The sequence below is a fragment of the Vigna umbellata genome, chromosome 1 (assembly GCF_029865625.1).
Source record: "Vigna umbellata cultivar VRB3 chromosome 1, Vumbellata_1.0, whole genome shotgun sequence".
Classification (NCBI taxonomy): Eukaryota; Viridiplantae; Streptophyta; class Magnoliopsida; order Fabales; family Fabaceae; genus Vigna; species Vigna umbellata.
Window position 1 is genome coordinate 103,049,617 of NC_142165.1, and position 70,461 is coordinate 103,120,077.

The 70,461-nt window shown below is 30.1% G+C and overlaps 4 protein-coding genes and 1 long non-coding RNA gene across 8 annotated transcripts; 4 read left to right on the plus strand and 1 right to left on the minus strand.

Annotated features, from left to right (window-relative positions):
• The first annotated feature begins 24,206 nt into the window (after positions 1-24,206).
• On the plus strand, positions 24,207-25,146 carry GDU3 (glutamine dumper 3). The gene has a single exon (XM_047304205.2). It carries the CDS (start codon positions 24,222-24,224, stop codon positions 24,885-24,887), a length of 666 nt encoding a protein of 221 aa, XP_047160161.2. The 5' UTR covers positions 24,207-24,221; the 3' UTR covers positions 24,888-25,146.
• An 8,484-nt stretch (positions 25,147-33,630) lies between these two features.
• LOC124830479 (PTI1-like tyrosine-protein kinase At3g15890) lies at positions 33,631-35,305 on the plus strand. The gene is made up of 4 exons (XM_047304204.2): positions 33,631-33,744; positions 33,881-34,031; positions 34,098-34,360; positions 34,464-35,305. Exons 1-4 carry the CDS (start codon positions 33,698-33,700, stop codon positions 35,140-35,142), a joined length of 1,140 nt encoding a protein of 379 aa, XP_047160160.1. The 5' UTR covers positions 33,631-33,697; the 3' UTR covers positions 35,143-35,305.
• A 3,289-nt stretch (positions 35,306-38,594) lies between these two features.
• On the plus strand, positions 38,595-42,075 carry LOC124830477 (Protein kinase superfamily protein). 4 transcript variants are annotated; one of them, XM_047304202.2, is made up of 10 exons: positions 38,598-38,892; positions 39,116-39,234; positions 39,384-39,502; positions 39,599-39,726; positions 39,817-40,212; positions 40,385-40,639; positions 40,738-40,895; positions 41,008-41,223; positions 41,360-41,509; positions 41,603-42,075. In XM_047304202.2, the coding sequence occupies exons 1-10, from the start codon at positions 38,760-38,762 to the stop codon at positions 41,747-41,749; spliced, it is 1,821 nt and encodes a 606-aa protein (XP_047160158.1). In that variant the 5' UTR covers positions 38,598-38,759; the 3' UTR covers positions 41,750-42,075. The 4 variants fall into 4 exon arrangements, with proteins under 4 accessions (XP_087961402.1, XP_087961404.1, XP_047160158.1 ...); XM_047304203.2 differs by having other exon boundaries at positions 38,599-38,892; positions 39,820-40,212; XM_088105276.1 differs by having other exon boundaries at positions 38,595-38,892; positions 39,384-39,726.
• Positions 42,076-42,890: 815 nt separating this feature from the next.
• On the plus strand, positions 42,891-48,348 carry LOC148207015 (uncharacterized). Its single transcript, XR_015783904.1, has 2 exons — positions 42,891-44,813; positions 48,053-48,348. It is a non-coding gene; the product is annotated as an uncharacterized LOC148207015 (long non-coding RNA).
• Positions 48,349-55,375: 7,027 nt separating this feature from the next.
• COL5 (CONSTANS-like 5) lies at positions 55,376-57,139 on the minus strand. Its single transcript, XM_047304201.2, has 2 exons — positions 56,260-57,139; positions 55,376-56,167 (listed from the first exon to the last, which is right to left on the minus strand). Exons 1-2 carry the CDS (start codon positions 56,998-57,000, stop codon positions 55,790-55,792), a joined length of 1,119 nt encoding a protein of 372 aa, XP_047160157.1. The 5' UTR covers positions 57,001-57,139; the 3' UTR covers positions 55,376-55,789.
• Between the last annotated feature and the right edge of the window lie 13,322 nt (positions 57,140-70,461).

The window sequence follows — 70,461 nt, forward strand, 5'->3', positions numbered from 1 at the left end:
GAGTTTAGATTATTTTATAGCATTGATTTCAAGTAATTGGCCACTGTTAATTTTTTGGAGGCATTGGCTTCTTCATGTGGTGAGTTTTACATTTGTAGATAGAGTTTTTTCTTTTGTAGATGTGTTGAATGTGGTTCTGTTTCAGTTCTCAGTTTTTGTCTTTAATGTGAAGGCTTTTGTCATTTCTATATTGCTAGATCAATAAATAGCTTCTTATTCGCTCTCTACTACTCATTAAACTTAACAGCCTTCAGGTTCAGGGTTTCAACTTTCAACATCATTTAGACACCTCTGTCTTGCTTCTGTTGTTTTTTGTCTGGGAGAAAACCATTTTTCTGGTAGAGTTTAACTTAATTTTGCGTGCCATAATCATAGTCTCCCTACATCCTGGGTTCGAGTTGCAAACAAACTGTATGGCTTCGTGGCACCTGATTTCTGTCATGTCCACCATAGCCTAGCTGTTCTGTAGCTGACCTGGCAAATAGAATAGCACAGATAAAATAGAGGCAGTTATGGACAGTCACTGCCACTGCATATGATTACATAAAAGCACTTTAAACAAATGTCAGGACTTTTTGGGGGTTTATTTTGGGGATTTATTTCATTGTCAAAAAATTGCAGAGTAGTCAGTAGTGTGAGTTTGTGCCACTATAGTGCTGGTGTACCCATCTGCACTAGAAGGTTGCATGCACCTTCGGGTTGTGGCTGTTGTGTTGTGCAATGTGGCCAAAATCATGGCTGTTCGTGCTGTTTTCAGAGGTATGTGACGTGATATAGATTTAACTAAGGCTTCACTATCTGGGTAGTTTAGGTGTCGTGTTTGTGGTTTAATGATTTTAGCTCACGTTTTTCACTCCCCCATCTTTTGGCAAATCAGCCCTTCCCTCCCACGCTTCTCAACTTCTCTACTTTCTGTCTTCTATATCTATTTGTGGAAGAGATTCTAGTGAGTGTTGGAACAATTGGCTCTAGAATGGAGTCTAGACTTTTCACGTAGAGAACTAGACTAGATCGTCTAATGAACAAGCAGAACAAACATGACAGTATTTTACACTGGTTTATCCAAACTTACGAGCTGTATCTAATTCTCTCTCCAGAGGTTCCATTAACAAATAATTGATTACAACCAAGTAGACTAACCACTCCTAGATTACAAACTAGTACACAAACTACTCCTAGTTATATCCTAATCTCCTTTCAAGATCAAGTACTCTAAAGAAAATAACACTCTTAGACAGAGCACAATTAAGTCTCGTTGGGCATAACAATTACAGAGGTTCATCTGATGATATAAATAATTGTTGAAGCTGTTGTATTCTTCATCTTCATCTTGGTTATGGTAAGACTAGATCTTTACTAATCTTTAAAGATAATGTTCTAATTTAAATCTTCAAAGTTTTTGTGCCTCGATTTTGCTTATAAACAATTTGAATATAGTTTGCATATATAGCAGTTAAGTCACAATTAATCATAATCACATTGAATTGTTTTTCTTAAGTAGCTGATTACAAGACTCTTTGTAATAAAACGTTTTCAATCATGGATATTATAGTGATTTAGAATATGGTGATGTGTAGCTTTTGCTGTTTCAGACATCTTGGTCATGAGAATTATTAGTCTGAGTATAGTTTTATGTGCTTTTTCTTTATTTTGAGCATATATATTATATAAATATAAATAATGCAATATAAATCTACTCGGGATAAAATAGCGGTCATCCTGCAACCACTAGCTAACCTTCCCCAGCGGCTTTGGAGGGTGCCTGTGACACAGTCAGCTATTGTCCAATATGTTAATATGTCAAGGCTGCAATCTGTTTTTTAGGTGTCTCGGTCTTGTTTCATCTCAAAATAGCTCTGCCTTTCGTCTATCGATATTCCTTTGCCTGTTTTCTCTGGTCACTTATTCTGATGACTGCATCTGGGGTCACGGTCAAGTACTTTTGTTGTATCTGGTGGTGGGTGAGTCTTCTATCTGGCGAGTGTAGCTGTTCTGATCCGCCCTCTCTGCTTCAAGTCACTGCCATTGGTGATGTAGTTAATTTCTGAATAGCATCTGCTTTCCTGTTACCTACTAACATGCTATAGTATTTTTGGGCCACCTGCGACACTCCACCATTTGGCATTTACAACACTAACATGTTTAAAATGTCATAAAACAGGATTATTCAGATAGCGGGAAAAGTTTTTTGTGTAGAATTAACTCTAAACTAAAATGATATTTATTTAATAAAATTGGATTGTATTTTACTTAGTGTTAAATTTCCTCTGGGCCGGCCGGGAGGGGGACGAGAGATGAACACCATTATGCTTACAATTGTCTATTTTTCACCTGTTATGTTTATAAAATTTATCGTGTGCCTTGTAGTCTATCTTCAGTGAAAATTTATGTAAAATTTACATATATGTCCCTTTACTGTTAGTCTTGTGAGTTGGCTTCTAGCTTGGAATCTGTTTCCGTCATTGATCTTATCTACTTTGTTTTTGTTTTGTGTTTCTATGGGTGCCTTCGAATCTTTATTTTATGATATTCTGATTCGTGTATCATTTGCACTCAATTTAGGATATTCTGCCTCCTGATGTTTTTTAATCTGATTTGATCACCATGCTAAGAGTTGGTTTTTGGAAATTAGAAATATGTGCACATGTGATATTTAAGGCCATAGTAGCAATTATATGTTCTTATTATTTAAGGGCATGGTACCAATTATTTGTGCTTATTATTTTTTTTGAGAGAACTATGTGTATTTGAAATGAGCCTTTCCCTTAAAAATTTCAGTTATTTATCATGCAATTTCACGTGAACTGTAGTTTGTGTAGAACTATATTTTCTTTTCTTTTTTTGTATTGTTTGTTGCATGAATGCACACATTTTTTATACTCGTGCTCGGGTTCCATAATTATTCAAATGATGACAATTGAAATTAACGCGATTTTGGTACATTTTTGGTTTGATATGATTCATACCTTATTTTGAATTCATTAAGATAGTTTAAGTTTGATTTTTATAAGGGGTATTTTCATTCCATACATTAGATACTGTTAATATTTTCTGTCATATTCGATGTTTTATTAGATACATTACGTGAAACCAAGATAGTGCTTTAAATTTAATTAGAAAAAGGCATCCATAATCAATTATTTATGGTATTGTATATAAGTTTATTTTCTTTGATAAATAGAAATATAAACAAAAAAAATCGTTTTAAGTTCGTCCATTTAATTAAAAGAAAGAATCAATCACGAGTATCATCAAGGTTATGTAAAATTTGTAATACTTTTTAAAAATTTGTAAAAAAAAAAAAACAAAAACCAACTAGACTTTGGAACGAAAATGCATCAAGAGTTTGGAATAAAATTAAGTGGTTATAAAGCTTCAAAAATTTAGAAATGGAAAATTAAAAGAGAAAAAAATTAAAGGAAATGGAATAAAAAATATAAATTGTATTGGTATGCTCTTCTATAAAAAATAGTATAATAAAACGAAAAAAAAAAACGAGGATGTATCATAAGATAATTAATGTAATGATGAAAAGATGTTTTCAAAAGATTATAAAAAATACATATAGGGTGATCGAAACTCTGGTGGAAGAAGCTATGGAGGTATGATGTGATTAAGACAGATGAGAGTGGTGTGAGTGAACACAGAGGAAGCAATAGAAGGGTCCCTGGCTAATGTCCTCAATGCACCACTGTCGTCAGCTACCAATTTCATACCTATTTTTTTATGTCTCCCAATCACCAAACATGTGTGCTGTTCATCTTTTGCCATTTTCCACCCACTACTCCTTCTCATCATCCACTCACTCTCCACATTTTTTCATGTCCTTCCACAATCACTTTTAATCACACTCTCTGTTCTTTTGTTTCCTTTCTGTTGTTTCCTTAGTACTACCATACTTCCTTATATTCCTTATCTTGGCAACTGTAACAACTTGCACACTGTAACATTACTAAACATGGTGTCTAGTGTCCACCAATGCCACACCTCACTGGCTACTTCAGATTTTTAACCCCCCATTCATCTCAATCACGCATTTCCATTTGTCACATATGTTATCATGATTGATACATTATATACAATAATATGTACTACAAATCCCCCTGAGGTGACAACTTGCTGTTGCATTTCTGGATATTTACGACGCTATTATTACAAGTAGTGAGGTTGTGTCATTTTTTCCTGGTAACGCACGAACAATAATGTCGCTCTCTGTTTGGTCTAGTGGGTGCTACCACTTCTCTTAACTGCTTACTTACTACACCAGTGGGGCAATGATTGCAGAGAAAAAAATGTAATTCCTAATTGAAGTGTAGTTGCTGTGATACCACTATTCTGCTTCTGATTCTCTTTCTTTTAGTGTCAGATGAAGTGATCGATCGCCATGATCATCATGGCTGCCATAAGAAGGAAATTGAAGCTTTGGACATGCTAAGCATCTGTTTGTATGCACAAAAACTTTCCAAAGGGAATTGAAATGGGAGAATTTGATGGGATGACGTGGGTTTTGTTAAGCTTGTTATAGTGGATTTGTGAACAAGTATGTATGAATCCAACATAAGACCAAGTCTGGTTCCTGTGTTCTACCTTTTCCTTTCCTTCTTTTAGTAAATAATAGATTATGTTACAAAACTTATGATAAGCTTATAATCGTTGCTTTTTTCTTTTAACAATTTCATTGTTATAGTAACAAAATATTAATAAATATAATAATAAGAAAAAATACTGTTTTATTTTTCATTAATCACACTCAAACGGATGTATTCATGAAAGTAGGTGTCAAATTTTTTTCCATCATTCTCAGTACTAAAATAGAAGAGGTTATGAACTGTTGATGGCGATTTACCAATTTCAGTGTGCCAGTGGATCTTTATCTGTAGCTTTCTCCACCAAACTTCATGTCACCATTAGTCAACAACTGAAAAACGAAAGGATCAAATGCGATGGTTTGCATATCAATTAATTTAAGAAAAAAAATGTTTGCTTTTGAAAAGAAAAAAAACTACGGAACTTGTAACTTTAGTCATTTTTATCTTATGTTAATTCGAACACGTTATTTTAAAAATATAAGCTGTGAATTTTTTCTGTATTATAAATATGTGCAAGAGTTACACAAATGTTATTCTTACAACATTATTTGGAAGATCACTTTTTTTATCACATCACTTGTCCTATCAAATATTTTTCTCTCTTTTTCGTAAATGTATAGATCTTTGTTCAAATTTGTTGTTGAAAAGTAAATTCTCATGCTTTTAGCTTGGCTATCATCTGTCCAATCATGCTGACTAGAAAAGAAGAACAACATATCCTGCAGCGGTTGTTTCTGTTTATTATTCTGGTGCCTTGTTCAGCAGATTTTAGTCCTGCAACAAGAATATCAGTATCTTGTACACACTGGTTTAGTATCATATTCATATGATCTGATATTCTTTGCGACATAAAAACACAGTGATGAGGCATATGCTCCTAGATTTGGATTAGGCCAAGGCAAAGTAACGAGTTGGAGTGAAAAGTAATAATAGCAAAGAACATGAAATGGTGGAAGTGGAAGATGTGTATGAAGTTACAGGAATGATGATGCAGAAGATGATTAGATTTGTGTGCAGAAAAAGAAATAGAGAGAATCCCATTAGCTCTAGTCAAATTTGGAATGATAGAGGGGCCAGGATGCCACCAACAGACCATTAGTGCTCTGCACACTCAGCTTATGAATAAGTTTTCAACCAACATCAGAAGCTATTTGTAGATTTTTGTGTTCTCAGACTGATTGGGATTTTTTGTTTACCATTTATGAGCAAGCTTGATGTTCAACATTCTTCACCTATGGATATCAGGTTGGCTCATCACAAAAAATTTCCCAAAGTTTCTGCTCATAAAACATTTGCATCGCATCAAAATTTACCTGTCCACTTCCAAACATTCTTATACACTAACAGTCTACTATTCGTGTTTTTACGTATCGTTGAACTGATTTTAGATATGGTTACAAAGTTACACAAAATGTTGCTCTTAACTTATAAATAGTGTAAAGAACTTTGAAAGTAATAACAATTTCTATGGAATAAGAAATTATGTTCTCTATTTTATACCTAGAATAAGAAATTAAGAGTGTATTTGAAAGTATTGGAATATATATATATATATATATATATATATATATATATATATATATATATATATATATTTGTATAACCAAGATGATCACTTGATTATTTTATGATCACCTTATTGAATGTAAACAACGGTTAAACTTCACTTGACGTCACTAAATACTAGTTAGTTTATTAAATAAAGTTACATTTTAAATTGGTATATTCTATTGGCATAGATATATGTTTTCGAGTTTTTACTATCACATTTGTTTGTTTTTTTTCTTTCTATTTTTCTAATAAAAGTATATATTTGAAATTTAGTTTTTAAGATAATATGCATAATTTAAAACTAACGAATATTTTCTTATAAAATGTTCGGTAATTTACAAAATATATTTAGGGGAGAAGGGAAGCTTGATGCCTTTCCATCTTATATTTTCTCTCTATATTGTGCAAGATGTTATTTTGGCATTTGAAATAAAAAATAATTTTTTTTTTCTAATATGTAAAACCAATAATTATTTTTGTACAAATTATTGTTTGTTAAAAATTATTTATTAAAAATGAGACATTTAAATAGTTGAAAAGTAAAGGACGACAAACTTCGCCCCAATTTTATAGATTTTTAATTCCCTCCATGACCTCTGTTTGTCTTATTACTAACTAAATACCACCATAAAAAAAAATCTGTTATTTATTATTTGATTTATATGTTTTCATTATTTAAAAATTTTAAGAAGATGATTTATAATTAATCATTGATGTCGGACTTTGTTTTTCAAAGTATGCAGTTTAGATAATCTTAATAATTCTTCTTTATTCAACATTGGTTTAAGAAAAACGCAATTAATACCAAAAAATGTAATGCAATTAACTACTCATTTTCATGTTTAAAGTGTACGTTTGAATTCTAATTTTTTTCGTTATGGAAAAGAAGAAAAAGAGAAAAGAAAATGTTTTGCACCGATAAAACAGACAAAGTAACCCATACTATAATGATTAAAATTAAAATATATCAATATTGGTGCTTTAAAGAAATAAAAGGTAATCTTAATACTTGAAGTGGAATGAGAATCCTTTGAAGTTAGATCAATTAAAGTGAGAGAGAGACTTGATTTAATTAGACACTACATTATATATTTTAACTTTAACTTTTATATATTTTATATCACAAAAATATTGTCATATTATTTCGTTTGCTTAGTTTCCACAAAATACCATGAAAAGAAAAGATGACACAGGGAAAGTGTGGAAGACGTACAATTATATTAGAAAAATAATGATATATGAAAAATTCAAAGAATTGGTCAAATATGTATTGGTGTTCCTATAATTATGTTTTTATTCTTTTCTTTAAACAGAAAATCAATATTTTTATTTTTCTTTGTTTATATTTATCTATTTAAATTTTGTCTATATCCTGTAGTATATACACAGTGTTTCGGACATGACAAAATCCAAATTCTAGTACGACTCTGAATGTTTATGTTGTAAATGCAATTAATCAATCATTGAATTCTCCGGCTTCTTTTCCTGTATTAGTCAATAAAGTTTCTCACAAAACATCTCTTCCATCCTCAATATGTCTGTTGCTACTTTTTAAGTTAAATCCTCTTTTCGTTGGAAATACGTATAATCTTTTATCTGCTTTAAAAAATTGACTTCTATAACAGTAAGTTGAATAAAATTCAATTATAAAGAAACTCTCAAACTTAAATATCTTATTTATAAATAGCAGCATCTTACACACAAAAAAATGGCTATATAATTGAAAAATGAAATAATTGTTTGGGGTATGGTGTACACGGAATGTGAACAGGGACACCATGCATATCTTCATTTGTATATTGTCTAATTTTTCATATTTATTTCTACTTATTTATAATTAAATTTATATGCATTATAGACTAATAAAATTTTTGAATAAAATTTTCATATAAAAAAATTAATTTCTACAAACTAATATAAAAAAATTACATCGGTTTCGTAATAAGATGGAAATATGAAGACTTTGATAAAATTTTTTGTAGTTTTTTTAGAAGAAAATTAAACATTATATAAGAAAGAATATCATAAATTTATTGTTTTAAAATTTTGAGTTAAAAGTGATGTTAATTTTTTTTTATGTAAATTGAGTTGATGTTCTAGTAGCAAAAAGTTTGTTTTGATAACTTAATTTTTCTGTTGAAAGTCTCCTAACGGAGGATCTAACACATGTTTTATTATGTATAAGAGATACTTTGATTTGAAACATATTTTTCTTGAAAAGAAAGTATCAATATAAAAAACTTGTTTATGGAAAAGTTTGATAAAATCTAAGTATCACGGTGAATAGAAATAAAAAATTAAATATTATATAAAATAGAAAATTATAAACTTATTATCTTAAGATATTATATTAAAGGAATGTGAATCTTTTATATAAATTGAACTTGTATTTTATTGATATTATCTCTTGTGCATTAATTCCCTTAAAAGAGTCATAAGTAACATAATTATTTGATATATATTTTTTTTGTTCTAGTCATCATATTGTATTCTCGTTTATACGGTGTCCATATATATTATATTGAAGAAAACTCTCTAATGGTTATTTGAATTTTGTAAGAAGTCACCGTCTTATTATATGTGGCAATATGCAGTATTACTCAAAACACAGCTGAATGTAAGTGACTTGGTGGAACATTGACATCTTTCAATTTGAATTGGTTAGTGGTGATCGGTATCAACAAGTTGAAGTTCCTTACTTCTCTGTCCACTCCAATTTGTGCTTATTTGTGTTGTTCTTCAAAACAAGCCAAACCCCAAAATGACAAATGCAACCTAATCAACTTTCACTTTGCTCATTCATCAAACCAAACAAATCACTACTTGCTTTATTGTCCTTTTTAAGAAAGAAAGTCTTGAGACTTAATTTCTTTTCTTTTGCAGCTTTATTTTTTGTCGGTCTTGTCTCATATTTAATTCAATTATACAAGTCTTATTTTGTCCACGCACAAATGTATAGTATATATTAAAAAACAAGAAAAAAAATTCAAATCCTGACCTTATAACAATGTATTCTTTTCAAATTCTCTAAGGTGAAAATGATCATGTAGTTTTAGGAAAAGTTACAAGAGAATTAGTTGGTAAAATTTTATAGCGAGAATTATTTCTGAAATGAGTGATTTTCTTTATTAAATTCTTTTTATCTAACTTATCCGAATGCATTTTACAATTTGAATGAGATATTATATTTGATTAACAATTTATGAAGGCCGAGAACTTTCTCCCTCACTAAAAAAAAGCATTTGAATATGTAACAATATCAATTATATCTATTACATTAACTTGCACCTTTAATTACTTTTCATATTTTAAAAAAAAATCACATTTAATTTTTTTCAATCAACAAAAATATATTCAAGAGGGATCCTACGTGGTCAACTCATCTAGCATTTGCTAAATAACTATTTAAAAACTTGTAATTATCTTCCTTACCCTTCTGTCTCTGCTTTCAGCTTTTAGCTCCTAATTGGACCTCCACTTTCTATTGATGTTTTCCACTTTTTAAAGAATCTGAATTTTAGATGTTTTAGATAATCATAACTGAATTACTGTTTCCATCATCGCCGAAGTCGCCATTACTATCAGAGCTAATACAATAAAAAAGAAATGTGAATGCAAAACTCCTAGGATCGGAAGCTTTGATATATTACAGTTTTTCTCGTCGTACTCAAAGTTATTAGCCACCATAGCCTCCTATTAAAAGTTCCAAAACCTAAAAGAACAAAACTTATGCATATTTATTTGTTATATTTCAAAGGATTATAAACTTTACAATTTACCAGATGAGTAAAGTGATAATAAGTGGATATATTATATTTGATGAGAAGGTCTATTGAAATTGACAATCCTTGAAGATTGGAAATTAACTTCATATATCAAATTATTCACTCTTATCAAGTTCTCCAAGATTTAAGCTAAATATGAAAATTTCAAATAATATTATATTTATACTAGATGCAATTATTGTATTGTCGAAAAAAAAATCAAGAGAAAATTAAAACATAAACTCAGAGAAAAATTATGCAATTAGAAATTGAAAAAAAAAACACACGAGAGTTTATTGAGAAGCCATATTTCTAAATATTTACGATATTGTACGGGATTATGTATATGGCATGTGTACGGATTAGAATTGCCGTATTCAAGCCTAAAATATTTTCTAAAGCATCTCACACCAAAGAAACGTGAATAATTAATTAGTATGCAGTTTTTGTGTGGTGGCCTTTAGAATTTAAGTTTACGTATTCTGAGCATACGTACACGTATGTGTAGTTTGTTGGTTGATATATACATTGTACACCACTAATATATCATGTATGTGTTTAATTTTACTTGGAATATCTTGATTGAGATTAATACAAAAGGCATTAGGAGATTACGGGAACGGCCAAACGCAACGCTTTTTCCTCCGAGAAGGGAACAAGTACTCTTCACTTCATACATATCCTTTTGTTGATGGCTTTGTGATGATAGATTCCAACATTTTCCCACTCTTATCAATTGCTACCTCCAAGAACCTTTATTTTCAGTTAGGTTTACAGCACTAAACTACCTCAGAGATTAATTACTTTAATAACACTTCCACTAAAAATCCTTCTGGATTGTTTATTTATTATTATGTGTGGCTCATATAAAACAAATATTGAAAATATGGCCTAATACCTTTGTTTAAGCTGTGGATTTGGACACTTCACTTCGGGCTAACTCATTAACAATTGGTTAAAAAGGAGATGTGACTGACATGAAGGCATCGAGTGCTGTTATGCTCCCACTTTGCATAAAATAATCCAGTAATTTGCATATGTGGGATTAATTTTCAAGGAATCCCAGTTAAGAAAATAATTAATCAGCTCATGAGATACATTGTCTTTGGATTAGTTTCAGTGAAAAACATCATTTTTTTTATAAGAAGAAAAAATAATAAACAATTATTTTTGCTTTTCTTTATAGTACATTAATAATTTTCTGGGATATGTTTTATCTAGTACCGGGAAAAATTAACTAAATTATGTTGAACTATAGTTAACCGTACTATAATAAACTAGAGAAACTGAACTAGTTAATATAATATCCAAACTGTATTGTTCTATAGTTCAATTTAAAAAAACTGAACTTTTATCAATTAATTAATAACTGAACTATACTATCCATTCTAACATAAACATACGGCTGATTTAAAAAAAAAAGTGGTAACTAAAATATGCATCTAAACTAAACTTTGCATACAAACATAAGTTTACTGTGAGTTTCAAAACGCGGTAAATATATAATTACAAACTTTAAATTGTGGAACTGAAGATGATATTATTTAAAATACTATTTATTTTATATTTAAAATAATAAAATGGTATATTTAAAGATATTATTTTATATTTAAAATAACAAAATGGTATATTTCAAGATATTATTTTATATTTAAAATAATAAAATAAATAGTATTTGAAGAAGAATATCTACTTTATTTGTCCAATTTATTCAGTGTCTTAATTGATGAATAATTAAGATTATAAAAAAAATTAATATGAAGCAGAGTGAACTTTTAACATTTGAATTTAAGCACCAGCTGAATTTGTTAAGTAAATTAACCTATAATTTAAATCCGAATTGAAATTATAGTGTCTTGATCTTTATTAATATTATTAATATTGTAAACAATTATTTAAGTTGATAGCCTTTCGATATTTGCAGGAAATTTATAAAATGCATAACAACCAATCAATACTTACACAGTAAGTTTATAAAATGCATAACAACTAATAGAGTACAAGAAAACAATTATTTATGTAGCTGATATAACTGATAGCATGCTTAATCTTTCATTACAAAATTCAATTTACTTATTAATTAATTGATATAAGTTCAGTTTTTAAAAACTCAACGGTACAATTTAAATGTTATATTAAGTAGTTCAATTTTTATAGTTTATTAAAAATATAGTTAATTATAGTTTGGTACTGTTTACTGTATTGTGCCAGCCTTAGTTTTATATAAACATCTTGTCTTAGTATTTATTTAATTTTGATTAATAATTTCTTTATCCAGATTCAGATTCGATGTTTTTATAATTTTTTTAATTAATCTAATATATTCGATGAAAATTCATTTTTAATGAGTTAGTAAATTTGTATGTTTTTAAATTTGATTTAGAGTATTTAAGTTTTTATGCATATTAAACCAACTTGAAAATCAACCCATTTTACTATTAAACGAACAAAGTCATAAAGATTTTTAAATTATTGAACTCTTACTTAATATTAACTTCAATCAACATGCATTTATTTATGATAATTATATTTTTGATATTTTTGTATTTTAAAGATGAAATGATGGATTAATCAAAAGATGAAATGGAGAATAATAAATGAGAAAAGAATGAAAGTAAAGGGTTTCCAACAAGATAAATTACAATAAAGGAAATTCACAAGAGTAGAACAAGAATGATAAAGAAAATTAATAAAAGTAATGATTCAAATTTCAATAACCAATAGATTAGTTATTTTCCTGTTTGAGACATTATATTTTTCGTTTTCTAATAATTACTTGAAACAATAAAAGTAAAATATATATTAGAAAATAGTTTTTAAGCCCAACTCATCCTCATAAAACGGACTTGTAAGGTGAGGTTTGATATTATAATTTGGTTTTATCTTTAGTCAATGTGAGACGCTGAGGTATAGACATCTCGAGCGTGAGAGAATAATTAATGGATGGTTTGATAGCGGCCCGATAGCGGGTGGAACAGAATGCCATATAGATCTCGCTAGGTTCTAACCATTGCTTTGATACCATATTAGAAAGTGGTTCTTAAGCCTAACTCATCCCCACAAAACCGGTTTTGATACCATATTACTAGAAGATGCAAGATTGTTGGGATGTCAACCTGTTTCTACTCTCATACAGCCAGACACAAAATTTTTCAAGACAGAAGGGAAACCCTATTCAGATGTGCATGCCTATAGAAGACTTCTTGACAGGTTATTATATCTAACCAACATAAGACCATATTTATGTTTTGTTGTTAGTACTCCAATCCTTTGGAAGATTACTATGCAACAACAATAAGGATCTTGAGATATATCAAGAACAATCCAGGACAATAATTATTCTTTTCCTCTAATACAGAACATGCTCTCAAGGCTTCTAGTGGTTCTGATTGGGCTATTTGCCTTGACACTAGAAGGTTTGTGACTGATTTTAATGTGTTCTATGGTGCATCCTTAATCAGCTGGAAATCCAAGAAGCAAAGTACTATATCTAGATCATCAACCGAAGCAGAATATTGATCCTTATGATTTGATTGTCATCTCATAAGGGATAAAGTTCAAACTGGTGTTGAACATTAAGGATATATATGCTGCAAACTTGAAGGGATATTGAATTTATTTTATCTTTCGTTCATATATGTGCATTTATGTTCATATATTTATATTTTGTTTTTATATTGTTGCTATATATATCAATTGTACTCTCTCTTTTATTATAATATAAGATACACAATTTTAAAAAAAAAATATTAGAAAGTGGTTTTTAACCTTAACTCATTTCTAAAAAATTAGCTTGTAAAGTGATGTTTGCACCTACCTATATATTATAATTTGGCCTTATCTCTAGTTGATGTGGGACTTTCAGCAATAAAAGAAAAAAAATACATAAATTAAAGTAACAACTTTAAATTATGTAGTGTAAGATAATTCATTGGTTGGTTTCATGTTTTGTAGCCGTTATTACATATAATCTCTCTCGAATCAGCTTTAACTGCAGCTTCGATTACTTTTCTTTGAGTATCTTCTCCTTCTGTCTGGCTTTTTTTTTTAATGTCTTTTTATTTTAGTCAAGTTTCATTTGATTTCTTGAACTGTTTGTCTTAGACAGTTTTTTTTTTTCACCCTTTGCATCACAATTTGATTATTTATTTCTTCTATTGGATTTCTTGATAACCTCAACGTAGTTTAATTAGATTTGCTCTTAGTCGGTTAAAAAATGAGATAAACTAAGCTGAATCGTTATATAACAACAGTTTCAAAATATTGGCTTGTTTCATCACAGTATAAGTGAGCACGTTCATGAGTAAGCTTACCAACCTTTTCTTTTAATTTGATATTTGATATTTTTATTTTTAAAATTTATTATATATATATTAAAGCATGTTTAATTACATTTTTTTAAAAATTTTAATTAATTAATGCCTGTATTTGAAGAAATTAATATAATTATTATTAATTATGTGTTAAATGATTTCATTAAAAATAACATTTGAACTTAATAAGTGTTAACGATTTAAGTGGATATATTTAAATAATATAACATAGAAAAAATATTTTTATAAAATGTTTTTATTTTAATTTTTAATTAAAATAAATAGGTCATCTCATCTTATATCCAACTTACCAGTTTGACCAGCAGAAATTGCCAAAGCGGATTAGCAGATTAAAAACTGTAACATACCCAAATAGTCAAAACCCATTTATTACCCTAGTTACTCTTAGTGAGCTTTTTTTTTAATTTTTAAAGTAAATTAGACTTGTGTTTTCTTTTCAAGTGTATAATTAATAATCTATTTGTTTGTTCTTAACATTTGATACACATGTTTTATAAAATATATATGATGCAATGTTTTTAGAATAATTAAAAAATGGGCATCATAGAGATGAAAAAGAAAATAATGTATAGTCTTGTTTTTACTATTATATACTAGTGTGAGAAAAGATGTATGACAAAAATAAGAGAGCACTTAAAAGTGTATGATATTTGCGATGGAACGATACCAAAAAAGAGTGAAAAGTGACAAGTTTGGGAGGCGTGATTTAGGGGTAGATGGTGAAAGTGATTAATTAGAAAGAAACCGACGTCGTTTGATCTGATCCTCTATCCCGAACAGAGGAATGGAAAGCTGTAAAGCATATTAATTTTGTATGTTTATGATTTGCATTGTTAAGCTGCTTTCAAGCTTTTTGAGTAAGGTTTGACTCCTTTATCATCTTTAGGTCCATTCTATACCGTGCTATGATTGTCCACAAGTCCATTCCAATTCACACAATTTGCCTTCATCATATCAAATTTGAACATTTGCACGTCTTAAACTCCCTTATCTACTTAGATGCAACTAATTCAATTCAATCGGATTTTTTCGTCTTTCAACTTTCCAGTGAAACTTTTCGATAAAGTTCTCAAACTACAGCCACCAACTTTGCCCTCCCATCATTTTCCACTTAAACCCTCCATTCATACTTTCACCTAATACTTCTTATACCAGGATACTTTTCTTTTAAATTTAATTATACTCTTATTCCTGTTATTTCAATCTATAACTAATGAGCCCCGTAAACATTAATATTCACGCCACTTGTTTAAAATTACTATTATCATTAATAATCTATTAATTAAAAAAGTTTCTTTTCATGCCATGTTATATATGCTGGCCTAAAGCTTTATTGCATGATTGTTTAATTCATTTTGTTATCCACGTGTCGATCGACAACGGATGAAATATAAAACTTATTAATAATAGGAAAAACATATTGTTGATAATTTATAAAATATTAATATTGTTAAGATAAAAATCATGACAAGCATACTTTTAACATGTTGAGAGTTTCAACATATTAAAACTTAAATTATAATTGTTATTTAATAAAATCAATTTTTCTAATTGAATTGGTAACTATTAGTAGGAATACAAATAGACCATAACAACTACAAAATACATAATAATATAAACTAGTTAAAATAAAATACATGTATAATATAATGAGTTATTCAATTATCACATAAAAACATATATGTGTAGGGCTGGGCAAAAAAAACTAATTTGTACTGAACTATAGTTAACTGTACTTTATAATCCTAAAAAAAACTAATCCATTTTTACTAAAAAGTTAAATATACTGTTTTATAGTTTAGTTTTTAAAACTGAACTTATCACATTTTTAGTTCAGTTAACTATAGGAGAACTGTAATGTGCTTTTCTATCCCTCTCTCATTTCCAACTATTTCTGAAATGTGACCCTCCCTTAGCTGATGCGGCGTTGCCCACCATAATTGTAACTCCAACTAGTTCATCAAGTATAGAGTCTTCTTCTCAAGAAAATAATTGTAACTCCAACAACCATGTAACTCTTACTGATATCCAAGGGAGATAACAATATAGAATTATTTTCACTGTGAAAATTGCTGCCATTCTATATGCTGATGTTTATTGAGTTATGTTTATCCACTGTCAGTCTTATTTTCTAGATAATCAAACATTCAATATAACAGTAATCCTTTAATGATGGCCTTTAATAAACTATCTGGCAGTAGTGCTTAATTATGGATAAAAGCGGATGATGAAAATTCTAGAATAAAAATCACTGTACAATAGAAGCCTTTGGAAAGAGAAAATGACAATGGATCAGACGTCAAATTGTAGAAAATAAAGTAAGTAGTCAATATTGGCGGTTTAATATAACATATTTCCAACCCTGTAACATATTTCCAACCCTGTAACAGTCAGAAGCCAAAACTGCTAACCCTGTAACATATTTCCAACCTTGATTGAAATCACTGATTGATGAAAAAGGGACTGATTTGAAATATTGTAACAGTTTACTGTACTATAACTGAACTAACTGAACTAAAAATTAGTTCAGTGCAGTTTGTCCGAACTGTTTTTTGGTTCAGTTCAGGCGAACCATTTTATAGTTAACTACAAATCTTTATAATACAATGCAGTTCAGTATACTTTGCCCACCCCTATATATGTGTACTTGAGTCAGAGTAATAAAGTTTCATGCACTTGTAATGATAAAATATGGGTTTATCTAAGCTAACACATATAAAACTAGTCCACATTATGGTCATAAAAACATTGGGCTCATCCTATGATAGAACCTCCTATCATTCTCACCAACTAATCAATCTCTTATACATGAGTAAGAATGATTAGTAGAGTTCAGGATGACTACATAAAATGGAGTAGTCTTTACCTCAAGGCACATCCTTTCTAAAATTCCTCCATTAATACCCTTGTTTCACTTTAAAATCCAAATATCACAATTTGGTACCATACAATTAAATAAAAACAATTAATTTTAGCTTCCGAACAAATAACATCCAGTGGTATTAGAGAGGTGCGCCCAACGCTGTCTCTACACGAACCTAGCGCCCAGGCAGGAAAACTAGTGTCCAACAACAAAACCCTTGTAACACTTCTAGATGAATTTGAATGACTGACACCCAACGACATAGAATGGTGTCTAACAATACTAAGTCAATGTCCGTTCTAACTTTGGTTTCGTCTAGCAAAAACCAAGTTGGAGAGTCATTGTCAAAGTAGTGTCCGACGATTTCATCCTACTCGAAACGAAAAATGTCCCAAATATTGAAATTTTAACTAACACCAAATGTTCTGTTTTTTAAATATTAAAATAACTGAGTCTCACGATTTTTAAATTATTATTAATTTTAAAATATATTTTTAAGTCTTAAAAATACTTAAATAAAAATTATAATATATATAGGGGTTTGCTAACGTGCGTATGCCTGTTGTTCAGTTGGTACATTTTAGCAATGCGTATCGGGTTTTAGTAGACAAAAATACTCTTATATATCATGGATTTTAAGTTTTAAGGTTAAGGGTATTTTAATAATTTTTATTCTCAAAACTAAAAAAAAAAAACAGGCATACGGGCGTTAGCAAACCCCATATATATATATATATATATATATATATATATATATATATATATATATATATATATATATATATATATATATATATATATTGTTTCGGTAGGATTTAGATCTCTAATCCAAAACATTTCTCTCTTCTCCTTGTCCAAGCCGCAAGGGAGAATGCCTGCAGAAGACACTCCGACGCTCAAGTCAGTGACTTTGCTTAATAATCTTGTAATAAAGATCAGTGATCAGAGTTAAAATTACCTGTCCCATTTGTCAAACAAATATTTATAAATAAATATAATGAACTTACCATTACCTCTGAGTCATTAGTCACCAGTAAATGACATTATTCCTATTAATTGTCAATAAATGACAATTATTTTCATTAATTCCCCATCAACGACAGTTATTATTATTGATTATCTTAACGACTGTTTTTACCGACCGGTTAACTGTTTGTCCGCTCGGTTCATAAGCCTGAGAGGTATCATCGGTCGACCATAATTCCAAAATAACTTAGAGACTCTCTTGCACCTTTACCGTTCTGTCGATCATGAGCCCCTAGTAATATATATATATATATATATATATATATATATATATATATATATATATATATATATATGATTGGGATGTCTTAATCAACTCGTTTAAATTTGGACTTGTGATTTTAAAAATTAGATTACTGCGATGCAGTTTGTAATCTATCATTTTTAGTGATTTTTTTTAAATAAATCACTCATAAGTTGACTCACTAAATATAATGTAAATATATATTTAGTGTAAATATATATATATATATATATATATATATATATATATATATATATTTATAAACAGAAGAATATTATTTTATTAATTTGTCTGAGTCTAATTTTTTCTTTTTGCAGAAAATGTGGAATAAAGAAATAAAAGGAAATTTTGAAATCCACAACGCTCCATAAAACTTCATATTCAATATAATAACATTAACTAATTTTTCAAAGAAACCCAAGTCAGAGTAAGTTCAATTCAATGTTGACTATGAAAATATGATTATACACATTCAAAAATAGATGATTCATTTATCCATCTTGATAGGTTAGTGTGGCATTGTTGACGCTCAGTTTTACTTTCCTTTACTTTTGAAGTCTATCGTTTCTAAATGAGATTTGGTTTGATTGATGTAAATTTATGTAAAAAAATCATAGTGAATAAATGAAACGAAAAAAATAATTTTATTTGAGTAATTAAAAAATATATAAATAAAATACTAAAATGGAGATAAACAACCTGCATCGCAACGCAACCTCTCTCTCTATAAATGCAATGGTCACATTTAGAAAAATAAAAATGTTAAGAATATAAGTAATTAAAATTTCAGTTAAGGAAAAATTTAATTGAATAAATTTAAAAGTAGTTAACTGATAGAAAAAGGTTAAAAGTTAACGTAGAAAATTTATAATTAGTTTATTTTTGTTATAAAATGTAAATGATAATAAAAATTCATTTAGAGGTAAAATAAAGTTTTTAACTTATAAAATATTAACTTTATACTGTGAGGATAATTGTTATTTTTATAATAAAAAATAAAAAATTTAATCCATGTCATCCATCCAGAGTGTTTATTACTATCACAAAAGTGCGAAGGGAAGACATTCCAACTGTTTCCAAGTCAATCGATTGTGAGATGAAATTTCATTTCTTTTTGTGGTGGTAGAATTTTAACTTCAACGCTAGGACAGTGGATTTTATATTTACCGAGAATGAGAATAATTATGAACCATTATGACTGCTAATACACGTTATATACGTGGAATAGAACTGGTCCGTTATAGATAATAATGATCATAAAAGAAGCTTTGTACGTATATATTAAAAAAGATATATAAAAAACAAGGAAATTTAAATAAGAAAAACGTGGAAATAACAATTAATGTGACAGATTTAAAAAATAAGTTGTAATGTATTGTATCGAATGGACTGACTGGATTATGACCATTGACAAAGACGACCGACCAAACTGAATAGACGTTCCTGAACAACAAACATCCCTAACACACCATCCCACGTCAGGATTAATGGTAAGTGTTACTTGATAACAATGAGTTAGGATTGAGCTGTGATTAGGGTTTCACTAATTTTAGACTCATTCAAAAAATTATAAATAGTGGTCAAAGTAAAAAGATAGATAATTGTATTTATTATGAATTTAAGACTTTATTCTGACTTCCGATCGGATTAATTACTGACTTGAACTCCAAAGTGTCTGTAATAGATATTCTGAATGGTTTGAGTATGAATAAGGATTTTGACTAAGACACACATCATTACCTAAGCTAACTTGAAACAAAGTGTATAGACATATTTTGTGAAGATACTCGACCCTATACTCGATATACATAGTATGAAAAGATACGTAAAGAATGTTAGATGAAAACTGGAATGTAATTAAGAGAGTATAGAAAGACAAGAGGAAGCGTTGAAGGAAAGTGATATACGTGTAGTTCAGTGGATGATGATTTAAAAAATGTAATTAGTGGGATTTGGTTTGGATTTATAGACGAAACATTGGGAGGGAATTTGTTTGTTTGGCTTGTTGGTATGTTATTGGTTATGAGTTTAGCTAGAATAATGGTAGTGGAAGGTGAGTAAGTGAAGATTAAACTGAAATAATGTAAGTTATGCATAAAATAATATACAAGAGAGGAAGTGTGTGAAAAGGATGTGGTAGTATCCCTGTTGTGGATGTTGTCCTTGGCGTGTACGTTGGGTGGTGGAAGCTGACGATTCACGAAATGGGACCCAAACTTGGAACATGGTCTCGATAATATCTTTTCTTTGTTTTTTTTTTTACCTGCCTTTGCTGTTAAGACAAATGATAAGGTTTGAAATTTGTATTCTCCGGATTTGCAACAGTTATTCTCTTTTGTTTATGAGATATCCTTTAGGCACTAGGTTTTGGAAAATAATGGGTAGATGATGATTAAAATAGCAAGTATCGGTTTGAAAATGGTGGAAACTAGGTATACACGATCCACAAATGAGAAGGGAAACATTAGTTTAAAGGTGTGCGTAACGAATGGGAAACCTAATGCAAAATGTGTGGCAGGCAAATCATATACAGTAGAGAAACCGGATAGAGAGAAATTAAATATTCTTCTGTTTTTTCTTCTCACCATTTCCTTCTAAATCAAGAGCCCCATTTCTCCAACCATTTTAGGGCGTCTGGCACTCCTTCTCAACGACCTTTCACCATCACGCTCATTACTTTTTGCATTATTTTCATTCCATCTAATTCTATTATATTTTAGTATTTTAATTTACAACTAATTATTGCTAAACCATAACACCTTATACAAAATAACCAACGACCTCATTATGTGATCACCATCCATTCGTCTACAACAAGTATTCATTAATTAATTCAATAATGGATCGCCTGTTAATTCAAATATTGAACCACCAATTCTTTTAATGTTTAACTTCCACATTACTCGCTAATTTTACGTGATTATTTTAGATTTACAACATATATCCAAATGCACGATAAGTTGATATGACTAGATATTTATTGAAATAGACAGCTAACCTTAAGTGTAGTCCATATTAAAAATAATAATTCTACAATCTGATGTAATACCACTCCCCTCGGTCGAATATATACTTTTAAAAATAAATAAAAAATAAAAAGAGAATGATGCGTTACATTTTATAATGTATCGAGTATTTAGTGCTCCATGATTCTTGTATCAAAATAATTTATGTAATGCAAAACACGTCTCTCGTGATCTAAAAAATTATTTAGTTCATAAATACTAAAAACTAAAACAATATAAATCTGCCCTTAGATTCGCAACGAATATGAGTGATGTTTATGTGTTACTTATCTCATTCATCGACAAATCTCAAGCTCGGTTCACATCTAATTTTAAAAACTCTAAAGTCTAATATGATGTAATGTTTCGATCACATTGATATTTTATGTAAACAACATATAAACTTCTGAATTCAAGTATTTTGCTATAAATGTGATTACTTTATGAATGTTTATATTTGATCCAATGTCTCTTAATAAGAATTTAACATCACTAATATATATGATTTTATATGGGACAGAATAAACAATTAGAAAGTCACATTATTTTTGTTTTGTACATTGAGTTTTAATTTTGATACATTCTTGAAGTAAGCATATAATGAGCATTTCAGAATTGCACTAAATCAATTTCTTTTTAGTTTACTTAATATAAATACTTTTATTAAGGTTCCCAAATGAATATATTTATGATAACATTATGATTTAAAAATACAGTTAATATTAGAAAGAAAAATAAAGTTCAATTTAAATAATTATAGTTTTAGAATTTATCAGAGTTTTGTTAAATATGTCAGTTCGATTTAATCCACTTTAACGAATTAAAAAGTTAAAAATGGGTTAATTCAATTTTTTGTAGTTGCGTATTTTAGATGCGACCTAGTCTATTGGTCCATCAAGTCTAACAAAAACTGGTACGTTTTTTTTATCAAACCAGTTGGATTTGGTGGTTTCCGTAAGCTTATTATATATATATATATATATATATATATATATATATATATATATATATATATATATATATATATATATATATATATATTATGCTAATAAAATAGGAAATTATATATAATATTGCAGTAATTATTTCAAAGAATTGAGGTGATGATAGAGAGAAAATACAAATAAATAATTTTTTAAAAACACTCAAATTTTGTAAATATTTCGGGAGATAAAAATCTTAAAAAATAGTAGAAATTAGATGCAAATTTTCTAATTCTTCAAATAGAAAAAGTAATACACATTTTTCTTAAATACAATTGAAATAATTAGAAGGAAAAGAAAAATTGTAAATATTTTTAAGAACATATATAAATTTAAGAATATATAATTAGAAGGAATAAAATAAAAATATATAAATTTAAGAAGTGATTTTAATAGGACATTTATGTGTCTTTTATTTTTATCATATCATTTACAAACTTTTATAATTTTTCATTTCTAAATTCACTTATTTTCACCTTCAAATTTTATAAAAAAAAATACAAATTTTACTTTCAAATCTATTCATTCTCTCTCCCTTAAATTTATAAAAAACAATCTTTTAAAGGTTAAAGACATTGATGAATCTGTAAGCATGATTAAATTGTTTTAAGAAATATTAAATAACGATATTGGAGTATTGATGAGAGGACCTTTTCCTTTATTTGTTTTTGTTTGTAAGTCAGCAGCTTTTTGAAAAAATGAAACCGTTTCCACCTTCTTTCCACCCACTTCATTTTTTATTTCAGAAATGCCATATGCTCACACTCCATCAGATCCTCTGCACCACTTTTCTTGTAAAACCAATAAACGGCCCAATCCAAACCATTGATTGGTTAGTACGTAATAATTTGAGAGAACTACAGTATCTATCTTCTTTCTTATTCTATAATCCAACGGCTTAAACAGAATTACTGATCAGAGTACGGTAGAGTCGAGCACATATGATTTGTCTCAAACTCATCAGGTGCCATACACAGTAACCTTACCGATCTTAATCCGTATGATGTCAGATGGTCCTATGTTGCATTACATAATATTTTCAGAAAATAACATTATATCATGCATAAATTATACAAGTCCTTGGGTATCGTACCCACCCTTGGCATCCCATTTAAATAGTTCAATTAAAATAAAAAATAAAACAATAAATTAAGTATGGGAAATGATGGAATCCCTTTTTGATATTATTATTATTATTATTATTATTATTATTCTTGGACGTTAAATTCTTAATTGTGAAAGAACTAATGAGAAGGTTAGGGAATCGGAATCTGCATGTCCGGTTCGAATGACAAATCCGATATTCGACTTAAACTAAAGTAAGATGGAGCGCCTAATAGGAGGCATTTTGCTTTATTTTGATATGTAAAGATTATAAATAAAGTTGAGCATATTCCAATAAGCAATATCGTGAATGATGCAAGCATATGTAGGTTATTTAGAGTTGTGGAAGAGAAGGGGAAAATTGTGGGTGTATCCCTCGATCTTATCGGCAACCGATAGACGCACTTAAAAGAATTAAAAACACTGTTGATCTTGCAGCTTTTTCAGCTACTTTATTTGTAACGATAGAATAATATGAATATGCAGAGGGGAATTGAAATTGCTTTCATTATTATTTTCCTTTATTTGCGTGTTTGTTTGTTGCGAAACATGGAAGGGGATCATATTCCTCTCCTCTGCACAAATTGAAATTGACATGACCAGTTCATCCAGAGTGCGCATTCCTTGCGATCATAAATAAATCATAATTCTATCCTCTACAACCCTAAAATAATATAAAATAAATAAAAGAGGGAAACTCAGAACACGTGACCCCACACCCCCCGTGGGCCCCACCGCTCCTTCCTACTCACCAAAAAATGACGACACTAATCACCTCTATCTCTCTCTCTCTATCTGCAATCAAAACCCTTTCTCGCCTCTCTATAAATACTTTCCATCCCACCATCCACCTCTCAACCCAATCTTTCTTCTCTTTTCCTTCCCGCAATTCTTCTTCTTCTTCTCACTCTACTCTGTTTTCTGCAAACATGGCTGCATACAGAGAACCCATGAACGTTGGTGACAGAGCCCCGGTTTCTCCGCAGCAACCGCACTCGCCGTGGCATTCTCCTGTTCCCTACCTATTTGGGGGGCTAGCGGCGATGCTGGGTCTCATAGCCTTCGCTCTGTTGATCCTTGCATGCTCCTACTGGAAGCTCTCCGGGTACCTTGAAGGGAACGGGGAAACAGAACGGGACCTGGAAGCTGGCGAGGGAAAAGCGGAGCAAGACCAGAAACCTCAGAGACCGTACGAGGAGAAGATCCTGGTGATCATGGCCGGCCAAGAGAAACCGACATTCTTGGCCACTCCGAGCGTCTCTTCTTCTTCAAGCTGCGGCACTAGCAGGTCCTCTTCCTTCGGCGACAACACAAGCACCTGCACCTGCGAAGAGACCCGAAAATCGCTGGAAGTGTCACAGTCCGTCAAAGAGGGAAGTACAGAGAGCGGGACCACCGAAACCTCGTCGGATCAGAACCCTTGATCGAGTCAAACGTGTGGACAACTTGGGGCGTTTTTGTTTAGTAGCCGGGATTGCTTTCGTGCTAAAAGCAAAGCTCTTGACACCTCTGAATTTTGGGTGCCTCTCTGGGTAGTTAGGTTGCATGTTCAACAATTGGCAGTGAATGGCGACATAGGGATTCCGGTTCTCTTCTCCTTTTCTTTTTCTCCTCTGTACATTATTTCGGGAATGTAAATTCTTTGAGGTGGAACTAGAATGGATTCTCTTGCTGTTTCACAAATTCTGTTTTTGGATTTCGTTTTCTCCCACTGAGATTATTATATCTGTGAATTGTGATCGCTTGTTAGCCTCTGGAACAAAACAGAAGGGGACAAAACCAAAAAAAAAAAGGACGGGGCAGAGAGAATTTGAGAGAGTTTAACAGATGTTTTGTTTTTGTTATTTGATTGATTGTAAGACGTGAAGAGGTGGAAAATGTCTTCTTCCTGTATTGTGAAGAAGGAAAGTGTGACGTGTCTGATGCGGCGAGAAGAAGTTGTGAAATGCAGTGGCGGCACTGTTCCTCGAGGAACTAACTTTAACTTTAGTTTCTTTCATTTATTAGTCTTCATTTTGGGTTATTCTTTTCGCGACATGCATCATTCAGAAGTTAAGGATTAAAACGGTCCCTGGAAATGCTCAATCCGCAGCTGTTTTGAACTCTTGCACTATTATTCTATGGTCTATAGAATGATGGTTTTGTTGTTTCAAAACATTTTTCATAACTAGGATCGGTTTTATTACGTTCTAGAATTCACAACTTCAGTTTTATAAATTTTTATACTAATTTCTTATTAATTATATAGACTTTTTTTGTTGTCGTGAGGTGTGGAATAACCTTTTTATTGGGGTCCTTTTATTGATTGATATTCTTTCCCGGCATTGAATTGAAGCAGTGGGGTAAGGGTGACGGTAGTGTGGGTTTAATGCATGTCGATGCTGTGTCTACAAAAATCACGATAAACACTAAACACAATAGTTGGTATTGGTACTTGCAAGGTATATCAAGTGATATTATAGTACACCACTCTTTTCTTTTTCTCTTATTATTTTTTCACATTTAGTTGTACGGTACTGTTTTCCTTTATTGTTTTGAGAAATTATACAATGATAGATATAAATTTTTCATATTTATCTCACTATTTTTTCTAACTTTTTTATTTATTATTTATAATATATATTAAATATAAATATAAATGTGTATCACTCAATCATTAATTTTGTTCGCTTCCTTTTTTTTACCTAAAAATTAGATATGTATACATTTTAGCCTTTTCCTATCTATAGATAGCAGTGCAGATAATAATGCCTTTTGCAATGATTTTCTTTTACCCCTTCGCATTTTCATCCCATAATATAATTTTAGTTTATTTAAAATGAAACTATAAATAATTTCTGCTATATATTAGATTATACAGAGAGGCGTGCATTTGATTATGTATGGACTAAACTGGTGGTTAAATATAATTTGATTGGGGCACGAAACATTTAATCATGTATATGGGGACTTTATACACCGACAGAAGAAATGAATTTAATGGCACTATTAAAGAGACAATTGTACAGGAATATCTGGTTTGTAAGAATGGTCACACACCAAATAACGAAGAGTTATTAATTCACTCTCGTCCAAACAATCTTACTAAATATTTACTCCTTTTACCTCAAACAATCATTTTTCAATAAAAGAAATTACTCTGCGGTAATATTAATGGTGTTTGTGTATTTATAAGGGATATTGATAAAGGGAAACCACAAAGGCCTCTTATATATTCCCTTAAAAAAGTTAATGGTAAAGTGTGGAGAGAAATATAAAATAGAGACATAATCCTTTAATTCTTGTAGTTTTTCGACCAAAACAAAAAGAAAAATAGAGGAATCTTTGTACAATAATGCCGAATAGGTGAGATTGAGTTCACTGTTTCCTATTCTTTCCTTTAAGCAATTATAATACTTGCCAACTGTACGTGGGAAAATTTCTGGCCTTGCTTTCGTTAAAGTAACACCATGCATAAAGATAATGTTTTTTAACGTTTTATTTGGGTTAATTATATTATTAGATAGCAATATCTGTTGCAAGTCCCTCGAAAAGAAAATAGATAAAAAGATGATGACAACGCTTCCATTGTTGTTTGACTTGAACTCCTAAAACTTTTTTTACATGGAAAATGCGTCCTCCAATTGCATAGTGTAGCACACCATACCTTTTATAGGGTAGACCTTGATACTCCTTCACCAATAATCTTCAAGGTCTAAATCATGCTCCCGTTAATTATTTCTAAAACTTATACGCCTAACTATTGAAAGCGTAACAAAATTAAACCCACTTTAAACTTCTCCCGTTGTTTACACTGGCGCAATAACTTCAATAACTCTACGAAATCGAAATTTAAACCAATACGAATATCAAGCAAAAAAGATAGCGAAAACTGGATTCCGTGTAGTACTAAAATAGGTTCCACAATAAGAAAACGAACAAGCACGCATAAAACAAAATGCTTTATATAGTCGACAAATGAATGCTGTTGCCATATTCTGGTAACTGTTTTGCTCTAAAAATAGGATTTAGGGAAAGTAAAATGCTAATTCAAAGTGATGGTGCCTCTTTAAAAAAAAATAAAAAAGAAACCCAATCTTGAAATTAACAATTATACCCGACTCCAAGAAATTCACTCACATTTTCCCCCTTTACAACTTACGAAATCAAGGAAATTCACCTTCAATTCAAAACCATGACGTTACATATTGCCCTTTTCTCCGTATTTACAGGATATGATCAAATTATTTCATGGGCTCCACTTTTACCTTCAAATATACGTGCCACACTGCATCATTGGATTAATTTTGGCTGCCTCTGTTTGCCTTATGTATAAAGAATATATATATATATATAATGATTTCAGTCGTTGAACTTTACTTGAGAGATAGAGAGTCAGTTTTTTAGTTTGCCATTCTAAGAATTGGTATGAAAGAAGCAAAACTTTACAAGAGAAGTAACTAGTATCTATATTTAGTGATAACAACAAAGGCAAGTTAAGGTGATTAATATGGTCCTATGCGGCTAGCTGGTCTTAGCTTGTATGGGCATCAAATCACATAACGCTCGTTGATGTTTTTGTTGTTGTTAAGGCTTCATTGATGACACTGATACGACGAAATTGTCTGTTAACAAATCTTTGCTTTGTTACAGAAAGGTTTATGCATATGCACATATATATGGTATGAATCAAAAGAAAACAAAATTGCACATAAAAACGAAAGAAAACGAAAATCCAACCATACCTTATTGCTATGTATAGAGCGTGAAGGTCATGGAGGGTAAAATTTAGTAAGACAGCTATCTTGATATGATTATCATATGCAGAAGCAACCTTTTTCAGCTTTCCTTATCTATAATGATGTCGTCATGTAACTGTTTATTTTTCATTCACTCGTGATTCCATTATCCATATTTATTCATAGTCCTAGATGTAATTGAGCGTGATGATTAAGATCATTCACCAATGTTGGTGAATATATGATTGGTCAATGTATATTTATGATGGTGGCACCGAGTTCTTCCCACAATAGCAAAATGTGACTAGAGAAACTATATTTGCATACGCCTGAACAGCACAAAGCAAAATGGCATAACAGTAACCTCCAATAGGGTGAGCAGCACCCACCTATTTGTTGCTATTAATCATGGTGTGTCTAATCCTCATGGGGTACCCAACGTGTAATTAATTAATTAATTAATCTCTCTTATTTGATTTTATTAATCTTTGACGATGATGGTGAATAAGTGATTACATCAAGGTTGAAATATATTATAATGAAAGAAATCGCTTGGTTATGATGTGTGGAGATTTCTGTGGGTGACGGTTGTGTTGTAAAGAGAAAGTTGTGGATTGAAGGAGGATGAAGGTACCAATAATTCTGCCTTGCCCATTCATTCCCTACTTACGTCAAATCAAAACATTCCCAACTATAAACTATCGTTATGATCACAGATAATCAATCCAACACAATCTATTAACAGTTATACCCTCATTTTTCTATCTTACTTATATAACATATTTATGTACAAATATGATAACATTAAGATGTTATCCAATTTATTGATGAAATACTTTTTTTTTTTTACTTTATGAAAATCATTAAATTATGTTTTTCATTTTAATCTCCAATTGTAATTTTTTTATTTAGAAATTTTTTATTACACTTTAATTTCTCTTAAAAAAGTTGTAGGTCAGTTCTTTTTACATGATTTCTAATTAATTATTTAAATATATTTAACTTCAAATTTTGCATAAATTTTTTATATTATTTCCAAATTTATAAATTAATTATTTCATAATTAATCATATTTCAATTTAATTAAATTTCATTCTTTATTAAAATAAAATTAAAGATACTATTATTTATTTATTCTTAATCACATCAATTAAATCTATTATAACTTTTTTTTTCTTCCGTCCAGTCCAAACGGTCACATACTTAAAAATATATTCTATTATAATTATTGCTTTCATTTACTTTGTCGTAAATTTCATCTTTAACTTCTTTCTTTAATTTATTCGTTCATAATTTTAATCTAAATCGCATATCATTCATATTTTTTTTCTTTACTTTTTATGTTTTTTAACTTGTCAAATTTAATATTTTTGTTTTATTAATTTTCTTCGCTTTCATCTACCTCACCCTTTATTGATATCCTTCTTTCACTTTTTTCTTCAAAAAGTTACAATTAAAAGTTATAAATTATTTTTAAGGCCTAAATATTACTTTGTTCGTTATACTAATTGAGTTTATTTAATGTAGTTTTTTTTCAATTTAATCTATTTTAGTAACATTTGGATCCTTAACCATGTATGCCATATATGACGTTTTAATTTTTTTTTATTAATTTTATAATTATTTGTCCTATGTCACTGTTAGATTTATAGAGGAGGAGATACAACATTAATGAAACTTGAGTCTAACCACATAAGAAATTGAGACCACTCTCTACCTAAAACTTTAAAGCAATTGATTAATGAATCTTCAAAATTATATGGTGTTCTACTTTCTCATTTCCACCCAAGGTAGGACTTAAATTCACACTTGAAATTCTAAAATTCATGTGGTAGTTTAGTGTCACCTGACAATAATAGTATCACGTGTCAATTCAGTATGGGTGTCACATGTCAATATCTTATATTTAATCCAGTCTAATTTTTCGTTCATTTTACTCAATTCATTTCAATTTCTTTTTTCAAAATGTAACAATTTTGTTCCTCTCCAAATTGAAACTAAAATTTAATTTTTTTATATAAATTTATATTAAATTTTTTTATTAAAATCCATATTTTTATTAAATATTTCTTTAATTATTTTTAAGTCAACTCTAATTATATTATTATTATATTTACGTTTGAATTTTACTACATGTAAAAAATAGGGTTAGAGTTCGTTCAAAAATAATAAAAAAATTTCCTTCTAATTTTAAACTAACTCTAAACATATTTTTTTAATAAAGTCTAACCTTATTTATAAGCTAACTCTAATCCTATTTTGTATATGTAATAAAAATCAAACATAAATATAATAATAATATTATAATAATATAGTTAAAGCTTGTTTAAAAATAATGGATGAATAATTTAATAAAAATATGTTTTAATAAAAATATCAGTATAACATTTATATAAAAATAAAATTTGATCTTAAAAAAACTTGCACAATTAAAAAAATAAAACTAAATTAAATATATGACATGCTAATAGTAACTTAACAACAAAGACTACATGTGACTAGGAATGAGAAAAAAATCCGTGGACACGGGTATCCACGGATAAAATTCACGAGAGGTAGTTACTATCCGCAGATATTTATTATCCTTGAGTAATGGGTAGTGGGTATTTAATACCCGCTTCTAAACGGGTCGGGTACGGGTAGTATACTACCCGACCCGCGGGTATCCGTTACCTGCAAAAAATAATAATAATATATTAATTTATATATTTTTTAATTAAATTTAATTAAAAATAAAATAAAATAATATATTTATTAGGTTAAATTTAATTAAAATTAAATTTTAATTTGTATTTAATTTAATTTATACTATATCATATATATATATATATATATTGTAATTTTATTTTAAAAATATAAAATATTTTTTTATTTTTTTATTTTTTTACGGATATCCACGGGTACCGTGAGTTTTAAAATACCCGTAGATATTTTCTAAATGGATACTCGTGCGAGTAGCGGATCGGGTTGCGGATAAGCAGTATCCGTACCCGACCCGACCCGACCCGTTGTCATCTACATGTGACACTATTGATTTGGTACAGTGATCAATTTTTTTATTTTTAATTAAAAAAAATACAGATCTGATACATGACGTACATTTGTTTACTATGTATTGTTTACTTGCGATTACCATTGCAATGAAAAAAAAACTTTCAAATAAGGTTGAAAATGTAGAGTTTTGACTAAGTTTAATGATTGATGAGCTTTGGGAAAAGCTCCTAAATTGTATTTGAAACCAAATTTCAATTTTAGAAATGGATATTACATAAGAAAAACATTAATACCTAGGACATATGTTAAAAATGGTTGGCTGAAATTAGAAACGTCATTTAGTTTTAAGCTCTAAACCAGTCTACTTGACCCACTATATCTTTGTTCTTGACAAAGTGTTTCAGTCCAATCTGATGGCAAATTTTTAAAGTTAGTATTTTCGTCGTTTACTTCACGTACCCCATGATTACTACTTGCACTGCCATAGTATCAATAAAAAAATAAAATATTTTCATGCTGCACGTATATTTTTTGAAACATTGGGTTTAGTGGAAAACTTATTTAAAAAAACTCATTATTTGAAGGTATCTCATGTCCTTGAAAGTTTCCTCTGAAAATCTTGTTTCACAATGCATGTCGTATGTATGGAAATTTTGTTCAGAAAAACCTGTTCTAAACATATTATTCTAGAGGACTCATTCAAAAAATTGTTTCATATGTTTAAGAAAATTTGTTCCAAAAAACGAAGTTATGGAAAGTTTGTTCTGGAAGATTTCTTAAACAGGTGATCTGAAAAGGATGAAATGGTCATTTTAGAATATTTGGGAACAGTTAGAAATTTTTGGGATGCAGGAAGCGAAAGCCTTTATTTTTTTCTTCTGTATTTAGAATGATCCAGGTAAGACAAAATGGGTTTTGATATTTGATCATAAATAAAAAAAAATACGCATTAGAAATACGAACTTGGTAAAATGAGTTAAGAAAAAGAATTGAGATTAATAGTTGAACATTTGGAATATGGAATTGGATGACTTCAGTGTTTGTAAATTTTTGAAAAAAATTAGATAAGCAAATAGGAAAAAGATTAATTAATACAATTAAATGCAAAATGATAAAATGCAAGCATATGAATTTGATTGTCATTTAGTAATTCAGATGCATCAGAGAAGTTGACTAATATTCAAGATCGCTCACAACTTACAATTCCTCCAATTGGCATCTTAATACGACTCTGCTTTTTCTCCACGACTTTAAGAACAAACTTCAAACACAATATCCCAACTTATACCTTCATATGACAACCACGTTTTTTTTTTCCTTTTCTTTTAACAAAACGAAGTGAAAATAAGTAAACCAAAAGTAAGACATGCAAAATTGGTGTTCGCATTTAGTAACAACTTGTCCTAGATTAAAATAAAATTAACATTATTGGGGTACTACAAATTTAACAATTCCAAAAACTTGAATTCCATAATATTTAAATTACTTTATTTTTAAAATATTTTTTTTAAAACTAAGTCAATGTTCTAATTTTAAGTCCGTTCACTTGTTAAGTTAATCATTACGTATTTGAAATATTGTTCATTTTGAAACTTTAAATTTCATCCAAAATATAGTAGTCTCGATTTCTAAGTAATTAGAATTATTAGAAATACAGAAAAAAATTTATATTTTAATTTTTCTAAATATAAAATTTATTTTAAAGTTTTATTTTAAAATATAAAAACTTAAAATTAAAATTTAAAAAATCTATATATTAATGTCTATTTCATTTTTATATAATATTCTATTTTTTTTATTTCTATCCAATATGAACTTAGACTCACATTTATACTCTCAAAAGCAATTATCTTTTCATAAGAGAAAATGTATGAAAATAATCCACATGTTAATAACAAGTGTAATCTTAAAAGAACTCTGAATTTTGTAGCTAAACTTATTCTGATTTTCTAGGCTCATTTGCCATCAATATCTTGGTTTCGTAGGGATACATCATAATAAAGTAACCGAAGATCGTTATTGTTATAAAGCAATTCAATTCAATCTAAAGCATTTCAATTCAACATCCATGACGTGTTGACAAAATTGGCTTGTAAAAGCTTGGTGGTAGGGCTGTAGCTTCTATTTATGAGATGCATGAATAACTTTGAATTCAGCACTTGTAGACAATAACACAGTTGAGGCTTGACCAATTGGAGGACAGCGGCTAAAGAAGGAATCTAAAGGGTATATTATCTGATGTTACAATTAGTCAAATACATCTATATTTATTTATCTATGATTTTAAGCGGTGCCCATTTTTGTATAATATGTGTTGCAACCCCTTTGTTATAGTTGTTTAACCAAACTTAAAGTCAAATCTTGGGTTAGCCGGCCAAAGTCGTTCGGCCGGCAATAAATGCAAATGCACGTGCGATTTCAGTGGACCAAAACCACTGTTCTATACTTTAAAACACACAATTTTCATTGGACACAAGTTCCTTAACTTGTTCACCATTTCTTCCCATCACATTGTTCCGATTATGGGATCCTCATTCAGTTGCTGTGGCTCAGAGAAGGTCGAAGAAGTGTATGTAACAACATTACCGTTTCTCCATTACTGTTTTCTGATTTTCATTGTTAATAATGTCAATTAATTATTAGCTCTCCTAGTGGTTATTGGTATCACCATCAATCTTACTGATTAGCCTTGTAATTTTTCATAGGCCAACATCATTTGGCGTGGTTAACAATTCATGGAGAATATTCACGTACAAGGAGCTGCATGCGGCTACCAACGGATTCAGTGATGATAACAAGCTTGGGGAAGGTGGTTTTGGAAGCGTGTACTGGGGAAGAACCAGTGACGGTCTTCAGGTAAAAATAGAAATATCAGGCATAGTGCAAAATTGAGTTTGAATTAATGTCTTATGATGATGGCAGATAGCGGTAAAGAAACTGAAAGCAATGAACTCGAAGGCAGAGATGGAATTTGCTGTAGAAGTTGAAGTTCTTGGAAGGGTTAGGCACAAAAACTTGCTGGGTCTCAGGGGCTATTGTGTTGGGGATGATCAACGCCTCATCGTTTACGATTACATGCCAAATCTCAGCCTCATATCTCATCTCCATGGCCAGTTTGCTGTTGAAGTGCAACTGAACTGGCAAAGGAGAATGAACATTGCAATAGGCTCTGCAGAAGGGCTTCTGTAAGTTTCAGGCACACTCATTGAACAATAACATATTTTGGAGATATCTAACCTGAAAAGTTATTATAATGTTTGAAATTGTAAACTTTGATGTTGATGGTAGGTACTTGCACAGTGAGGTGACACCACACATCATACACAGGGATGTGAAAGCAAGTAACGTGCTTCTGAATTCAGAGTTTGAGCCTCTAGTTGCGGATTTTGGGTTTGCAAAACTAATCCCAGAAGGAGTTAGCCATATGACTACCCGTGTGAAGGGTACATTGGGATACTTGGCACCTGAATATGCGATGTGGGGGAAGGTTTCGGAAAGTTGTGATGTGTATAGCTTTGGAATTCTGCTGTTGGAACTTGTGAGTGGAAGAAAGCCCATAGAGAAGCTCCCTGGTGGGCTTAAGAGAACAATAACTGAGTGGGCCGAGCCTCTAATAAGCAAAGGAAAGTACAGGGAGCTGGTTGATCCAAAACTGAGGGGGAACTTTGATGAAAACGAAGTGAAACAAGCAATCAATGTGGCTGCTCTTTGCGTGCAGAATGAGCCTGAAAAACGACCCAACATGAAGCGTGTTGTTAACCTTCTTAAAGGGCAAGAATCTGAAGAGAAGAAAGTGAGTGTGACGAGGATCGACAGTATCAAGTACACTGAAGAATTATTGGCACTTGATGAGCCCAGTGATGAAGAACTTGATGATGCAACTGCTAGTTATGGTGTTTTCAGTGCCATTGAAGTCCAAAACATGAAGGATCCATATAACCGTGGGAACTACAAGAAAATCGGTTAAGCCCTTATCTATATATATATCTGTAATGAACTTGTTTTTCTTTTAAGCCTTTTTTTTTTTATCTATCCCTAATTTCATCAACTTCCAACTTCTAAGTATCAAAATTTTAGTAATGACCAATATAATCATTTCATCCTATTCTTTTAAGACATGTCTTCTTTTTTATAGAACTTTTCCATCAATTTGATTTTCCTCAATCCTATTATACACCGGAGAAGTGATTGATTGCGAGAGTCTTTTGAATTTTTACTACTACTTTAAAATTAATTTAATTAATTTATAATTAATAATCTAAATTATATGTCAATTAAACAACTTCTAAATTCTAATTCCTAGATATTTTATCATCGAGAGTTATTAAATAATTGGCAACGAATATTAATATCAAATTTTTAAATATCTTAAAATATTTAATATATTTTTTGAATAATTTATACTTTGATTAAAATAGTTTAAGATACTAAATAATTATTTGATCAATTACATCATTCATCCATTCTTATTCTTTCAATTATAATATAATTGTATAATAATAAATATTTATTATGTGCACCATCAACTAAATATTAATTAAAGTTAAGATCGAAATATCTCATTTAACATACATATAAAAAGTGTTAATATATTTACAATTTTAAACATAAAATATATACCCAAAACATTGAATTTACAAAAATATATACAATGACATATTAGTTATAAATTAACTTTTCACTAAAATTATTATATTCACATATGATCTCAGGAATTGAATAAACTCAAATCAATTCATGACTCAATTATTCTTGAAGAACAATAATTAAATAATGCACAATTACAAATATTAGTATTTTCAGTATCACAATCTACTCACTCAGAGAGTTATTTCATCATCTCTCAATTTTTAAATTGTTTTTATCCTTTTTACCCACCAAAACACTTTATCTTATTTCCATTATCACTCACCCTTACAACCAAAGGTTTTGTGAAAAAATAAGTCCTCTTTCCTCTTTTCCAATAACTAGATATTATCATGTAATTACAATTAGTTTAAAAAGTATTTAGAGATATTCAACTGAATCATACATGAGAGGAATGCAAATGTCTTTAACCTTATTTTATTATTGATACTATAATTAGTGCGGTTAAAACAGGTCACTTGGTTTGATCCGGCTCGGTCCATTACGGGTCGGTCACTTAGTGAGCCAACCAACCCGACTCATTTAATGAGCTAGAAAAATTCGAACCCGACTCAACCTATCACGAATTGGTGGGGTAAACGGGTTGATTCACTAGCTCACTTAATTACAATTCTTTTTAAATAAAAAAAATTATAAACTTTTTGTAATTCAAATTTAAATAAATTTCACTCCCAAAATGATGTTAAACTCAAGATAATTCAAAATAAAAAAAAATACAATACAATCAAAGTATAATGAGTCGGATGGTATTTCTTAGGGTTTTATAAGATAAGAAATTAATAAAATAAAATTAGATGGGTTGGTGAGCCAACCCGACTCACCACGGATGAGCTGAGTTTAAATGAACTAGGTTGAAAATTGACTTGTATAAAAAAATTTACTTTTGGTTGTAACCCATTTTGACAGCTATAACTATAATTAAATCAAGTAATCATGAAATATCATTAATTGTAAGACAGTTGTAATCATCTTTCAAATTATATTAATATCAATTTAATAGAAGAAATCATATTAAATTCTTTTAAATAAAGTGTGAACTAAATTGAAAAAAAATGTTACAAATCTAAATTCTTATAAAATATAGAAACCAACCAAAAGACTAATTAACCTAAAAGAAACTATCTTTATTAGGTCCGGATAAGGTAAACTTTATTGAATTTTATTTAATACAAAAAACAACGACTAAATTGTGGCAAACACAAACAGTGACAAAAACGATCTTAAAGTGTTTTAAATTTAGTTCAAACTTTTATTATGGTTTGTTCTTTGATTAAACTAACAACTTATTCTTTCAATTAAGTTATTCGTTGTAGTACTTTGGAACCATAAACTCCACCATAATTGTAACTAATGTCCTGATAATGTTAAATCAGAGTAACAATGATAACTGTAGAATTGTAGATGGATTTTTGAAATGAAGATATATTAACGAACTTGAACCGTATATTATTTTGCTTTAAATTAAGGCATTCTTCATATGTTTCCAATTTTGTTTTTGTTTTTTCCGAAAAAGTGAACCACATAGAGTTTAAGAGTAAGGTGAAACTGTTGTTAAAGTTTCGACGTGTGGGGTTTGAAAGATGGGTTATCCATGTCTCGACGGTTCCATAATCCCAATCCCTTACGCACCATTTTTGGATGCTAGCACAATTGCAAAATTTCTGTCATTTTAGCTTAGAATTTAAAGTTTTCTCAATTCACCAAAAGATGAACTTCGTTACAACTTTCATTTTGAGTCTCTGATCCAACCGTTTATTAGCACATTCTAGTGTCGCATCAAATAATTAAGCACCAAATAATGCAATTTTATATGCCACATTTACTTTAAGGTTGTGTATATTGTGTGAAAGTATTAATTGATTCGTGTATAAAATAATGTGACTTCTACCATGTAAAGTACAGTTTTCTTTTTTGTTTTGGTAGCAACCCAAACGAGAGCCAGAATAGCACCACACGTTCCAGTTTTTTATGTTTTTTATACCTCTGAGTTGTAAAATCGGCATTATTATTTAACGAATCTTGAAGTGAAAGTCGCACATGCTTATTCAAAAGGGGGAAATTCTTGTTCAGAAAAAAAGCAATAATTGGATGTGCAATGACCTTATCTTCCTTGGAAGGGAGAAAATTATAAAGGAATCCACTCTTTCATGGCACACTGGAAGGGCCATCTGTTCTGAAAATTTCCATGTTACGAGAACATTGTCATGAGAATCAACTATTATATTTGTGATAGATTTTGGCTCAAATTTTTATTGCTACAATTCTACATGACAAGGTACTATAAAGCTCTCTCCAATGTTGTGCATGAAAAAAATAATGAAGGCTATGTGCCAACCTGAGTTTGATAGCGAAGTAGGGGAAACAGTTATACGGAAATGTTGCCACTTCATTAATCAGAAAAGAGATGACAGTTGGTGTCCTCTCGAAGTTTCATTGATGTTGAAGTGATGAGTGAAGTTCTTTTTTAAGAGAGTGGCAAATAGGCACATAGTCTTTCACACCAAATGGAAGTAAAAGAGAAAGAAAAATAAAATAAAAGAAGAAAAGGTACTTTGCTTACTAAAATTGAAGGGGAGCTTCATTTTTGGCTTCAATAGCAAGATAAATCAAATATGTGCCCACCACCTTTGCTTATACCCCAAAGCACCCAACTACTACAACACTTAATTGTCACCAGAGAGAGAAATAGAGTTTAATCAGTTTTCCTATTGCCACTCTTAAAGGCTTTTCATGCTTCTCCAACAAGAATTCGACATCAGGTTGGCCGTTGGCCTCACACCCCTAACTGAATTTAATCATGCTCTTCCTTACACTACTTATTCTTAAGCTCACGATGCATTCATCTCTGTGTGACAAGAGCTAGCAGAGCAAATAATTTCATTTCTCTGCAAACATTCTCAACACTCACTGAACCTGTTGTCCAATTTTCATTTCAAAATGGTACTTCCCTCCCCTGCCAAAATACTCATTGGCCTCTCCTTAGACCCAGAGGACAGCAAGGAGCTTCTCTCATGGGCAATAAGAGTTCTTGCCAATCCAAATGACACCATTGTGGCTGTGCATGTTCTTGGTTAGTCACTGTTTTTCTACCCAAATTGAAAATTTTCAACCACTTGACCTTTTATCAGTTATTACTTATTCTTGCATTATCAAGTTATCACGTCTTCAATGGTCTTTTCATGAAATTCACTACACTTAAGATTCTAACATGAATGATGGCCGATTTGTTGATACATTTATTCATATTGTGAATGATTAGTGTTGTAATAGGCAGCAAATCTTTTAAATTTCAGTTATTGCGGATAAGAAGAAGCGAGTCTCCGTCAGAAAAAGGCAATCACAACTTAGACAAGCAAAAGCATATGTTATATCTGTGCTTGGAGAATTTGCACAGACCTGTTGGTCTAAGCAGGTAATTCACCAAGATCAAACATCCGATTATAAATGTCTCTCCATCTTTAAAATCGATCAATTTTTTTAATGATCTTATACAGCCATTAGAGTACAACATGTTTGCTAAGTCTAGAATCAAATGAATTATCATGAAAACGTCATTATCAGGTTAATTTGGAGGCAAGGGTGGCACTCAATTCCACAGTTGGTGAAGGTTTAGTGGAGGAAACCAAGTCCATCAACGCGGACTTTCTTCTTATTCGTGGCTCAAGAAACCAAACTAATAAGTGTGAACTGAATGATATAGTAGCAGTTGTCAATTTTCCTTATGAAAATCATGCAAGACAAACCAAATTCATGCTTCTTTTTTTGTTATTTCTTAGAAATGGGAGTTCTAAAGGAATTGCCACGTATTGCTTTGAGCATGCACATGAAGGGTGCACAATGGTCTCAGTCGGAAGTCGTGGTAAGGCAGATCAAAGTGTCAAACAAAACTCAACTCATTGTCAAGGTAATTCAATTCTCAGATATAATTTAACAAAATACAAATTACAATGGATGACAAGTCTCTTAAATATGGTAACTTGTATCTTTTCACTAGTAGATAACAGACAACCAAATTCAAGACGGTTTAAGAAGGAAAAGCAATGTGACAAGGGTGCCTCCCCTGTTCTGGAGGATTATTTATCAGGAATCAAGGCTCAGAACCGTTCACCAAGAACAGTACTAAATGGTCTAGAGGGACAATCAAACAGCACAGAAGATGATACCTTTAGCACTAGGGTCTCAAGCACCACTTATACCCCATCCTTGGATTCTAAGATTAAGAACCGATCCAAGATTAAACCACAGTTCTCATTTAGGTTCATAGTCTCATTCCTTGCTTCACCATTTAGAAGGAAAAACTTTAACATTTATAGAAGTGAAAAGCGTCAGCCTTTGTTGAAGTGCTTCAGCTATGAACAAATATCCAATGCTACCAACGACTTCCACCAAGGTATGTTATTGTGGACTATTGATTTCTTTCGAAATAATTTTTGGACAATCTTATATGCTACTGGGAGCCTAGTTAAATAAAGAAACAATAGAGAAAAATGATGGTAGGATAGATAATATAAATAATAGGTGTTGATGGGAATTTTTTCCTTTTTCATTAATGAAAACAACAGATAATTTGGTTGGACGAGGTGGGTATTCGGAAGTATACAAAGGTGATCTTTCAGATGGACGAACCATTGCTGTGAAGAGGTTGGCCAAGGACAACAAGGATCCTAACAAGGAAAAAGAGTTCCTTATGGAATTGGGTGTTATTGGACATGTCTGTCATCCAAATACTGCAACTTTAGTGGGCTGCTGCATTGAAAATGGGCTATATCTGATTTTCAATTACTCTCAAAATGGAAATTTAGCAACTTCATTGCACGGTAAAAAAGAACCTTGTTTTCCAGAGATCCGTTTTATTTTTTCAGCAATAATTGCTTGTTATGTCATTTGAGATTAAATGCATTGGAATCATTATCAGGCAAAGGAGGAGATTCACTTGACTGGCCAATCAGGTACAAAATTGCCATTGGTGTTGCAAGGGGTCTCCATTATCTTCATAAATGTTGCAAACACCGGATAATTCACCGTGACATTAAAGCCTCTAATGTTCTTCTTGGTCCTGATTATGAACCACAGGTAGAATAGAAATATAATCAAATACAAACATTTTGGAACCAGAAAAACAACATTGTTTTCTCGTGGTTCGAGTCAATCAACTTACATTTTAAAATTTTCAATCTCGATTTAGATTGCTGATTTTGGGCTTGCAAAGTGGCTTCCTAACAAGTGGACTCACCATGCTGTGATCCCCGTAGAGGGCACATTTGGATACTTAGCGCCAGAGTACTTTATGCATGGAATCGTGGATGAGAAAACAGATGTTTTTGCATTTGGAATTCTACTTTTGGAGATTGTAACTGGACGGAGACCTGTTGATTCATCAAAACAGAACCTTCTCTTATGGGTAATCATACTTTTTAAAGAGATTAATGCATAATTGTATGTTCCATGATAAAGTTTTACAAGGAATTTATCACAAAGCATGCATCTATAAATTGGTTAAGCAAGACAATGACAAAAAGTTTTATAACAACATATAGGCAAAGCCTCTGATGGAATCAGGGAACATTGTTGATCTTGCTGATCCAAGAATGGAAGGTAAATATGATGGAGAACAACTGTACAGGGTAGTGCTGGCGGCTTCATACTGTGTGAGACAAACTGCCACGTGGCGTCCCCCAATGAGCGAGGTGAATGAACAATAAGGGCCTTGTTTGAGTTTGTCTAGGTCTCAACATGATCACACTTATTTTATGTTTTTCCTTGTTTTTGGTTTTACACAGGTGCTGGAGCTGTTAACCAGTGGAGAAGACAGTGAGGTTGGAAAAAGCTGGAGGATCCCAAAGTTCACCTCTGATGAATTGGATGATTACTCTATGGTTTTCGGATATGATGTACCCTCAGACCTATCTTTGGAGGATTATTTGTGAGAATGAAATGTACGCTTTAGTTTCAATTTTCTTTCCATCATACACTATATTTTAGGTTTCTGGTTGTAGGAGTCAAGTAAAGGTTGGTTTTTTATTTGTGTAATTTATCATACGATTATTTTCTTTAGTTTGTTTTTTGTACCCCTTAGTCCAGTTTGAATTGGCTGAGAAATATATTTTTTGGGGGGTTTGAATAGAGGAGGGAGGCGTAAGAATATTATTATTTCCGTGAAGATTTTAGGGAAATACAGATAATACCAGAGACATTTTCGTCTGTGCCCAGTTTTTGGTATATAAAAGTGTAGTTTGTCTTTGATTTGATGTAAGGTATTTGTCAGAGAAAAACATTCAGAGAAGGTTCGAATAGATAGGCAGATGAAAACAGATCACATAATTTTCCAAATATCTAGCATTTCAATAAATATGCTGCTGTCTTCCTTTTTATTTACGATAAAAAACAGGATCACGTCAATCTTAGATCTGTTTATACGATCGATCAAATAGATGAATGTGTTGTTTTTGAAACACTTTTCACAAAAATAAGATATTTTTCAGAACAAGAAAAGAGAATTTGTTATCAAATACGAGTTGTCTTGGAAAATATAATTTATACTATTTAGTTAAAAGTTTAAGTATCAAGCGTACTGCTGTTTAATTAAATATTAAAAGTGGTTTTTTAAGATAATCTCCTCTCCTGTATATAAATTAGAATGAATATTTTTTTTTTATGACTTGTTCTTTATAGAAATATAGAAAAAATATGTTTTATTTTTTCCCTAGAAAATAAATTTTACTCGGTTTTTACTGTAAGATTTAATGTTTTTTAACATATATTTTTCATTTACTTGACATATTCAATTACTAGATAGATGACAATATAAAAATATTCTCACTCCATCGGTATATTTCATTTAAATACATAAAGCAGTCTAAAACACTTAAAAAATTCAATAAAAGTAACATACAAAAACATTCAATTATTAGACGACAATACAAAAATATTTTCACACTGCCACAGTCAATATATATAACTTAAATTCATGAATTTGAAATCTTTATTTATTTATTTATTTGAGAAATTTACTTCTTTTTTGATACTTTTGTTAAATCTTAAGAAAAATAACAATAAGGGAAATGTTTTGAAATGTCTCCTCCGTTTATTCATAAGAATGAGGTACATATAGAGGATGTGTGTATGTCATGGCAGCATAACAAAAATAAAACGTAAGCTAACTATCAAGTAAGTTAAAACTTGACTTAACCAAGTAACACTCCCTTATGGCAGATATGTTGTTTATCCTCAGTTCAAATGGTGCCTTCACTGAAACATTCAATTCTCGTAGTAATTCCACAAGCCACATTGCTTGACATGCAGCAAAGCTTCTAGAAATGTATTCAGTTTTACAACTGGATAAAGCAACCACTGACTGCTTCTTAGAACACCACGACGCAGGAGCTTTATTTAATAAGAAGATATACCCATGGGTGTTTTTCCTTTCAACCAAGTCTCCACCATAATCAGAGTCAACAAAACCACTGGTTTCTTATTTAGACTGGTGCTCACCAAAAGGAAACAACACACCGTAAGTGACTTCTCTTTGGACTGCTCATAAATCTGCTTATCAGCCTAACTCCAAATGACAAATCTGACCTGCTAACATAGGTACCTTAAAGAATCTATAGTATGTTTGAAGACAGTTTCTAACTGGTTTACCACATTCATCTTTTGTAAGCTTCACATTAATCTCCATTGGTAATTATCGTATTACAGGAAGCCATGTTGAATTTCTTCAATATCTCTCCAACATACTTCTTTTGATGCATTACCATACCCGAAGGTGTATATACAAACTCCATACCCAAAAAGTAGCTCAACTTCCCAAAGTTTCTCATCTCAAATCCTGTCGCCATTGTCTTTTTGAAGTATTCAATTGCCTTGACATTTAATACTGTTACCAGTAAGTCATCCACATATAGACAAATTGTGAGCAGGTTTTTTCCTTTATCTTCCTTCACATATACTCCATGCTCAACCATGCATTTTGTAAAATGCAGTTTAAGCAAGAACGAGTCGATTTTTCTGTTCCCAAGCTCTCGGGGCTTGCCTTAGTCCATACAAAGTCTTTCTTAGCTTATAGACTTGATGTTCCCTTCCTTTTATGACAAAACCAGGGGGTTGCTTGAGAAAGGCTGATTTTACATCAAGTTGGAATAAGGGCCATATTCAATATGGTTCCATTTCTCCTCTCAGCCAATCAATTATGTTGAGGAGTGTATGGTGCTGTAGTCTCATGAACAATCTTATATTTTTTACAGTATTGTTCAAAGATAGTTGAGGTAAATTCCCCTCTTCCATCTGTTCTCAAAATTTTCAACAATTTGCCACTCTCCCTTACTACTTGACTTCTGGATTTTACAAACATCTCAAAAGCAATCATCCTGCTAAACTCATCCACAAAAGGTGATGAAATACCTGTTTCCAGCGAGTGAGGGAGTTTCGAATGGACCACAATTGTCATAATGCATAACCTCCAAATTGTCATTGGCTGTCATACTTAAGTGTGATTAAAATGAATTTCTGGACTGTTTACCAGCTAGACAAACTTCACACACTTTCTCGGGCAGTACAATACTTGGAAGTCCACAAACCATGAATTTAGACCCCAATTGTTGTAGGCTTTTAAAGTTGAGATGACCATACCTTGAATGCCACAACCAACTCTCTTCATTAATCTCCATTGCAGCCATACATTTTACATCAGCAACATGCATATTAACCTGAAAAGTTTCGTTCTTGGACAATTTGCTCCTCAGGATCAATTTCTTGTTTGCATCAAACAATTCTATTCTGTCAAAGTCACCCATAACAACAGTGAACCCCTTTTGCACCAACGCCTTCCACCTTCAATGTGCTGTCATATGCGAATTTTGCTTTACTCTTCCTCTCCCCATCAAAGTTAGTCAGCCACTCTCTATGGCACGTCATATTGGTTTGAGCAACCCAAATCAAGATACCGTGATTCAAATTGGGAGTTTTCAAATGCTGAAGTTGTGACCATCAATGGTAAAGGCTCTAAATCTTATTCTTCTTGTGATACATAGGCTTCCTTCTCCTTTTCATGGTGCTTCTTTTGCTTTCCTTTGTTTGCATAACATTAATAGGAATAATGCCCCATTTTGTGACAGTTGAAAAAGTCCACTTTTCTTTTGCCATATCCTTTCTTCTTGTGATTCTTTCCAAATCCACCTTTTCTCTCAAAAAGCATCAGATTTATTATAATCATGCTCGTCCCTGTCACTCTTCCAAGCATTCTTTGTTCGTTTTCCTTTCCACTTGCCTTGCTTCTTCCTTTCTTCATTCTTGGAGTGACTTACTTATAATGGTTGTCCAGTGTTCTTGATAGGATTTCTATCAAGTAACCTCATTTCATGTGCTTCCAGCGAACTTTGAAGCTCTTCTACCCTCATCATTGACAGGTCTTTATGGCCACCACGATGTAATCAAACTTTTGTTGTAAAGATCGCATGATCTTTTCAATAATCATCAACTGTTATAGAATCACCGCATCCTTTCATATGATTTGTAATTGTGAGCACTTTGTTGAAGTACTCACTGACTTTGTCAGTTTCTTCCATTTGTAGTAGCTCATATTGGTGCCTAAGTGTTTGAAGTTTCACTTTTTTCATCTTATCTCCACCTGCATGACTTCGGGTTAATATATCCCATGCTTCTTTAACTGTACTTACATTCTGAATCTTCTCAAAGTGTACATCATCAAAGCACAGATGGAGTAGAAACAAAGCCGTATTGTCTTTCTTCTTGGTTGCTGGCTTTTGTACATCTATGGTTTCTGACCCAGCAGAACACTCATTTTGTACAACGTCACTCACTTCTTGATACCAAAACAACACTTTCATCTGTGTGCTCCATCTATTCTAATTCTTTTCTGTAAGAATGGGTAGATTCATTTATGGGATAAGATTATCACTCCCTGTCATCCTTTCTTGAATTCTGATCCTTCACAACAGTTCTTGCTTTCTCAAGACTAAACTTTCTCTTCATACAACAAATATCTCAATCACATTTGCCGCAGTAATCCTTTCCATGCTTCAATAACTTTTTCCGTCACTCATGGCACAACGGAAACAAGCATGGTTGCACGCACGCAGCAAATGCACCCCTTGAACGTGATTTCTGAAGTGCGAACCATTGGTTAGATCTTAAGAGAAAAAACAAGAATGGAAATGCTGTGAAATGCCTCCTCTGTTTATTAATAAGAATGAAGGTTAACTAACTAACAATTTTTCTCGTTTGCGTCCAGTGATGTGATCATTGTGTTGGGCTCAGTCAAGAAAAGCCCAAAAGCACAATCTAAAAAGTAAAATAAATAAAGAGAGCTTTTTTCGTATACTTTCATAAATTTCAACCTTAAGTCACTATAAAATTGTGAAATGATCTATTTATCTATATCTTCTTCTTTCATTATCTTCCTCCTACACTAGTCTATCCCTTTCCTCTTTCTTCTTCCTTCACCACCACACCCCTCTCCTCCATTTAATAGTATTTCACATTATAATGTTTTTATTCTGGAATAAAAAATTCGAAAATCAAATTTTATATTTTAGAATGTGCATTTTGAAATACTTTTTAATTTTACTTTCTGGAATCCAAAATGAAAATCTAAACTAGAAGATCAAATTGAAATTTTCTAGTATATGTGGGGGTGAAGAATGAGATTATGGAGGTGCAGGAAAAACAGAGCCAATAAACTATGTTTGGGTTTTGCATCTTTGTGCTTTGAAAGTCATTCATTCTAGATAACGGTGTGGTAGCTGAAAGCCCGTCGTAAAAACAAAATACGACATGTCATTTATTTGGGTTAAACAGGCTCACTAAATTTTACAAACGTCTAATGTATGTAGCATGTTGGCACTTATGTTTCGTTAATGTTAATATAGATGATTTAACAAAGGACTAAATGGAATAATAAATTACAAAATTTAAGAATTATATTTGTGCTGTTAAATTTAAGAAGCACACTTATCAAATTCAAGAACCAAATTGTTATTCAATCATGTCTCTTATGTTTAATATTTTTATCTATGTACGAAATTGTGGAGATTGTTAACATATCTTAAAATTTTTTAGTTTGTTCTCAAATCTAAAAGCTATATTCAAATAGAAGTACAATAAGTCTTAACTAGATTTATTCTATTTACTCATACATTATTTTTAAAAAAAATACCTTATTTTAAGAACTTTTTATTGTTGATACCGAGTTCTAATATAAAAAAATATTATTCAACCGAGAGATACGATCTTTAAAAAAATTAATCTATGTATTCAAAATAATCTAAATCATTCAACAACAATAGATCTAGTTATACCCGGAAAAAAAAATCAGGGATATCTTAAAATTGATTTATTTTACCAAGATTAAATGAAATGACACGGAATTATTTCATTTTATTAATGCTTTTCTGAAATAGTATTAACAAACTATTTGTTTAAAAAAAACGAAATATTAATTTACATAATTCACTTTATATCAAATTAAATCATTTTAAAAAATATATTTAAACCTTAGTCTTTTACTCCTTAATTCGTTTTCCAATTAAAATTACCCATTTTACACCCGTTATGGATATCTTCAACAAAACAACTTTAAAATTTTATTGAAATAATTAACTTACAATTTAAAATATTGTAAATATTATATATATATATATATATATATATATTTTTAAATCTCAAAATAAATAAGATTTTTTCTGTCGACGTAGGAGATATTTGTCAGTGTACTTGTAAATGAAAATAACTGGTGCCAACCCAAGGCCAATCCTGCAAATAAAAAAAAAATAAAATGGAAGAGTGCATAAAACAAAGAAAAGACAGGACCACATGGAACAAAAGATGTAACCTAGGTTGGATTCTAGCATACCGCTTCTTCTTTCATCGGGAACCGAATTGAGAGCACTATCAACTAATGCTGAATAGTAAGATAAATATAAAAGGTTGAAAATGAAGGAACGGATTTATCCAAAAACACAGTCCCTTCAATTCAATCTCATCTCTGGTTGGTTGTAACTTTCTATCCAATGGCAAAATAACCATTCTAAAAGAAGAAGAAACAGTTAGAAGCAAGAGTGGGAGACCAAACCCTAACATGCTATCTTTTACTAGATTTGTGGAGTCCTAACCCCCATATCAACATCTCCATATGTTACATGTTGCTGTCGGAAATTAATTACTTACTATGCATCCCTATTTTGCTTTACATCTTTATGCGTCCTTCATTGCAGTAGTGTTGCTGAATCATACGAGAAGTGTTGTGTTGTGCTGTGTTGTGTTGACTATGCATACATACGGTAACACTGTGGGGTCATCCGTAGAAGAGTTTAGTGGGGGTGATGATGAACATATGTTGATAAGTTTAATGGACCACACGCGACAGTGCTGCTGCAACCAGACAGCCGAGCCCACAAGGGGGTGGCTTGGGCGAGTGGCGCACGTGAAGGGGGTATGGGCCGGGCCCACTCTGTAGCCCATTTGACATTGACCCCACGTGGAACAAGTAACCGACACCTTTTCGTCTTCATTCTTCCATCCCTATTATTATTATTACTCGTACAAAACGCAGCCTCCCACTGTCCGTATCACTTTTCAATTTTTTCAACACCAAATTAAATAAAAATGTTTTCATGCTAACAATTTGAATGATCCTCGTTGTAACCAGTTCCCCAAGAATGACACTTTCGTCTTCATTTCCGCGTCAACAATCTTGTTCTCAAGTAAATTTGTCTCAAATTAAACAATAATAATTTTCAATGTATTAATTAATAGCGGAAAACGACATTTCACCTATAACTACTCTTAAAATTGTTGAAATTCGTCGTCGCTTTACGCTTAATTAATTAATTTGTGAAAAAAAATTGTTATAAGTAAAAGTAGAGAATAACTGTATATGTTTTAATTAAAAAAATTATATAACTTCTCTAAGAAATCACTTATTGGGAGAGAAGTAGTAGTGTATGTATATACTTGAGCTTTCGAGAGTACTGGGATAAAAAGACAGAAATAAATATATTCTTTTATAGTTTCAATTTTGTTTCTATAGACTGCTGTATGGATAAATATCAAATTTAAATTGGAGGAACTATAAAGAGACAAAAATAAATATACTCTTTAATTGCTTCAATTTAGTTTCCATATTGTATATCAAATTTAAATTGGAGGAACTATAAAGAGACAAAAATTTCATTTTAATTTGATCAAGGATTATGTGAGAGTGAGATTGATATTCAACCTTGTATTGTTATTCTTCAAAATACTAATTATTAATTAAAATTGGGCTTAATAAATATTTTTATTATTTTTTCATTTTTATTTTTCTATCGTTAAAAAAATTAGTTAAATAACTCAATTTTACAAAATATTAATCTGTGATCAATCTGCGCGTAAATACGTAACTTAAATTTGTCATTGTTTATTTGTATATAATTTTACCGTTTATTAAATGAAAAATAACTAAAGTTACATTATTAAACCTTTAAAAATTGAGAATCTTAATTAAACCTTTTATTAATAATGAAACTAAAGAAAATAAATAAATAAATATCAAATTTCTATTTTTAGAGACTAGATCCCACACTTTAAAAACTGATCATTTATTTTTAAAATACTTTAAAATATAATTTAATTGTCATCATATATCATAATAATCAAAATATATAAAGTTAAATACAACAATTAATTTGGTTAACTATCACATGAATTCATTAATTATATAAATTGTAAAAAAGAAATTACTTTACTCCTAATTACAATTCAATAACTTTTTAATTATAATTATTACATTAATTTGTACTATTCACTACAAATAAGTCTGACCATACTAAAAAGATATCTAATTCATTTTTTTTACTTATCGGCATCTCCACAAGAATCTGGTTAAGCATGTTCTGTACAAAAAGCTGATGTAACCTATTTATGTTGTTTTTGATCGAGTATATATTGAAAATTCAAAATGTAAATCTAAATCCCATGAGATAGAAATAAAAAAATAAAATACTGTAAAAAGATAAAAGACCATTAACATATTTTCTTAAAGGTTAACATTGACTGCAGTGTAAAGGTGACAGGGGTACTTTTGCTTTCATGTTTAAGAGTCAAATAAAAAATTAATCAAAAACAAAGAAACAACGGCAATTAGATTGATCAATCAACGCCCAACTACAGGCATCAATCCAGTGGATGAGCCAAGACCAAGAGTTTGTGGGGACTCTCTTTAATCAAGGATATTTTATATATAAATTATTTATAAATCTTTCAACAACACTCTCCTATTTATCTTTCTATTCATATTATACAATGCACATTTAATGTTTTTACATCAATAAGATAAGATATGACTGTACTTTTTTTATTTAATACTCCACCTTTTATAAAATACTCCTTTCACTTTAAAATTATTAAAAGTGATATCTTAGGTTAAACCTTTGAGCAAAGTTTAGCTCCGTTTTAGAGTATATTTTCTGTAGTAATTTTAAAAATATTTTTTTAATATTTACTAGTCGTCATAAAACATGTATTTATATTGAAATTACAGATTACACCATATGCAGTGTATTTATTTTGTCGCTATTATATTAAAGTAAAGGTTTGTTTTTTGAGAATTTAAATAGTTGGAAACGATTTATTTGAATTTGAGGGCATCATTGGATCGACACTTTTCTCCCCAGCAAGTCATTAATTGAAGTATGTGTTTGTTTTGTTGGTGATACTATCACACACTCACTTCATTTCCAACTTCTTTTTCTGTTATTCCTTTTCACTTTTTTTTTTCCTTCATTTCAAGTCGGGGATAAGTAGCACAATAGTACACCACCAGAAAAAGTGCATTTTAAATATTTGCTACTTGTAATCTGTTTCCCGTGCTAGCTCTATCAAGGGACAGAAACAAAGCTCACGTATTTTCCGATTTTTTAGACTAGATAAATCAATTAAAAAATACATTAATTATAATCAACTTTGAGAAAAAAAAAATATACAAAACAGCATTTTCCCCCCTATTTATGAATAAGAAATAAATACCCACACTCAATTTTAATATTCTTCCTCGATTAGTTTTGTTAATATTCTGAACCTAATCTTCGACTACAAAAGAAAGTAGCAATACCAACTATTTACGTAAAAGATCGGGAGCTTCAATATTTTACTTGAAAAGTCTTCAAAACGCGACTTAGAATTATTACTTTAGTTTAGTTACTAACTTGAATCGTATTAACCTATACAATTAATTATATTTTTTAATTTTTTATTAGTCTTACATTAAATAAATATTAGTAAAAAATAATTAAAAACTTTTTATTCTGATGTTAACAATGTAACGTTTGAGGACATCACCTTACACTTCCTATTGTATTGTATTATATTATACATAAATATATTATAATTTAATTAAATTTATAAGTAAACGAGGATCTCCAACAAGTAATAATTAGAAAGAATAATATATTCTCAATGTTATTTTCTCTGACATAATTACTATGATTATGAAGTTCCTGGCAAACAGAAACAAAATAATACAATAATTAAAATATTTGATTGGATTAATGTTTAGATTGTTATTATTCTTTTCTGATATCTTTGTGTTATGACATTTTGAGTAGGAAATGATTGTTTGTAATGATAAATAATGAAGAGAAGAATAACTTTCCAAACTTTGTCAAGGTGGAAGGTAACAACACCGACCTTCGTCTGACCTGTTACTTGCACATTACATATTTATAATTTAACTGTCTCCTCGGATAACGCACAAGAATCACGTTTTTTTATGTGGAAATATGTTTGAAGGGTGTTTTTGGTAGGCTGTTAAATGTGGTTTGAGTATTTCTTCAAAAAAAAAATAGGTTACATAATTTTATTTTCTCAATCAAATTTTCATTTTAGAATAGTTTATAAGTACATTGCGGCAAACATACATACTTATATTTAGGACAAAACTCACATAATATCGTATCTACTCTAGTGATGTATACTTTGTAGGAAATGTAAAGATTGGTCTAAGTTCTGTATTCGATGTATATGAAAAAATTCAATCGGACAAAAAATTTATAAATTTATTAATAATAATAAATATGTGTATGATGTAGCTTCTATTACATTATGTATATCACAACTCACAAAAATAAAGGCAATTATTATATATTATTGTTGGTATTTAGATTATCTTTTGTAATTCTTTATTTTTATTTTAGATGTCACATTAATTTTTATAGAATCTCTTTACTGTGAAAATCGTTATATTTAAGACACGTTTGTCTTTCTAACTTTCTTTTATTCTTATTCCTCCTTCTTTCAATTCTTTCTTTTTGGGGGTTTGAGAAGAAGTTTTTCTTCAGTATAATAAGATCTATAAAAATAATGTTTAATAAATAAAATTAGATATTTACTCATTTATTTATTTTTACTTATTTATTTTTATCCCTTTCCCTTTTCCTCTTTTTTCTCCATTCCTTTCCTTTCTTCTCTTTCATATTCTATCTTTATGTTCTTTTTCACTTTTGTTTTTCTTCTCCTCTCTTTTTTTTTTCTCTTTATCTCTCTTTAGTTTCATCTATATCAATATTAATGCAAAATATAAATATTGCATTTTAAGTTAGTAAGCTTTAAAATATCTTGAATGATCATATATCTAAAGTTTGACTAATTAATATTTATCTTACTAAAAATTCACATAAAATTATATATATATATATATATATATATATATATATATATATATATATATATATATATATATATATATATATATATATATATATATTAAAACACCACAAATAGTGAAACAACAATTTTATTTTTCTCTCAGACACAGAATCATCACAAAGTTTATTCAAGATTATCAATTAGTTTTCAACTTATGGATAACCACCATTTCACCACAACAACTCAAATGTCAACATCATGCCATAATCTTTGCCTTTAAGGTTAAAGCATTACTAATAAAAAATGTATAACTTCTCCTATATACTTCATTGTTATCTCTAGAAATACTTCCACAAGTTTTTAAGTGAAGATTGCGCAAACATTTAACAATATCTATTCATAGAGGATTTCATTATATCCCGAGCATTTTAAGAACTTTTCTAGAATGTCATCTTAAAGTACTTTAGGATATTAAGGTCCTCAACACAATTATTCATCACTCCTTTAGATCTATTACCAGTTAGACTAATACTTGCAACAATTAATGCTTTGATAGAAAATAAATAAATAAATAAATAGAGAGATTAACCAAATCTATAGATATTGCTCATGTCCTTATTATGCCTCATACATCTCACGAAATGTGTCATATATAGGTTGATTATGATTAAAGTTAATTTTTGTCATGTAAGTTAACAGAGAAAAATAAAAAATTGAACTAAATTATGGTAATTTTAAAAAGTATAAAATATTATTGAACTAAGATTTATAATTTAAAGAAAACAATATTTATGGAAATTTATATCCTGTGTGTCTTACCGTTTATGTTTTTATTTATTGTGATGTTTTATGAATAAGTATCTGACATATTGGTGAAACTCTTAGTGCAGGTGGTTGAACTTCCCTTTCCAAGTTGTGACCGAGTTGATCAATGTTGTTGTTATTATTATTCTTTATCAATTGCATCATAAATCGTCTGTGCAGGAAGTATGGGCTAAAAACAATCCACGAATAACACCATATTATATAATGAGAATGATGTCACCAAAGATGTGATAAATATATTTTATTAAAGAAAAAAATTGAATAAGGCGAAAAAATATTATATGCATAAAAAACTTGTTTGAACGAGGATTGATGAGGTAAATTGTGCAATAATCCTTATATCAAAACAATTGTTAAAAGCCATATTGACATATTACTCTTGACCAACATATTTGAAGAATAATCAATATGTTAATAAGTATATTAATAAGTACATTGTGGCGTGATTTGTTGATCTCTTGTGACTATGGATGAAAAAAGAGAGAGGTACAAATAGATATTTGTAGATAAAATATGTAATTAATGGATATCTATAGTATAATGAATATATATAATTAATGGGTATGTTATGGTATTTTTAATTATTCAACTCTCAAATACATATTAACCATTTATTATTCTTAGTGAATTTTATGTAAATTTTAAAACAAAAAGTGATTTAAATAAAATTATTGGTGAAAAAAATATTAACTTAAAAAAAATTACCTAGAATCTAATTTTATGTTTATATTTTTTATTTGTAGTTGTTGTGGTAGTATATATGATAAAATATGTTAAATATATCTTTTCTTGTATTTTGCATTTTCACCCAAATGATTATGAATAGGTAAACTATATTCATAATAAAATATACAACTAGTTCAAAATAAATAAAGAAAATATCTATTTTATAAAAAGAAAAGTTATAACCATAAGACATTAAGATCATATAAGTTATAGAACTTTAATTTGCTTCAGTGAATGATTAATTAAATTAATTATAAATTTTATTTTACTCTTTTAACTTACACAACAAAACTTAACTTTAATAATTAACTTAGGTCTATATTAAAAAAACAAAACATTAAAAGTATTATCATCACAAATAACAAACGAGCAATTAAATATTTTAACTTAAAAGAAAGGGTAAATTTTTAAACATTGTTTTTTTAAGTAGCACTAAAATGATTAAAATAATATAATTGGTCTATTAAAAAAATATTAAACATACTAAATTCATCATTTCATTTACATCTTTTTTTAGTGTTATAATAGTAATAAAAAAAACTCAAATATAAATGGTGTACCGTATATCCAAATGGGTATGGAAAAACTTACGGAATAAGAGCAACTGGACAAACGGTCTCAGACCATAAGATTTGAGTGTGATACTCGTTTATATTATATTAGCTTAAATATCAAAGTATCTTTAAACGGTATCCCTCCATACAGTTTAGAGTTCGTATATTAATTAAAAATATAAAAAATATTTTTCTTCTTTCACGTGTATTCTTCTTCATTTTCTTCGTTTTGATTGCATAATTTATTTTCATTTCTCGTTTATTAGATAAATTTATTTGGATTTCTTCTTGATAAGATAAATTATATTTACTGACAAAGGTGGAGTTAGGTAACAGGGGACCAGAACTTCTTTTTTCTTTTCAGTGGAAGAGAAAAAAAATTGCTTAAAAAATTAAGGAGTGACCATATTTTGATATCACGGAGTCCTTCCTGATTAACATTTAACTTATATTAACGTAAATATCGTTGATAATTGTATCAATCACTTAAACATCCATAAGTAGGTTAGCCCAACCAGTATATAGGTTTATATTAATTATTTATTTAATTATATTTTGATTTAAAAATAATGTATTGTTAATAATGGGTTTGGATTCTTCATATATGATTTGAAAATGCACTGTTAAAGTTATCATTTGGTAATATATAAAGTAAAAGATAATGAAGAAAGCAAAAGAGCAGAAATTAAAATGGTGAAACAATATTTACACAAGAGATTAAAGCAGGAGTAGTTAGGAAGGAATATGAGGGAATCAAAAGCTGAGGGCATATGGAGCGTTAAAAGAAGAAAGGGTTTGATGACAGTGAAATAAAGAAGTGATTTATATATATAGTTGGAAATGGCAGCCAATAGGAAGGGGGAAAGAGATCCGTGATCAGGGTGATAGAGAAAAGAGACTTTTTTATACTAAAAAAAAGACAGCAGGGAAGGTAAGGCAGTGAAAAGAGTTTACAGTACAGATTCTAATTCTACACGAGGTGAAGATGAAGATGCAGCCCCTTTAAAGTTCTTTAGCAAAAAAAAAAAAAGTAAACGGGCTTTTCTCCTCCATCCTAATGAAACAACCTTCCCCGTGGCGTTCCAGGTAAGAATCACGTTCGTATCGATTCTTCACCTTTTTCCCTAATAATCAATCCCACAGAATCACTAATCATTATTCTAAGATTTCCCAACACTAGATTCATGCACCATCCCGTCATCGTTTCCTCTTTTATACCACTAACTAAAACGACGGTACCACGCCGTATGGACTGTCCAGCATCAGCGACGCAGCGCCTGGACTGTAGAGACGCTCCACATCAGAGTCAATTTCTGCTCGCTTCGCGAACCGCCCTTTTATCCTGGGTCGGGTTTCCGCATAAGCCTTCCGCGATGCGTATCGAATGGTTTTCTCGAACTTTCGGTTCTTCCTCTTCTCTCTGTATCGCAGCACCCTCGCTTCACGATCCATCCCACACAACTGCGTCGCCCCTTGCCCTCCACTTACTCCTGACAAACCAATCCCACTCGATTCCGAACTGTTCCGACCAAACGAGTACGACATCTCCGACACGGTGTTCCCGTCCGGCACCACTCCAACATCAAGCGATGACGACGAAACCTGTTACATAATTCAATTCTCCAGTCAATTCACTGGAAGACCAAAAATTTATACATAATATTTCAAATTTGTTACTGGATGGTAGTACTCACGCTTTGGCTAAGAGACTGGGATGGGTAATTAAAGGAGGAGAGTTTGGTGCGGCAAAAATCGATGTCGAAACAGCTTTCTGATTGTTGGTGGTTATTGACGAGGGAAGGAGCGAGGGAAGGTTTGGTTTGAACTGGAACGACACTGTCGTTTCCGGAGTTGTTGTTGTGGAAGGAGTTTGAGTAATCGAAGTCGAGGAAGGGGTCCATTTCTGAGTAGAAGATCTCCTTGGACTTGATCTCAGGGGCGTCCATGAATTTCGACCCGAAATTGGGGTTAGGGATGAGCCAGGCGGCAGCGTCGGGGTCGTCGGGTGCAAAGGCATCCGAAGCAGCGGTGGCGTCGTCGGAGGGGACGATGAAGCCGAAGGAGGCGGCGGCGGAGGCCTTGACGATGGATTCGGCAGAGTCGAAGAAAGGCTCAACGGGGACGCGGTCGTGGCGGCGCGCGAGGGGGTTGGCAGAGTGGATGTCGGAGTCACACGTGATGCAGAGGGCGGCGGCGTCAGCCTTGCACGTGACAGCCGCGGGTGCCTGCTCGCAGACCTCGCACATCCAGACGCGCTCGTGGCGCGACGCCAGCTTGTTGGCGCAGTGAATCTTGGAGTCGCAGGCGATGCAGAGAAAAGCGGAATCGGGACGGCAGAAAAGCGCCGCCGAAGCCAACTTGCAGGAGTCACATGGCTTTGGCGGCACGGTCCAGCCGCTCCTGAACCCCTTCAAGCCTCCTTTTTCAATTCCCATGGTCTGAACAGAAAGAAACAGTTTTGAAAAACGCGGCTAATCTAACGGTACTACTCTTTCAATTCCCAACGAGGAGTGGAATGGAATAGAGTTAGAGCGACCTAAACGTGGAGACGAGTGTGTAAGTTGATTTCTTTGGGTGCGGTTTTTCTATTATCTATATTACTCACTGGTCGCAGAGAGGAAATCTAGGTGATGACGAATCAATGAGGGACACGTGGTTCACTCTTGGCCACATAAATGGTTCGCTCAGACCAACAATATTAGAATAGATATGTATTGCGGAGTAGTAGTTGTCATCGTGTTGTGTCTGTGCCGACGTGGGCCCGTCACGGACATTAGATGCAATCACTATGCTTTTTTAACATTTTTATTTCTTACTAAAACAACGCAACGGAGTCAAGAGGATAATTTTCTTTTTCAAGCAACCCTCCTCTTATGATAAATATTATTCTATTTATAATTTAAAACATAATTTTGACTACTTTTACATCATCGATTAATAGAATATGTTAACAATATAATTTTTTAAGATAATACAAATTTGTCATGTATGGTAATTAATGATTAAATAACTCTGTGGAATTATTTTACAATATAAAAGTTTAATTTATTTTTTATTTTATCATAATTTAATGTGTATGATATTGCTATTTTTCCATAATCATTTTAATGATATAAAATATTCATATTTATTTCATGATAAATGTATGGAAAGTAAAATCTGTAAACACATATAATATGTTTGCCCTTCCATCGTTAATGAGAGCCTCATATCCAACCATCGAAATATCAGAAGACACAATTGGGAAGGGGAGACATGTTAAAGTTGGCACAAATAGCCAACAGCAAACCCACGTGGGTAAAACAAGATATATGAGAGAGAAAATGGAACAATTTTAAGGTATTGACTTAATTGGTATTTTGTTTGGTATGTTATATATCAAATTTCTTCTAAATTGATGCTAATTTACTACTAATAGATATTAATTGGTGGCTCATATTGTACCAAATGAAAAATATTTCGTCGAGTTGTAAACTTCGAACCATCTCCTACAGATATTTGATATGCTAATTACTTGAAGTATTTTAATTTGTGGCTTACACTTTCATACGATTATTGACAGAATTTTGAAGTGACACTTTTAGACTCTATTATAGAAATAAAATGTTTTGAGATTTGGAAACAGACAATCGCCCATTATATATGTATTCATCTCATGTGAATTATGAAAACTTGCTTTCGAAACCGTAAAGAATCGAGAAACAATGTAGTAGTCAAACATTAACCTAAGATGCGGCCTTTACTTCTATATAGAAATAGGAATGGAATGTTCTCCATAATTAAACACTTATTTTAAGCGAAGTGGTTCGCAAAAATCGGATATAAATTATGTGTATTGGTGAAGTTGTTAACCGATGCCTTTAAAATATTAATTTAGAAAAAATAAAATATAAAACAAAAAAAGACTAATCACCTGCTCAAATGTGGATATTATTAAGTAATAGTGAATTGTATGACATTATTGAAGTCTATGTGTCCTTAGAGTTTAAATCTGGAGGGTTATGTACCCTACAAGTCGATCAAGATGTTCATATAAAGACAACATCATACCAACACAAGCATGTTTTTTTTATCATGCCAATATCGTGCAACGATTACATAATTTCCTTGCTCCCCAATACATGTCTAATTGATCAATTCTCAAAACTCCAATGTTATTATTTTCTCCACATATAATTGAAAACGCCAACCATCAATTAAAAGCATCATCACCTTCGATATTCAAATATCATATTGAAATAATCATCAATAAAAAGTTAACACGCATTTAATTATTCCAGTTCAACTTCTTCTAACCTAAAGTGAGGACATATATTTCATGTCCTACAATAATTTTTTTTCCACCACAATCCCTTTAGCCAATCATAATCCACATCTTGTGCTATATGTACAATTTATTGCTTTTATGAGTGAAGATAAAGTTGACCTAACAAACTTGAGTATTTCGCTTAGGAGAGAAAAAAAGTTAACATTTACAATTAAAATTTGGAAGAAAAGTTTGAATGATCTATAAAATCAATGACTATCAAAATATATATACTGTAAATTAATGTTATTAATAGTAGAATCTTCAACATTATTTCTATAATTTTTGTGTATATATTTTTCTAAAGACTATTTAGAAGGATATAGTAATATTAAATAATTTACACAAAAAATTTACATAAGAATAAACTTGTATAGACTTTATAACCTTTTAATTTAATTTATACATCACAGCTTGGTTATTATCTTATTAAAATATTTATTAATTTATTTTATATATCTTATTAACATATTTTTTCTTATAAATTAGTAATTACTAAAAACAATTATTAATTTCATCTTATCCATCCGTATCGTGAAAACTTGATATTTTTAAAAAAACGTTTAGTTATGACAATTGATTAATCCTTTGTTTTAAAAATTAAAAAAAAAAAGAATTTGAGCGGTAAATAGCACTTATATTAATTTATGATAGCCATTTAAGCTTACGTAGTTTCACTAAAATAATATTTAACTTATGTAAATTTATTTAGAAAAATCACGTTTCCAAGTTAAAAACTTAATCTTATAATTTTTTTTATTTAAAATTAATGCAATTTATTTTAAAACAACTAATTCTTTTATGGTGACTAAAACGTATCCAAAACTTTAAATAATATTTTTTTTATAGATTGTACATAATGAAGCAATTTACTTAAAATTAATAATTTTTCAAAAAAACACTATTATATATCTGAATATATTTTTCTAGAACTAAGCATATATCTTTTAAAACAAAAAAAAAAACATTCCCAACCGTTTATACTAAACTAAAACCATTATAGTAATCATGATTTCCACAATTTATATGATACTAATTAAGAAGCTGTGATTGTTAAATGTGAAAAATCATTTTACCAAATACCCCCATGTCATGTTTACCACATGTTTTTCTAAATCACCTTAATTAATTATTCTAAGACGTACGGTACTACATCTCTATTAAAGTCATTGTTTCCTTCTCCTTCACCGTTTTCCATTTTCTCTTTCTCTCAAAATTTTTCTTTTCTCTCTCTCTCTCTCTATTTTTCTTCTTCTATAGTTTATCTCTTACAAAATTTGATCAAATCTTGTCATATAATCGAGGATTTAAGAAACATTTCCATCCGATCATATTTTCAAACAAATTAATTGTGTATTTGCTCTTAAGATTTTTTGTTCTCTCTTTTTCTCTTATGTTTTTATTATCAATTTTAGTGAGGTCAATTAAGAAAATTGATCATCTTAACTTGTTTTATTATATATTAATTTTTTGTTATATTTGAATATCTTATTTTAGGACTCTAAACTTTTGAGTAGCTCCATTGCTTGGATTTTTGAATCTGTTTACTTTGAGGAATTGTTTTTGCAGGTAAGAAACTAATAAAAGTTATAGTACTACTATTGCTTAATATTAAGATGATGAGAATGTGATAAACTGATGAGGTTGATTTTTACTGTTGAGCAATTGTTTATATAGTGGCTGAAGTGATGTTATACAGGGTAACTTCAGATGTCTGTTATAAATTGATTGTCAATGAGTCACAAATTATTTTAGTCTAAATATATAATTTTATTAAGATAGAAATGGATTGATCATTTTTATCCATTTTTTTAGTTGAGTATATATATATATATATATATATATATATATATATATATATATATATATATATATATATATATATATATATATATATATATATACTAACACAAAAAATGATTTTAATGTTTATTTTTTTAGGTTTTTAATGTTTTCTAAAGGTTTGATGTTATAGCGGAAGGCATCAAATTGACATCTATTGTCTCTAAACAAACGTCAATTAACTTATGTTGTTAGTTGACGTATGTTGTAGGAACAAGATATATAATGCATGTTGTAGGATCAATATACATCAATTTGTTATTTTTTTTTAAGTTTTCACCAATATTTTCCTTCACTAAAACTAAGGAAAATCAATATACAATACAAGGATACACCATTAAAATTTTAGAATTTTAGAAGTAGTATGAGTATCTAAAATAAAAGTGTAAAGTATATAAAAATGGGTAAAAAATACTAATAAAATAAAAAACATGCTTAAAGATGGATTTTTGAAATTTCCAAAATATTCCAAGAAAATAAATATCTTTAATGATAATTAATGCATTTGTCACCTCATTTTTCAAATCTTTCATTTTTGGAGCAGCTCTATTCAAAGTTCATACCAAAAGTTATGACAATTTAAAGTTTACAAATCTTAATATTAAATTAAAAACTCAAAAACGTAACTTTTAGGACACACAGTAATGGTTAGTGAATGAAAACATTAACCTTAATGCGAAATGTAATAAAAAAAATGAAAGTTTAAGCTCAAACAACACCATAATGGCAAGATGAAGGAAAATAAATTGAAGAACTTGATGTTATGAGTTTAGCATCATCGTTGTACTTTGGTGGGATGTTTCACACAGACGTAAAAAAGTGTTACTATATGCACTTGCACGCAACCGATCGGTATTGGTCTATCAGCTTCTCAGCCGGTCGGTCTCGGCAAGCCTCGTTCGGTCTCGACAGTTGTTGAGTAGATTTAATGCACAAATAAATGTGGTAACGGCTGCCGTTAGACAATTAAGGTTTGCATTAATGACCATTAAGAGGTAAATTAATTGGTCAGATTCCTTTAAACTCTATAAATAAAAGTTTAGGCTTGAGGTACAGGGACATTCAACTCATTCTACAATACGCCCTATTTACGTCGACTTCAATATTTAACTGTAACAAACAGTTCATAAAACCGCTCCTAACTTGAGCGTCAGAGTGCCTTTTGCAGGTACCTCCCCCTCCAGTCCAAAGCGACAACCGAGCGGTCTAAACTGGAAGCGTACAAGCGGAGCACACAAGTGGAAGGCAACCGACCCTTGGACAAATCTCACAGAAACAAAAAGAAAGATAAGGACAATGACGCTGTTTCATAAATTTTAAAAGAAAAATTGACGTCAGACACCCTCACAAATGTCAATTTGCAATTTAATGTCGATCCTAGGATAGTCTAATGTCATTTAATGTCTGTTGATCCTAGGGTCGACGTTAAATTACAAATTGACATCTGTTGTGAATGAGACCGACGTTATTTTGAACGAAATATTTACAAAAATGTTATCACATATTTTTAACGTCAAATTTTATTATTAATATAAATATCATAACATTATAATCTCTTTTTGCATATTATATATATATATATATATATATATATATATATATATATATATATATATATATATATATATATATATATATATATATATATAAGTGCAAAGTCTATTCAATGTATAAGTCTTTCAAAAAAAGTCAAATATCTATAAGTAACATGAGAAGAAGTTAAGAAAGTTGTATTGTGTGAGACTTGATTTTTGATGTGAATTATTATTTTAAGTTGATGATATAATATTATATATATTTTGTTGTAATTTCACTAACTTACCTTTTCATATATTGATGTAATGTGACCTGCGATGAAAATACTATAAACACAATATATGTAGAGCACGGGAGAATGAATATTTGGACAATAAAAAAAAATATTGTTACATTATCGATATTTTATATAAATTTAAGTTATATTTTGTTTTGATGTAAAAATTTGTACAAGCCTTGATGAATTTATAGTATAATTAATACTGTAAACGTGAGAATGTTACATCAAGATCATAACAAGCGGCAATCACGAGACTTTCGGATTATTATCTTTTAATATAACTCATAGTTACTGAAAATTGTACACCAACATAACATTATAATGTCAAAGTCATTCATAGAAGAGGTAAATTGTTCAAAACAACAATACGAAGAAACCCTTCTTATATTCATTTGATGAACGATGAACGTGCGTTGAACAGTGAAATTGTGGCATTGCAGGGTGGTTGTGACATTATTTAACGGTGTCTAAATCTGGTGTGGTGCAATGTGGCCACACAATGCACGGTGGATGTGTCACCGAAGATGGTGAGCATGGCCATAGATAACGGGAGACAATATTTTCTCTGAAAAATATAAAATAATTGTTATTATGAATTTATAGCTGACTAATCGTGATAAACTGAATGGAAAGACTATTGTTGAACGGTTAAGGTTTGAATTAATCAATTAATTGGTCAGATTCTTTTAAACTCTATAAATAAGGGTTTAATTTTGAGATAAATTCACTTTTACTTGTTATTGAATTACAAAAATCCTACAAAAAAAAAAATTGATTTGAGCGTGAAAGTGTATTTTGTATGTCACCTTCTATACCTATCGGTTATTTTCGTCCCATTTCAACAAAAACATTATTATACAATATATTAATCTATAAAGTTTCTAATAAGGCTCCATGTAGAGTACCTGAATAGGAAATCCACCTAGCATTCACCATATAAAAATCTTAATAAACATATGTTTGTCTCTTTGGTTGTGTCATACTGCTGGGCACCAAAAAGAGCAATTCTTATTTTATGACATTTTGTTATTAGAAATGTGTTATAAACTCTGTCTTTTGATGATTTTGAAAAAGAAATTCTGCAAAGCACAAAATCAAGAGAGAAACTTTAAGACTTGGGTATATATGCGTGTTTTATAGAGTGGAAGGTATAAGATATAATTTGGAAGAGGTACAAAGCGAATATGGTATAGTGGGAGTCAGAATCATTGCATCAAAGACATTCTGAGCAATGTCAAACAAACAGTGCGAGGATGTTAGAAATTATCATCTGGTGGGGACGCTTTATGTTTTTGTTTGGAGAGGGGAAAATGAAAGAATAAACAGTGTTAGCCTCAAGCAATGATAGAAAGGATAATGGGATAAGGTGCTATAGAAAAAAAAAATCTTTTGCTCTTCAAGTTATCGATAAAAGAAAAAGAAGTTATCTAAATTAACCATTTTTCAAACTATTTTCCGCTGAAAATATAGAAGGACAAGTTTACCCCCACCATGGTTTATCCCTGGCTGTAGTTGGATAAGAGAAACAGTTACAGAGATTAAGGTAAGAACTGAAACGTAGGTGTTAGGTAAGTTAGTTTTCAGGTCGGGTAAGAGATGCGAATAGCCAGCTATGAGTATGTATAATTATCAACTATCCAGCTATATATCTTAAAAAATACCAACCTCTAATATAATATATAACCCATTCACGTGTTTGGCATATAACTCATATTAACAAGAAAAAATGTAAAGATTCACGAGTTATTGGCATTAAATTAAATATAAATGTCCATAAAAGTTAATTTAAAATATGTTTGAAATATTATTATCTTAAAGTGGTATATAAGGAATGTGTTATTACTTTATGAAAAAGTAATGTGAAAATAACAGTTTTTTATAACTAGAGAGATTAAAAACGGTTTTTATGAATTTTTTTAAAATTTTAATTTATTAATGGTTTAATTACGTACAGATATAAAAACATAGAAATATTATTTTCATTTGACACATTGGGATAAAAATAGTCTTTTGACGCATTGACCGAGAAAATATATGCATCAAAGTAAACATTTAAAAATTTCATTAGTGATATGTTTTGAAATTAGAAAAGTTTGTAACTTAGCAGTTTATTTCAAAAATAAATCATGGGATATCCCTAACAAAATGCAGGAGGTGAGAATGAAAGAGGCCATGCCTTGACAATCTTTGAAGAAACATAATCACTTTAGATGTCTAGCATTCCTCTGTAACCAAAGATACTGACGCAAACTACCCAATTTCCTCATATTTAGCTTATGAAACAGGTCCAGTCCAAGGGGAAAATTGGGTTCACCCAATATGCCTTAAGTAATGTCTCAAATAAACCAAGATGAAAGAAAGGAAAATGGAAGTATTTTGACTTCAATTTCTTGGATTCAGTATTATTCTATATCATATTAACCATGTACAGCGTATTTAAATGTACATTTTTATTGCTGACAATATTGAAACAAACAACAAATTTATATTACTTACAAATTAATTTTAAAAAATTATATAATATATTTTTGTAAATTAAAAGTACAATGAAATGTTTCTGAAGTCTTGTTATGTTTACTCTGTAATACTAAATTTTATTAACATGTCTCATGCAAACAAGTATTATTTACTTACTACATTGATAATTTGAAAATAAAATAAAATATTTAAAGTGTTTTGATGATAAATACTTGCAATTTGTTTATATTTTTAATTTTTATAAAAAAATATTGTCAATGAATGACTGGGCTTGTCTGATCAGGTCAGAGCTATAAATGAACCGTACGGGCACATGACACATTAGCCGAACTGGTTATTAATGCAAATATTAATCATATTCAAAAGGGAATGAGACTAAGAGTTAAAGTTTTAAGTTATCACGATATTTGGGAAAGGAATTTAAGATGTTTGATAAATTTTTTAACTAAACGGAGTGAAATATATTCTACGAGAGAAAATATCAACTAGTTAATACGAGGTGAATGAAATCCTAGTTAATTTCTTGATAGTATATTATCATCTATATTTAATTATAATTTTACTCTATTAAATTGAAAATAAATTCGCCTTTAATCTCTTTAATTTAAAAATTGTATTGATCTCTTACATTTTAAAGTTATATTTTGTATTCCAACAGACTAAAAAATTAAAATATTTTTTTAAATTTGATTTTATTCTTCAAACAACAAATTTATGAAATGAAAATAATATTTTAAATTTAACAACTTCTTATAAAAAGTTAAAATGCATAAATGATGTTCACTTCAAAATCATTATCCTATATATATAGAAAATGATTTTCACAATATTTTAACATTATCTATGTATCATTCTGTGATTGGTTCAAAATTATTTCATAATCAATAATAATAATCACAAATACTAATATAAACCAACCACAAAATGACACGTAAATAATGTTAAAATGTTGTCAAAGTATCATTATCCATATATATATAGTTATGTAGATGTTTCCGTTTTAAATTGGCCAAAAAGGACGAAGATCTTCTCAATTTAGAAAAACAATGGGTTTGCGGCGGAAAAATGGCCTCCAAGAAGGGAAAGAATAGACTTCATTATTTATTTTCACATTATTCATTTATTTTATTTTATTTAATTCAACCCTATTTATAATAAATGATTTCCATAAACTTTTTTAATATTTGAAAATGTAATCATATTATCACCTTCCATCCAGTTAAGAGTAAGTTTTTACACTTTTCACCAAATAAGTAACAAAACTTTCAAAAAATAAATAGGCTACTTAAGGGACATGATTTTTTATATAATCAACGTATAATGAAAATTTATGAAATTAACATGTTAATTTGAATTAATGAACAAATTGTTTAAGTTTTTTAAAAAGAAGAAGAGGTATATATAATATTATAGATATATATCATATATAAAATTTCATTTTGAGAAATATGTAATATAAATAAAGTAGATATTGCTAAAGAGTATATGAAAGATACGGTAAAGCACTTACTAGAAATAGTGGGAGTCAACTCTTATTTTAAGGAAGGGGAATAGGAAAGAAAAGATAAGCTAGTTAAATGAAAAGTCGGTTGTGCGCTGCTATCTTAATCTGCTCACTTCTAAGTTAAGGATCATAAAGAAAGAAAGTAGAGAGCAATAATGGCACACCAAAGCTTTAGGTCACTTTCTTGGGCGGTGGTATGGCGAAAAAAGAAAATGGCTTACACAACGACAGAGACAGAAGAAAATAACATTAATTATTGTCTTCCCATACTTGTTCATAAAAGCCTACCTTCGTCTTCTTCTGACTTCTAACAATCACTCTAAACATGCTTAGACGCATTATCTTCATGTCTAAATTACACAAACTCTGCTTTACCTTTCTTTTTGCTCTTCCCTGCTCCAAAGGGCAAACACACCCTTTCGGCATTACTTCCACTAATTAATGACCAATCTCTCAATAACGTTTCAACATTTCCCCATCAATGCGTTTTCAAGATTTTTCTCAATACTACTACGCGCTTTCCTAAGACTGTCTTCCACAAAATCAACTTGTCTTTTTTTCTTTTATTATTATTAAATTTTCTTCTTCTATTGAGATTCGAGATTTAATTTTTATTCACGGGGTGATTGCCTTGATTTATGTGATATAATAAGTATATGTGTAATTGATAAATCTTTGTTTGGTTATAATGTTTTAATGATTTTTTATTAGATGTTTGCAATACATCTAAATCGCCGTAATATTCAATTAACTTATTGTTTATCTTTAAAATTTTAAAAGAAGATAGGTTGTGGTGGTATATATAAATATAAATATAAATATACAGTGTTGTAGTGGTAGTTCCAAGGTCGAAAAATATGTCAGTCATTTTAGTTTAAGAGACTACAGGCTGAGAAAGATGTATGTTAGGTATCCTAAAGTCAGACCTTATATTAAAAGTCGTAGTTTAACTGTTTTAAGGATATACTTCAAAGGTTAAACGAAATATATATATATATATATATATATATATATATATATATATATATATATATATATATATATATATTGTTAATTGTTTCCAGAAATTTTCATAATTACTGTTTTGATAGGAATTTGTGAGACCGAGACACTAACCTTCAATTTGTGTGTTTCACCTTTGATCTTCCATCCTCTCAAAGACACTCCGACGCTCAAGTCATATAAGAGATCTATATGTTATTATTACAGAGTCAGGTCTTTACCTGGGCATTAATCCTATATTCATATGACGTATCGCAAAACTCATTAATTCATATTTGATATGACAATAATTCCAATAATATGTGTCTACATAACGGATGAAATATGTTTATTATTCGTGAACAGTTGATATTTTATCCGCTAATAAACAGAGTATACTTATTATACCATTTGACCCGTGCATACCTATTACCTGTAAAAATTAAAAAAAATTAATTTATATTTTATTAAATTTAATTTAATTTATGTTTTATTAGATTAAATTTAATTAAATTTATATTTTATATATATTGTAATTTTATTTTTAAAATGCATAAAATATATATTTTTTAATGTGTGACAATTTTATTTTCAACGTTGTTTAACTTATTTATTATCAACAAATTCACTTAGATTTTTACAATTTTTTCTCTTTTACTACAATTTTGATTACTTTTTTTTAATTTTATTTATTAAGTGGTTACTTTAAAAATGAAACTGAACATAAATTTTTGTATTTTAGAAATCATGATAAGACAGTAAAATCCATACCCACGCCACTCTATTACCATCTCATGTTTTGTAATAAAAGTTGAAAAAATTTAAACTCGATTCATGGCTGGTTCGTGGGTTAAACGGGTTGGTTCACTAGCTCATTTAATTATAAGTTTTTTTAAATAAAAAAAGTTACAATTTTTTTAATTCAAATCTAAATAAACTTCGTACAAAAATGATGTTAAACTCCAAAGATAATTCAAAATAAATAAAGGAAAGTATTATACAATCCAAACATAATCCAAAAACATGTATAAAAGGCAAACAAATAAGTTTTTAATATTGCTAATTTGTGTATCAGTTGTCCATTTATAATATTAGAAGCCTGAATACATAAATCTATAATATTTTCCTTTCTTGAAACATCTTCATCTTTATCATCATCTACAATATAATAAAAAATGTTAAGTAATAATATTGAAACACAAAATAATAAATAATTAAATTAAATTAGGTGGGTTGCTGAGCCAACCCGGCTCACCAGGGGTTCAACTCGATGAGCTGGGTCTAAGTGAGCCGGTTGAAAACTAGCTAGCATGAAAAAATTACATTTTTTTCAAACCCAATCCGGCTCATACCGTGGTGAGTGGAGTTAGCTCGCGGGTTACAATTCATTTTGACTACTTTTATATATATATATATATATATATATATATATGACAATTTTTTTACCGCAACTAAATTAAGATGCATTTAAGTGATGATAAATGCTTCAAACGTTATTGAAAGTGATAATATAAATGCTCTTCTAAAACTTCAAAATTTATGCAAATTAAAATTATTAAAAAAATAAAATGTTCAATTGAAAAGTTGTGTCTTCAATATTAAAAAGTATAGTATTCCCTCTAACTTAACAATCAAGTATTAAAATTTAAATATATCTAAAAGTGTAATTTGATATTGCTTTAACCGCGTTAACTATAGATTTTTATTGAAAAGTGAGTTGGAACCAAATGCAAATTATTTAAAAGACCTTCTTAATTTGGTCCATGGACTTTATTTACAGTCTAAGGTAAAAAAAGAAAACTTTATAAAATAGATTTTGTTTATTAACTACCAAACTTTTAAATTCAAAATACATGAAAAATAAATTTACATAAAGCTCTGTAAAACAACTTTTTTTTTTATCATTTTATTGAATAAAAATTATTTCTACATGTTTTTTTTGTCAATTACATTTTACAAAACCCTTATGGCAGCCTATAAAGAATCTCTTAAAATTAATAAAAGGTTAATTAAAATTTTAGGTTTATAATAAATTTGAGTATTTTAAATTATATTTTCGTTAAAATTTAATTATGTTACCTTTTTGTTCATATAAGTGTATGAACAAACTTGTCTAATACGTATTGTTAGACTCGTCTAGTGAGTGCATTGACAATCTTAACCAATATGTGGTGTTAGACACTTCTAATACTTATATGGATACTCATCTTATATGTATTATTAGACTCGTTCAATAAGTATATGGACAAATTTATCTAATTTATATTAGTAAACTCAAATAATTAGTGTTGTTAAAAGAGGTTAGAACCCACTAGCGAACCTTATCCACCATGGGTTTGCGTCAGAGTTTGGTTGCAAGAAAATTTGAAATTTCGATACTAGTCAATTTTAAGCCTGACTCACTAAGAACTCTCAGTTCATCCAGGTCAAATATGTGGTGAGCTAGATTGGCTCACCAGCCCACCTTATTTTTCTATTAAGTATTTTTTGTTGGGTTAATTATTTTACAAAATATTGGAACAAAGACTCGCAAATTATTTTTGTATGGAATAATTAGATAACATGGAAAATCTATAAATCTATACTTAGTAACTTAATTTTTATACAAAAACAAATTTGAATCGTTATGAAGCCATTAAAATTTTTTGTTGAGATTTTATGAAATATTTGTGTTAGTGAAATCTTATGTTTGATTGACTATAAATCTAATTTAAAACATTTTCTCTTTATTTTAATTTAAATTAGAAAAAATGTTATTTTCTTTAATTAAAAAAACTTGTAATTAAGTGAGCCAATGAGTCAACCTGTTTAACTCACCAATTAGTGGTGGGTTGAGCTGAGTTTAAATTTTTTTTGGCTCACTAATTAGTGAGTCAAGTTGGGTTGACTCACTAAGTGACCAACCTGTGGTGGACTAAGTCGAATCAGGTCGGGTGACCCATTTTATTAACACTACATATAATATGTGT

Coding starts and splice junctions, on each gene's coding strand:
- GDU3 (XM_047304205.2), top strand. CDS start 24,222: ATGACGACACTAATCACCTCTATCTCTCTCTCTCTATCTGCAATCAAA.
- LOC124830479 (XM_047304204.2), top strand. CDS start 33,698: ATGGGATCCTCATTCAGTTGCTGTGGCTCAGAGAAGGTCGAAGAAGT. Junction 33,745..33,880: donor TCAGAGAAGGTCGAAGAAGT/GTATGTAACAAC, acceptor AATTTTTCATAG/GCCAACATCATTTGGCGTGG. Junction 34,032..34,097: donor GAACCAGTGACGGTCTTCAG/GTAAAAATAGAA, acceptor TGATGATGGCAG/ATAGCGGTAAAGAAACTGAA.
- LOC124830477 (XM_088105276.1), top strand. CDS start 38,760: ATGGTACTTCCCTCCCCTGCCAAAATACTCATTGGCCTCTCCTTAGAC. Junction 40,640..40,737: donor TTTAGCAACTTCATTGCACG/GTAAAAAAGAAC, acceptor AATCATTATCAG/GCAAAGGAGGAGATTCACTT. Junction 40,896..41,007: donor GTCCTGATTATGAACCACAG/GTAGAATAGAAA, acceptor ATCTCGATTTAG/ATTGCTGATTTTGGGCTTGC.
- COL5 (XM_047304201.2), bottom strand. CDS start 57,000: ATGGGAATTGAAAAAGGAGGCTTGAAGGGGTTCAGGAGCGGCTGGACC. Junction 56,168..56,259: donor CCCAGTCTCTTAGCCAAAGC/GTGAGTACTACC, acceptor ATTATGTAACAG/GTTTCGTCGTCATCGCTTGA.